General features: G+C 30.0%; 13 protein-coding genes and 3 non-coding genes across 17 annotated transcripts in view; 5 read left to right on the plus strand and 11 right to left on the minus strand.

Moving 5' to 3' along the window:
* Positions 1-842: 842 nt before the first annotated feature.
* On the minus strand, positions 843-5,281 carry LOC113855180 (formimidoyltransferase-cyclodeaminase-like). The gene is made up of 3 exons (XM_027486699.1): positions 5,136-5,281; positions 2,361-2,772; positions 843-1,765 (listed from the first exon to the last, which is right to left on the minus strand). The coding sequence occupies exons 1-3, from the start codon at positions 5,265-5,267 to the stop codon at positions 1,248-1,250; spliced, it is 1,062 nt and encodes a 353-aa protein (XP_027342500.1). The 5' UTR covers positions 5,268-5,281; the 3' UTR covers positions 843-1,247.
* Positions 5,282-9,624: 4,343 nt separating this feature from the next.
* LOC113855186 (formimidoyltransferase-cyclodeaminase-like) lies at positions 9,625-12,039 on the minus strand. The gene is made up of 3 exons (XM_027486707.1): positions 11,994-12,039; positions 11,250-11,650; positions 9,625-10,279 (listed from the first exon to the last, which is right to left on the minus strand). Exons 2-3 carry the CDS (start codon positions 11,629-11,631, stop codon positions 9,765-9,767), a joined length of 897 nt encoding a protein of 298 aa, XP_027342508.1. The 5' UTR covers positions 11,632-11,650; positions 11,994-12,039; the 3' UTR covers positions 9,625-9,764.
* Positions 12,040-13,557: 1,518 nt separating this feature from the next.
* LOC113855899 (QWRF motif-containing protein 3-like) lies at positions 13,558-16,178 on the minus strand. The gene is made up of 6 exons (XM_027487530.1): positions 15,030-16,178; positions 14,658-14,777; positions 14,445-14,561; positions 13,966-14,055; positions 13,777-13,884; positions 13,558-13,641 (listed from the first exon to the last, which is right to left on the minus strand). Exons 1-6 carry the CDS (start codon positions 16,176-16,178, stop codon positions 13,558-13,560), a joined length of 1,668 nt encoding a protein of 555 aa, XP_027343331.1.
* Positions 16,179-20,088: 3,910 nt separating this feature from the next.
* On the plus strand, positions 20,089-20,228 carry LOC113856740. Its single transcript, XR_003502974.1, has one exon. It is a non-coding gene; the product is annotated as a small nucleolar RNA snoR134 (small nucleolar RNA).
* A 251-nt stretch (positions 20,229-20,479) lies between these two features.
* LOC113856736 lies at positions 20,480-20,564 on the plus strand. The gene has a single exon (XR_003502971.1). It is a non-coding gene; the product is annotated as a small nucleolar RNA U36a (small nucleolar RNA).
* Positions 20,565-20,635: 71 nt separating this feature from the next.
* LOC113856715 lies at positions 20,636-20,728 on the plus strand. The gene has a single exon (XR_003502948.1). It is a non-coding gene; the product is annotated as a small nucleolar RNA Z223 (small nucleolar RNA).
* Positions 20,729-23,356: 2,628 nt separating this feature from the next.
* On the plus strand, positions 23,357-28,523 carry LOC113853536 (external alternative NAD(P)H-ubiquinone oxidoreductase B1, mitochondrial-like). The gene is made up of 10 exons (XM_027483945.1): positions 23,357-23,436; positions 24,039-24,315; positions 24,573-24,779; positions 24,971-25,221; positions 25,424-25,643; positions 25,983-26,087; positions 27,003-27,266; positions 27,507-27,628; positions 28,196-28,315; positions 28,416-28,523. The coding sequence occupies exons 1-10, from the start codon at positions 23,357-23,359 to the stop codon at positions 28,501-28,503; spliced, it is 1,734 nt and encodes a 577-aa protein (XP_027339746.1). The 3' UTR covers positions 28,504-28,523.
* Positions 28,524-29,343: 820 nt separating this feature from the next.
* Positions 29,344-31,669, minus strand: LOC113853537 (pentatricopeptide repeat-containing protein At1g11900). Its single transcript, XM_027483946.1, has 2 exons — positions 31,467-31,669; positions 29,344-30,629 (listed from the first exon to the last, which is right to left on the minus strand). The coding sequence occupies exons 1-2, from the start codon at positions 31,580-31,582 to the stop codon at positions 29,639-29,641; spliced, it is 1,107 nt and encodes a 368-aa protein (XP_027339747.1). The 5' UTR covers positions 31,583-31,669; the 3' UTR covers positions 29,344-29,638.
* Positions 31,670-32,754: 1,085 nt separating this feature from the next.
* Positions 32,755-33,509, minus strand: LOC113854499. Its single transcript, XM_027485509.1, has one exon. It carries the CDS (start codon positions 33,447-33,449, stop codon positions 33,168-33,170), a length of 282 nt encoding a protein of 93 aa, XP_027341310.1. The 5' UTR covers positions 33,450-33,509; the 3' UTR covers positions 32,755-33,167.
* Positions 33,510-36,622: 3,113 nt separating this feature from the next.
* LOC113853539 (vesicle-associated protein 4-2-like) lies at positions 36,623-39,642 on the minus strand. 2 transcript variants are annotated; one of them, XM_027483948.1, is made up of 8 exons: positions 39,168-39,642; positions 38,933-39,068; positions 38,514-38,584; positions 37,945-38,026; positions 37,732-37,850; positions 37,166-37,243; positions 36,964-37,083; positions 36,623-36,873 (listed from the first exon to the last, which is right to left on the minus strand). In XM_027483948.1, the coding sequence occupies exons 1-8, from the start codon at positions 39,204-39,206 to the stop codon at positions 36,811-36,813; spliced, it is 708 nt and encodes a 235-aa protein (XP_027339749.1). In that variant the 5' UTR covers positions 39,207-39,642; the 3' UTR covers positions 36,623-36,810. The 2 variants fall into 2 exon arrangements, with proteins under 2 accessions (XP_027339749.1, XP_027339748.1); XM_027483947.1 differs by having other exon boundaries at positions 38,933-39,642.
* A 2,193-nt stretch (positions 39,643-41,835) lies between these two features.
* On the minus strand, positions 41,836-42,397 carry LOC113855212. Its single transcript, XM_027486751.1, has one exon. The coding sequence runs from the start codon at positions 42,167-42,169 to the stop codon at positions 41,903-41,905; it is 267 nt and encodes an 88-aa protein (XP_027342552.1). The 5' UTR covers positions 42,170-42,397; the 3' UTR covers positions 41,836-41,902.
* Positions 42,398-43,744: 1,347 nt separating this feature from the next.
* LOC113855440 lies at positions 43,745-44,011 on the minus strand. The gene has a single exon (XM_027487083.1). The coding sequence runs from the start codon at positions 44,009-44,011 to the stop codon at positions 43,745-43,747; it is 267 nt and encodes an 88-aa protein (XP_027342884.1).
* Positions 44,012-45,859: 1,848 nt separating this feature from the next.
* Positions 45,860-46,436, minus strand: LOC113856512. Its single transcript, XM_027488345.1, has 2 exons — positions 46,343-46,436; positions 45,860-46,008 (listed from the first exon to the last, which is right to left on the minus strand). Exons 1-2 carry the CDS (start codon positions 46,434-46,436, stop codon positions 45,860-45,862), a joined length of 243 nt encoding a protein of 80 aa, XP_027344146.1.
* A 6,072-nt stretch (positions 46,437-52,508) lies between these two features.
* Positions 52,509-52,772, minus strand: LOC113856116. Its single transcript, XM_027487794.1, has one exon. It carries the CDS (start codon positions 52,767-52,769, stop codon positions 52,509-52,511), a length of 261 nt encoding a protein of 86 aa, XP_027343595.1. The 5' UTR covers positions 52,770-52,772.
* A 1,942-nt stretch (positions 52,773-54,714) lies between these two features.
* LOC113856430 lies at positions 54,715-55,056 on the minus strand. Its single transcript, XM_027488246.1, has one exon. The coding sequence runs from the start codon at positions 55,050-55,052 to the stop codon at positions 54,783-54,785; it is 270 nt and encodes an 89-aa protein (XP_027344047.1). The 5' UTR covers positions 55,053-55,056; the 3' UTR covers positions 54,715-54,782.
* Positions 55,057-68,910: 13,854 nt separating this feature from the next.
* The window catches only part of LOC113855902 (coumaroyl-CoA:anthocyanidin 3-O-glucoside-6''-O-coumaroyltransferase 1-like), a 1,428-nt gene continuing 113 nt past the window's right edge, over positions 68,911-70,225 (plus strand). The window contains exon 1 of the mRNA XM_027487532.1: positions 68,911-70,225. This exon is cut by the window's right edge and continues 113 nt beyond it. Coding sequence (XP_027343333.1) covers positions 68,911-70,225 — 1,315 coding nt within the window.

Raw genomic sequence — 70,225 nt, forward strand, 5'->3', positions numbered from 1 at the left:
ATCAGTTGCATGCAATGGGAGGAGATGATGATTCTCAAGATGAAATGGGGTAGTGTAGTGAAGGGTAAAAAAAGGGCCAAAATGATGATGGAAATGCAAAGCAATGGAAGGGTCTTGCCATACCCATCCCACAAATGGGTGCACACACCCCAATGCTTTGGCTGTGCCTGTGAATAAGCTTTTTACTTTTGCATTGTTTGAAGTTGATTACGCTCAATGCTGATCACATTAATTTCGTCACCATATCCTGCATAGGCCTTGAGTTCACCGTCAAATCCAACCTGACAATTATTCTCTTCATATCCGCATATCATTGCCGTGATTCTCTCTCCTCTAACACACAAATATTAAAACACATTTTTCTACGTTGTATACTGTAGAGATAGTGAAGGTCAGTTAAATAAGTTATTACGATTTGACATACAACTCTTGAATCTTCTTTCTGTTATATTATTAACCTTATCGTTATGTATATGTAAGGAAAAAAACTAAGTGGTGTGTTATGAATTTTTTTATTAAAATCAATGATAATTTATGTAATAAAAATTATTAATAAAGATTATCATATATTATTAAAGTAAAATTTTACTTTAATTGAAAAATAATAATTAAAATATTTATGATTCTCTAAATTTTATCTTTATACAAATTTTTGGTGGAGTCATTGTCTACAGGTGACTTGCACTTGCACATCTAAAGTACTTTTTATTGAAGTTCTTGCCTAAACCGACGTCTCTCATTGATGGGTGACGGTACAAACTTCAATTCATGTAGTGAACAGTCTAAACATGTAGCATCAATGCATATTTAACAACAAAAAATTGAATAAAATATGTTTTGTCAGCATAGAAGGGAATACTGTTGATATATACTATAGCTGCCCATACGTGTCATTTGAAAACACTTACCACATATGTTGGTTTTTAATCTTCAGAAGAAAAAAAAAATGTACATAAAACTAATAGTTTTGGGCTTTGGACCCTCCTCTATATTGGCACAAGATCACTAGAGAAATTCACAATATGGGTTTGATGGATGCCCATTGTGATCGGCTGAGCCATGAAACCCATATGTAAAATTACTAGGGCTAAGTTTGTCATTCCCTCCAACCCTTTAGGAAACTACGTTGACCTAATAAAAAAAAACATTTAGGAAGCTACAATTTTTTATTTTTTGAACTGCAAAGCCAATTAAAATCTCACAAATTGATTTTAATTGATTATTTATCATTAATTTAATAACGATGATCATGATCTGTTAGCAGAGATTAGATTCATGTATTCTTGTAGGATCATTTCTGGAGAAAAATCAGTGAAATATCCTTTTTCTACATCCAATCCTTCTTGTGCTGCCAGCATTTCAACCCTATATTGCACCCTGTCAGATCCAATCTGATTGGGCTCCAAAAGCATGCAGGCTATTTCAGTGGAATCCTCACCATGAACAAGCCCAAGTGTTTGCACAGTAGGAAGCCCACCACCACGTGCACTAACTTTCCTTGCAATCCTTCTTGCTGCTGACACATCAGTGGATAAGATTGGTATGTTGTAAAGCGTGACCCAAGGGCGTGCCCCAATCATTGAGATCCCTTTAGCTCTTGAAACAACATTGGGCCCTTCATTTGGGTTTTGAGGTAGGATATCAGGCATGGCCCACCCAGCCCATTGGTTGCCCCTGAAATTGGGCCGGTAATATCCAAGCTCTCGCCTTATGGTGTCTAGTTCCTTCCCTGTTGGGTGTGCTGCAGCATACAGAAATACTGGCACTGCACTCACATAAAAACAAAAGCAGTATATATCATATCATGAATTTCTCCTGCACTGCATCACACTTGAGTCTATCATATCATGAAATTTGCCTCTTCTAAAGTACAAAGTGTATACTCCCAAACTCTTAATATAAATTAAAATATATTTACCATGATGACCCTTTAATTTGTCAATGATCAGAGGGTGCTGAAAGAGTTTATTTGGATATACAGAAATGACTTACCAACCTTCTTATAAATTCTTTTTAATTAACTCATTTTAATAAATTTTATAAAATAAAAGTGTTAAAATAAACTCCTTTTAGTTAATTCTTCAAAATTTTACATTTAAGTTTACAAATATAATATAACAAAATTCATTAATTGTTACAACTTTTAATAAAATTTGACTAGTTTTTGTCACATGTACTTAGAAAAAGTTTAAAAAAATGATGAATACATTTTCATTTAACTATTACTCATGTATAATCTTGCACTATAGATAATTGACCTTTAATACAAACATTTTGTTCTAATGGGAGAAACATTCTTTTATGATGTAATTCATGCTTTGATGCACCAATGTGTTCCATTGCATGGTGCATGCACTTACCATTGAACCGGTTGCCAATATCTGCTGACACTGCTTTGGCCAACCACGCAGCCTCATCTAGTGATGCACGAGCAAGTGGATGAAAAACAATGTCATCCACAACGCCCAACCGTGGATGAGCCCCTTCATGCAATTCAAGATTGATGGCACTGAATGCAGCCTCGGCCATTGCTATGACAGTTTGGTGCAAAGGGCTGTATACAGCACTTCCTGTGCAGTCATGCAAAACATACGATACAAGGGTGTACCTTGCTCTGTTGTAAGCTCTATCATGAAACTTGTTCACAATTATGGTTTCTGGGTTCAACCTTGCAGCTCGTTCGATTGAATCAAGAGTTGCAATGTTGCGTGCTTCCGAGACAAAAAACTTGCAGCATAATAAGATTGATTGGTCTACGGTTTTCTTTTGCTCCTGCAAATATTGCAAGAGAGAAAAAATTTGCCCCATTGAAACAGGGATTTTAAAAGATAATATAATGAAAGCAGTGCAAAAAATAAAAATGAAATGAAACCTTGTACTCACAAAAAATGTGGTTTTACTTTGTTTACTTCTCAGGATAATGCTTGTTGGGTGTTTATACTTTGAATGAGATTAAGAAACTGATAAATAATATAATCTAATACAATTAAAAAAGTAAGAAACAACATGAATCCAAAACGAGTCTTGACATTATTAATGTTTATAAATCATTATTGTTCTTTATACACGGTGCATTTCAAGGTTACTATTATTCAATTAACTTTCTCTGTCGTCACTCCCAACGTTACACAACATATACTAATAATTTGTTTAGATAGAAAAGGGGAAAAAAAAAATACAGATAATATTACATTTTTATTTACTTGGTTAAAAAAAAGTGAAAAAAAAAGAAGGGAAAAGTTTGATCTCCTTTTACTTTCTACCAAAGAAACGATGAATACAGCTCAAGGGGTTGCGGTTGTTTACTATTCATAAAGACCTAAGATAAACTTTTTAGCTGAACTATATATATACACACACACAGAGGGTTAACCTGAAAATCATATACGGATCATTGGATTTGAATATGTACGTTTGTTTTAAATTTCAAACTCCATTTGATGTAAATGAAAAATTATTCGGATCTTCTCCAATTTACTTAAGAATTGGACGCAATTATGGAAATATATGAATTAGGTTAATTTTATATTTGTTTAAGCGAATTGAAACTTTCCTAAACAAATTTGCGAATCTGAAATTCGTGATCTTTTTTTAATCAAATATGCAATTCCTCATAGCAGCCTATTCTATCCCAACTAAGGAAATACAAAATCAAATTCAGAGCGGAAAACAATTTCATTACTTTAATGTTCCAAAACCCTTTCGTGGATTTACTATTTGATCATTCCTCCTCCTTCAAGTGCTAAATCTAAACATTAGCATCTACCATACTAACAGGTCATTCAAACACAAGAAACAGCCATGCAGGGATTCTGTTTTGTTGATAAAGTCTTGTCTTAGACCGACCCTTTTAATGTTTGCACAACGCCTGCTTAAGAAAAATAAAATGTACTCTTTTCAGGATTCGCAGATCAAATTGGACAGTCTTGATCCCGAATGGGAGAGGATCTGGATCAGTGACAGTAACGTTCGACACTGGCTTAGTTTCTGGCGTTAATCCAATAATGCATTGCAGTAATTCTGCAATTTCTTTATCCTTCTACTATAGTTAGCTGGGAAACAAATTAGCAAGTTTTATTTAGCGTGCACCGCATGTTTATTTTTATCATTATTATTACCCTCACACAAGATGATGCGTCCCCTATACAAGACGTGGGTCAGTGCCAACAACTACTGTAAATATTCTGACCACTAAAAAGAATTATTGTGTATTCTTATCCACATTTTCTCGCACACGTTGTTTTTTTTTTTTTCTACAGATATTTAATTAGCTTCTAGAAGATAAGGGATTAAAAAAGATGTTTGCTGTATTTTTTCTTTAACTATTTTTTAATAATCTTGTTGTGTATCTTGTAAAACAAAATTATATAAAAAAACATTTATTTATCATCTTAAAAACATAAAATATATTCAATACTTTTTTATTTAATAATTAATAAGAATTATAAAAAAAGTTCAAAGCTGTAAATTATTCAAAACAAAACATACACGGTTGAAGAAGAATACGATTGAGGAGATATGATTGAATGACAAAAGTCAAAAACCACTTGAACGAAAATTGCAGGTGCATTGAAGAAAGCAAGAGAAATGAACGACCTTTCAGATTTATTTTGAGAAAGAGATTGATGATCAATGGTTTTAAATACGTCAAACTAATCTGTACAGTGGTCCATGGACATAACTTCTTAATTATATTATAACAAATGCGAACCTCAATTTTATTAATTGAGTTCAAGTATTTATTATTATTTTTAACTATAGTTGAGGCCGGTGTATCTATTTACCAGTATTAGCATTATATTCAGCTGAAACAAGAACACTAGAAGATAACCAAAACCACAAACTGCTACACCCCAGCCCCACCCATTTTTTTCCCTTTCGTTGTTCCTTGGCTTCCTCTATGTATTTGGCTAACATTTTAAACAACATAGAAAGTAAGCTATGTTGAGTAGTCAGAGAAAGAAATAAACCAAATAAGGGGGAATGGGTAAGGAACAAAGAGATTATATGTAGATTTTAATTAGCATGTATTTGATGTGTTAATCAATAAAATTGCCACAAAAAATGAACTAGTATATTGAGGGTCTGATAACGATCACAGAAGCGAAAGAAGACAAGGAAAGAGAATTTCTGACCTTGTTAGTGCAATGGAAATCCATGGCGATTATTCTGGAGTGAAGCTTGAAGCCGTGTTCACAGGGGATATTGTTAAAGTAAATTACAGACGGGAAGTCGTGTGTACTAATAAGTATGGAACTATTAGTCATTTTCACGGGTGAAAGATATCAAAAACAAGCTAACTTACGTCTTCACGTGGTGCCACGTCACACCATTATCCCAGAAGCAAGCAAGCCAAGGCTTGTGTAACAAAAATTTTGGTTTAGGAGCTCAACTTTTTTTAAGTTCAAATTAATTAAGGTACGAAGAGCTAAAGTTCTTTTAATAATATATGTTTATAATTTAACTTATAGAAAATGATCGAATAAATGAAATTTATAAATTTTAAAAGTTAAATTATAGAAAATTATGGAATAAAGTTTAATTTTAAAAATTTTATCATCAATAATTTGTTTTTTGTTTTCATTCTTAACTTGATTGATAGTAAATATTCAAAATTTAATTATTAATCAATTGGTAAAAAAATAGTATGTAATTAGTTGATTAATAATAAATAAACAAAGTTACATATAATTTTAATATTGTATTAATATAAGATGTATAATAAATATATATATATATATATATATATAATACAACTAATTTTAATTAGAGTCTTAATTTTTTAAGTGAAAATGAAATTTATATTAAAAAAATAGTTGGACAGTATATTTTATTCAATAAAATTAGATATATATTACTTAAATTAATTCAAATGTTTAAATTTTATTAAAAATAAACTATTAAATAAATAAATGATTTAATATCTTTAAATATTCTAAAATAATAAAATTTTATTAAGAAAAATACATATATTATTTTAACTTTATAAAAAAATGATAAATAATTTATATTTTAATTAATTTTTACTATTATTCGTTAGTTAAATTCAATCTTAAAAATGAGATTACTACATTTTGTTAAAATGTTAGGAGTAAATTTTATTCAATATTTTTTAATGTATTAAGAAAATGTTAAAAGAATTACAAAAAGATATAATATTATTTTCCTCTCAAGGCATGAATCACATTATGCTTCTCTGAAATCTTTTAGTTGATGGCCTTGTTAATTATCAGATTTTGAGCAGCGATGTCAATGAATAATCTATTTTAACAATCAACAATTAATAATTAATTTCAAGTAGTAACATTTATTTTTTTAATTCAAGTGTGAACTTTTTTATTTGAATAAGAATTTTCTTTTTGTAGAAGATAGTTCTAAGTATGAGTATATGTAAGTATTAAATGAAAAAAAAATTAATGTGAGAGCCAAATAAGTAAATCTTAATCGTTAAATATAATTATGAATAGTTAAAAGTAAAATATTGAATAATATAATATTTTAAAATGATTATACAATTATATAATTATTTTAATCTTTAACATTTGTATATAACTGTATAGTAAAAGAATATCTTTCTTGATATTTTTTTTATCATATACGGATCGAATAACACAAAATATTAATTTAATTGAACTAAAATACTAATTTTCGTGTTTCAATGACAGAACAACAAAACTGTATTATTGAAGGTATTGAATTCATATACCTTTTTTTAATTCATTTGTTTCTAAGACATGACAAAGCACATGTCATTTATTTCCACCACGTATTCCGCTTCTTATCTCGTTTTTCTTTATTGTTACTCCACGCGGAAAGCCCATAGAATTAAAAGGGAAATCCACTGAATTGGATCCTCTTCAGCTGATTAAGCAATTTTTTTTTAATGAGAAACTATTTTTTATAGAATAAAATTGTATACAAATTTATACACAGTCTACAAATAGATAAAGAGAGAGAGAGAGAGAGAGAGAGAGAAAGTGATGTAACGAAAATAAATTAAAAAAATTTATGAATAATATCACTCTATTTTATCAGGGTAATCGTTTACAGATAATTAAATAAAGGCTTAAAAATTTTGGAGCAGAGATGTGATGTTATTATTAATATATAAATAATAGCCGGTACTTTCAGGGGCTCAATTTTTTTTTTCTACATTTATTGTTTAGAAAACATTTCTTCTAGACCAAAATTTTGAACAGTAAATACGCTTTCACTTAGTTTTTTTTTATTTATTTAAACGAAAAAATTTTGCTTAATCAAATGTGCAAAAATGACATTAACTATAGACAGTTAGTGTAAAAAATATAAATGATCCTAACCTCTTTTTTTTTAAAAAAATTGACGCTTAAAATTTATTATATAAACTAACACTAATAAGTATATTATTTAATGAAATAATTTTAATTATTTATTTGTTAAAAAGTTAGCTCATACAATACTCATAAATTATTATATTTACTATTTATTTAGGTAGAATTAGAATAACATAATTAATATTTTATTAAAACTTCAACTTAACATTTTTTTGTTAAAATTATACTTAATCGAAGTATTTGGTTTTTGATTAAAAAAAATGGAGGAAGTATTGAAATAAGAAAAAGAAAGAAAGAAGCATATTAATATACTAGGCTCAATTTTGTCTTATGGTTTGTGTAAGCCCATCGAAATTTGTATTTGATGCATACTATTTTAGATTATTGATAAGAGAGACCCGTTGCCAAAATGGAGAGAAGATGTAAATATTCCAAGATTTCTATCACCGTATTGAAGATTTAAATTGAAAATGATCTATCTTTCAATGAATAAATAATTTAAATAAGATTTTGGTACTATAAAAATTTAATTTTTTAAATATAATTATCTAATTTTGAAATTTATTTATTTATTCTCGTTATTAACAAATTGTTAACTTATTTTATTATATATTTTTATAATATTTAGGTTAATTCATGTAATATAATTGCGATATGACGTGCATGAAACGTGTTATTATCATATCATTCGCAGTTTCTTTTCCAATTTCTTGCCTAGCATCGGGTTAATGAGAAAAGAGTTTTTTCATTTAAATTAAAATATATCATTATATTATTTTTTATAACTCAACGATGGATTAATTGTTTTATTTATGTTACAGAAAAATTCACTTTTAACATTTTTTGAAGCTGGTAAAGATTTTGCCTATAGTTGTCAAAACTTGTTCTGAAAATATTAACATTATTGTTGATACAAATCTCACATGGACATTTTAACATGCCTGATAAAAAAAAAGATATTTATTTGATATTTTACAACATGGTCTCTTTCAAGTTTCAATACGAATTTCGGATGTGGAGTGAGAGTTTCTGGATCGGTTCTCTGACGATGATAGGTGTGGGCCTCGTGTTCTATTGCAAAATCAACATTGTGGATAGTTCTCAACGTGGGTTCAAGAGATCATTAACGATGGGTTACTGTCATTAGTTAATTCCAATTGTTGTGATGTTATCAGAGATGTTTAATTTTTCTTCGGCACTGAATTGTTGGGAGAGTAACCCCTGTGGCAGTGACGTTGCCATCAACAAGACAAGGGTTAAGGATGAAGAATAGTGCAAAAAGTAATTCAAAATTTAATTTAAGAATAAATGGTACAAAAATTAAAAGGGATGATGTAACTTGTAAGTAGAAAATTTAGAGGTGCAAAAAGTAATGGCCTCACCTAAATTGCTTAATAAGATTACAGCTTTTTGGCCATTGAATCCTTGGAGTTTTGGAGTTGCATACCTAAGCTTATTTTGTCTGTGGGATAAAGTTTAACGCGCCAAGTTGGATGATTATTAAGAAGAGGAAAAAAATAAATCGGGTGACGTTCGATTGAAATATCCAGACAAATTGCAGAAAATGTGAAAGGATATGCGTAATATTTGGTGGTGACATTGACATCCAACGTTCTTATTATTAACTTTAAATATGCTTCTAGTTTTTATATTTTTCATAAATTTTAATTCAAATTTTTCTACATGTCTATTTACCGCTGTGTCACCTAAAATACCTATTTAAATTTAAAGGTACCAAAAAAATTTTTAGTAATAACTTTAAGGATTATTTTTTTCATTTTTAATATGTTTTTGGAATACATTTATATAAAAAGATAAAAAAATAAATAAATTTATACCCACACTGTGATATATAATACTAATTTTTAGATATTTAAACAACATAACTATATAAAGAGTATAACAAGTAATGTGTCTAAAACTTTTTTTTTCATATACGCAAAAACAAAATGTGCTTCTAACAAATTTTCTGGGTGAAATATCTTTTATGCACAACATCACCACAAATTAATTCACCGTGACCCACTCCCCCCAACTCCTTGTTTCTCATCTATCCCACTGAAGAAAACTTTAAGATAGTTGAATGTAAAATTGCCAAACTAGGATTACGATGAGCAAATTTTCCAGTGGCAAACTTGCCAACACACCGAGAGGATCAATAAGGTTAGGTCCACCCATCTTTTTATATAGAACATTTGAAGGACAAGCAGAATTGGGAGATATGTTAGAAGCTAGAATGACATCTTTTAGGATCAGTTTAGTATCTCTTGGAAACAAATCTACAAATTTAAAGTTGAACAATGGTGATATGAAAAATTCATCAATAATTTTTTTTTTCTATCTTAATTTCAAGGAAATACCAGATTAACTTTGACTCTGGAAGGAAAATTCACTAAATGGCAAAAACCATACTTGGCAAATTGTATATACAGTAAACCAGTCCCCTATACATCAAATTCTCTCTTCAAACAACTTCAAGTAACTTTTAACTATTTCTTCCTGTGAAAAGTCTGTGTAGTATCCCCTCTCCACAGAAATACCTTCTTCCTTTGCAAGGAGCTCAACTTCTTGTTGTACTCTTTCACCACCAACTTTATTTGGATCCAACAAATTACAGGCTACCTCAATGACACCTTCACCATGTGCAAGTGCCATGGCCTGTACAGAAGCAAGTCCACCGCCTCTTCCACTAACCCTTTTTGCAATTCTACGAACAGCACTGATATCAGAAGATAATACAGGGACATTGTAGTTATCAACCCAATTGGTTGCTCCAATGACCGCAACACCTTTTGTTGAAGTAACTTGAGATGGACCACAATCAGGCTTTAGTAGCACAGAGTCTGATTTTAGCCCCCCAATCCACTGGTTTTCACTAGAATTTGGTTTAAAATAACCAAAAATTCTTCTGATTGAATCTAGTGTCCTCCCCTCTTCATGTGCTGCTCCATATAGATAAGTAGAAACTGCAGATAATTTTAATGATCATTGACATGCAAATATATAAATTTACAAAGATGATTGGCATACTAAGCACAATTCAATAATCACTTTATGAGTGTGCAAATTAGTAATTATGAAATTCATTATGTGAGAACAAGGAAATATCCATACAAATTGAAACTTGAGAGCTAATAATAATTTAACATAAAGACATGATTCTTAACCAACAATCAAACAGAAGCGTTCAAGAAATATACTTCTTGAGAAAACTGGAGGTTATTTCCCCCATGTATTGTAATCTATAAGATTAACTCTGAATTTAGCAAATATTGTTCAACTTGTATCATCACTTTGTTAACTTAAGCATTTATATACCACTACCTTTTTATCTTCTTAAATGCCAAGTGTGTTTACAAGCTTCTGAAGCAGCATAGCTTGTACAACGAGTTAAGCAAAAATGCAAAATACAAGAGTCTCTTTGTAATTATTCAACAGTGGCAACCGTGGAATAAATGGCTCCTAGTCATCGGTACCATGCCAATAGACTGCTGCAATTTTATAAATTCATCATTACATAATGTGCTGAGACTGATCAAATTATGTTTAAGCACACTCTCCTAAATAGCTAGAATGAACTTCTACTTTGTTTACAGCAACTTATAACCTTTTTCCAATAAATGAGATCGATGAATAAATTTTATATCTCTTTCTCCCTTTATAAACATTAAATAAGCAGTTTTGATAATAAAAAATAGTAAATTTTTATTAAAAAATAAATATTTATTACATTGCAGATACAAAAATACAATAAATATTTTCTTTTTGGATAAAAGGTTAGTAATAACAAAATCATTAAAGTTTGTAAATATTTATGGAGAGGAAGATAAGCGCACACACACACACAAAAAAAATTCACATGAAAATTCAAAGAAACAACATTCTATTTCTTGATATCATATAATGTGATTCCCAACCCCAAGCCATGCTACTAACCTTGCAGACTAGAACCCATGTCTATAGCTAAACACCTAGCATTCCTAGCTGCTTGATCCAAGGAAGCACCAACCAGTGGGTGAAAACATATATGATCCACGACACCAAGTCGAGGATGAGTTCCAGAGTGCATCTGAAAGTCAACGGTGTCAAAAGCAGCCTTAACCATTGCCAACACAGCATTTGTCAAGTGACATGGCTCTGAAGGAGCCAAGTCAGAGACAAGCGTGTAACCCACTCTATTGTAGGCCACATCTTCAAACTTGTTGATTATTGGAGCCAGAGGAAAAAGCTTTGCAGCTCTTTCAATTGATTCCAATGCACTCCTGTTTCTGCTCTCTGATATATATACCTTGCAGCAACCCAGAATGGATTTCAACATTTTTCTTTGCAATTACCACCTGCAAACAATGGGTTGTGGAGTGAGACAACAAAAATGACTCACCTTTAATTAAAACCTGTGGCGATTATTCATTTCAGCCAAGGAACAAAACCTTATCTCAAATGTTATTAATGAAATCTTTTACTTTTTTAAAATATGAGTTGTGAGGTGAGAAGACAGTTTCACAACAGGTAATTTTGGTGGCATAGATAATCCCCAAAATGGAAAATGCAAAGACGTATTAGAATTGCAAGAACATGCCCAGAAAATATTTAATGTAATTTAGCGTTTCCGTTTCCGAAACACTATCACAAGAGGGGTCGGGGGAATAGAAAGAGAAATAAATAAATAAAATAAAATACCTGTTTTCAGTGCAAATCTGTGGACCAAGGAACCACTAGGCTTAGGCGTTAGAGAAACCAAAGAAATATTTGTTTTGTGCAATTTAGGAGCTCGTGGTCCTGGGCTCATAATAATGGTAAAGAAAGCCCAACAGGCTATGTACTTATCATGGCCTAATGGACTCAGAAATGCTTACCCACCAAATTCCATCCAAATTGAACAATTTGTGTCACTTATTTTGACCAAAAAGTGTCATCTTTCTTGATGTAGTTGTAATAAGATTTGAATTTTATACTCTTATATTATGTATACTATCCTAACTTTTTAACATTAATTCAATCCTAGCAGGTACAATTTATGTCATCCCAGTATTATCTAAAAAGAGGATTAAATATAATTGAAAATTGTGTAATTTATTAAAATGTGATCGTAATGTTGTGATAGCATTACATATTTTTATTAATTTAAATACAAGTAATTCTAAATATATATATATATATATATATATATATATATATATTAGTAGACCTGAAATTATCAATTATATGAATAAAAGTTGTACTTAGAATGCCCAGAGCTGAAGTTTAAGAGAATGGTGTAAGCAACAGTACTCTAGATTTTTTGTATTATTAATTTCTGAAAAATGAAATTATCAAGCCAATTATAAGGAACAAAATTATGTAGCTTTTGTGATCACAATATTTAGAGACTTTCATGATTTGAATTGATGTTTCCAAGTTTGTGTAAGATATAAACGGACTCAGCATATGATATATCATCAAATCCTTCACAGATCAAGTCCACGAGTATCAAAATTGTTTTCACAAGCCGCGCATTTAACTTTATCAAGTCCCAACAATTCTATCCTAATTACTGCTGCAAAAGATTTTTTTTCCACATGAACATGTGAGCCTTTTGCAAGGAGGAAGTTGCAACTTGAACAATTCGGAGTAGCAAAGTGGACAATTCATTTTTAATGGAAGACACGAAACATACCAACCAAAGCACACAATGGAGGAGTGCGCACAGGTGATTGCCCATGCATAAAATTCACTTCTTAAATTAATATTTACTTTCCGCCTCTATAAAATACATTCTATGGAAAATGAATGATAATTAATGGATTTTCTTGCGTATAAGGATGTCATAGTAGAAAAATGGCAGGGTGCAATTAATTTTTTGTTAGGAACAAATTTGTATTTTTAAATTGATTGAACGTAGTTGCTTTAGGAAAATCCCCAACATACGATTTTTAGCCATTTTAAATAATAAATAAAGATTACTCATCCAAATTTTAAGTGAAATAAGCAATTTCCCATGCAAGTACAAAATAATGCACCAAGTCACAAACTATGGGTTTAACATGCTTATAACAAATGGCGAGACGTATAGAACAAGAATGTATTATTAAACCGGTATTTATACTACCATGAAGGGACACTATGGTATGTAAACGGATCCTACATGTTGTCCAAAGAACAATCATTACAGTTTTGAGGACAATGTAAACAGTTGCAATGTTAGCAAAAGTTGTCAAACTATGCTTCTATATTTCAGGACTTCCATTGTCTAAGTAGATAATATCTATGAAGTGATCCCCGCTAGTAGATATTTCCTTTGCCAATCTTCAAGTTGAAAGACATTGCACTTCATACTTCTTTCTTGTAGCTGCCAATATTTGTTGTGATAAAATTAAACATAAATAATCTAAAAGGATTTTGTGTCTAAGCAGTACATAAGCAAAGATTAGAAATTAGGATGAAGTTTAATTTTGAAAGTGTCACACAAATTATTTTTAGTTACCTCGAAGATTGATATGGTCTGGAAAAGATCATAGAACTCCTCTAAAATCTGCTTCTCTTGTGCAACAATTTTTGCTAATTCTGATAGCATTGTAGCAGTCTTATCAACCTGCTGATGAATCATTATTTCGATCTCAATCTAAGTTGTCATTAAATAATAACTGGACTAGCACAGTGTTAGCAAACATACTGAAGATGAAAAAGTAGTTAACATTGACTTGATGGAGGCTGTGAGGTCAGATGCATGCCTTATAGCAATGGATGTTGATTGCATGTTCACCTGCAAGCATAAGAATTATGTCAATGCAATTTTCCTATCACTGCTAATAGGTAAATGTTTCCGGCAAAATTATTAACCACCAAAGTGGAACATCTTTCGGTGTCCCCTTACATTGCAATTAATATTTTTGAGATGTGTTTGCATTAAAAAACATAAAAAGTAAGAGAAATATAAAAATAATTGTATAAGATACAACACATCCTTTAATATTGATTGAAATTTATTAAAAATGATAAAGTTTTTGTGAATTCCAATTTTAATTTAACTTATAATTCTAATAATTTTAGTTAATAAATCAGACTCCATCAAAATGAATGTGTTCTTACCTGTTCAGTCGTTCAAAAAGTTCAAAAACAGAATTGATGTTTCTATTGTACCTAGTTACCTACCCTAGCACCTTCCAAAAGAGGAACTCTGCACACAACGGAATGCAAACACTCTTTGGTGGCAGTAATTGCTGACACGTGCTGCCTTTCCATGCCTCCCCAAGCTTCCAATAGCTTCATCTGCCAAAACAACAACGTATCACCTCAGAATATGGAAATGAAATCATTGAAATAACATGTTGAGCAAATCTTAATAAAGTGAGATTTACAACTGACTTGAGAATACAGTACAAAAGTGATCTTCATATCAAGTTTTTCTCTTGCAAACTGTATCTTCTTTTTCAGAACAGAATGCTGCAACTTTGTGAGCCCATCCCAAGCACGCATCAAATTGCTCTAAACACAGTCATTAATCAAGAAATCATCAATTCATACAACTACACATTACTTCCACCTAATTTTTTTCTCTATTTTATTCTTTCTACCATTTTACATAGCATATTATAAATTTCAGTTCTTTTTTTTTTCCCTCTTTCTATCTCTCACTAATTACATACACATAGTGACTTAGTGAGTATATGAAGTATGAACAACATTTTTCTATATATATATATATATATATATATATATATATATACATATACTTACCTCAGCCTGATGAGAGATGTTTTCATTCACAGCTTGAGCTCTGGCATTTGCAAACCGCCATTGAATGAAACGATTATGAAGCATTCTAAGCTGATGAACAACCTCTGAGTTTATTCCAAAACCAACCGGAGAAGAACCAAACCCAGATAATTTCTTACTCTTGAAAAGATCAAAACCCAAGCTGAGAAACTTTTCCACCCCTTTAGCCTTTGTAGGACCAATGGGGTGCTTCAAGCTCGAAAACAACATCGTTTTATCCATGCTTTCAACCGACATAGCCGGTGACTCTGACCTCGCAGGTGACAAAGCCCACTGAGACTTGGAACTCTTGTACCCAGTAAGCGAATTAGCCCTCTTTATCGCCGTTTTCAAGTTGAACCTCTTCAAAACAGAGGAATCACCGTCCAAGTTCGCAATGTTAGAATCTGAAGTTCCTCTTCGAGCCGCCCTTCTCGACGTTACGTCACTCGTGTACCTCGACGGAACCTCCTTACCCGCTTTTCTCGACGTTGTTCCCATGTCACCATAATCAGATTCTAAATCAAGAGAATTTGAGAAAGAACAAGAGTTTCTCCGTGAAGACAGTGATTTAGCATTCTCACCGGTGAAGACAGCGCTGTTAGAACCGTTTTTCTTTGAAGAAGGTGATGATTCTCCGGGTGCTATGAATCTTCCCGAGAACCTCGTGGACCCACCAATAATGGGTCGATCATTTTCCTTGAAGCCATTGCTTGCAGTCGAAGAAGTTGCGCAGTTCTCGAAGCCTCTGCTACCCATCTGCGAAAAAATGGAGCTTGATTTGTTATGTCTCTCTTTCTCGTTCACGTTGAGTTGCTCTATGATTCTGTCTTCGGTGATGTGATCGGCGAGAGTGCCAGAATCTCTCTTCGCCGTCGTTGAAGAAGAAGAAGAAGAAGAAGGCCATAGTTGGTGGCGCGTGAAACCCGGGTCCTCGGTGATCTTGTGTCGCCGGCCATCGGCGGGACTGGACGATTTGCGTCGAATTGGGGAATTGCATTCTATGGATTCCAGAGAGGGTGTGGTTGCGCTTGGAGGGGAAGGTGAAAACCGTGAGGTCAGTTCCCGGTTTCTGTGTAGGCGAGATTTTGGAGACGAACTAGAAACCGGAGAGGTGTTGGGCGTTTTCATCGGAGAGAGAGGAAGATCTTGGAACCGTAGCGGGTGTGACAGTGTTGCATGTATGTTATGTAACAGTGTGACACTTGAAAATGGCGCGGCGAAATATTTAATGAAAATTGCTGTGCCGGCACACTGAAATTACGTGATTACCCTTTTAGTTATGAGGCGTGGCAAGTGTTGTTTGGATCATTGAGGAGAGGAATGAGAAATTGTGGCAACTGGAGAGAAGAATGGGAGGGGAAGATCATTGGGCATTTGGCTCCCTCTGTTTGAGTGGTGAAAATTCCATTTAATGGAAACCTGCCACGTGTTTCACAGTTCTTGATTTGTTCAAGTCAAAGTACTTTAAAATTGAAATGGTTCGTGAGAGTTGAGATCACTCGTTGACAAAACAAAGGTTTTGATTAAATTCAAAAATATGTTTAATATTTCCATTTTTGTTAAAATTATTATATGAATTTTTACATTTTCCTTTTTCTTATCATTTAATTGGAGTTTTGCTTTCATGTACAACACCAATATTTTTTTTAATAATATCAAACAGAATATAATACATTATAAAATAAAAAGTTACAAATTTAATGTGATAATTTTTTAAAATTAATTTTATAGTTTAAAATATTTTAAGAATAAATAAATAAATTAATGATAAAAATCAACTATTTTAGTATAATTTAATATTTGAAGAAAAATAGGTAAATAATAATAATAATGACTGTTATGCTTACCATAACGTTTGACTTTATTTTGTATTATTGTTTTTATAATATATTAATGTTATTGATTCTGATTTTTTTAATGTTGTAATTATTTTATTATTAAATTATATTAGTAATTTGTGTGTGAAATCGCTATAGCCACCGAAGTATAAATAACTGCAGCAATTTTTTAAATTTATGTCTAAAAATACATGATAAGATTTCATAAATAATAATTTTTATTAAAAGTTACATAAATTAATATATTTAATATTATTAATTTTTACATTTTTAATAAAAATATATTATTTATTAATTTCTGTATATGTGTCTTTAAATATGTATTACAAAATCCGGAATAATAAAAAATTAATTAATATTATGTTAACTTTTAAAGTAACTGATAAATAAGAAAAAAAAGTAACGCTTTTTATAACATAATTTGTTTTTATCTTTCTATTGCAATAATATCGTATTTTACGTGCTCACTTTCTTTCTTTTTTTTTATCTCTTCTTATTATATAAAATTTTTTAATCAAAAGCTTTTTTTCTTGACTATCCTTTTTCACAAATTTTTAATTTAAACTGTAATTGAATGAGAATTGTTTTAAAGTTTCTTAGGTTGATGCTACGTTGAAAGGATGGTAACAAGCATGCAGAGGTAAAAATGAGTCAAGTTAGATTTTACATGATTATAATTTAATTTTCTTTTAAAATCTAAGGTTTAAGTTTGATATGCTTATCTAATACAAACATTTTTTTACAACATTTGACGAATATTTTTAAAAAGTATGACCTAATCTAAAAGTTTATTTAAGAGAGTCTCTTTACTATATATAAAATAAACCTTTTTTCCCCTGAATAACCTTTTATTTGAGTTAAACTTATAAAAAATTATGATATGAAAGAAAAATTACAAGAGTACATTTATTTGTATTTAAAAAAAAAATCTCTTTTTAAAAATAAAAAATACATATATTTCTCTTTATAAGTGTCCACGATATAATACTGCAATTAAGAAAAGATTAATCTTTAAGGTTTGACTAAAAAGAATATTTGACACTAATTGTTAGTTCTCTTCCTCTCAAATTCCTAAAGACAATAATATATTTCTGAATCTAGTCTTGTTTAACCGGAACAGGATGGTTTAATCAAATAAAATTTTATATTTTTAATTTTTTTTTTATTTAAACAAAAATACAAAATACATTGACTGCACCGTCTGAATCTGCGTCCCACGTTTCCATCCCCTGACAGGCATGGCAACACCACCACCACCTCTTGCAGGTCCCTTCGAAGGGGTAGAGGAGCGCTAGATTTGGCTTTTATGGATGGTGAATCGTTCCAATCTTGCGTTTTAAAAAATGACTTTGCCAGCAACCTTTAGCTTTGAAGTAAATATAAATTATTAAATGCAAGCAAATTTATTTAAAATTCATAAGACGAGAAGCAATTTTCTTGTTCCTTCGTTGCTAGTTCTCTACCCTTATTTTTGAACCATATGATATCGAAGTCATCCCGAAGCAACGAGGTAATGTGACTCTGGCTGGTTAAGCGTCAATATATTCTTCATGGAAAAAAAGATTTAACTAAAACTCTCTTAAACTTAGTGCCGAAATGGACTGAAAACGCTTATTTTGAACGAGAAAAATAAAATCACGGCACAAAGTAATTTTAATTCACCAAAATGAGTTACAATAAGAATTGAGTGTAAGCTAAAAAAAATATTAGAGAAAACCTCATCAGTTTATTCAGTTATAACAGGACTTCTACATTTTTCTTTTCTTTTCATTTTTATCGTAATTCAAGTAAAAACTTTAAGAGTATATTTGTTTTTATTTTTAAATTTTTTTATTTTTTCAGATAAAAAATTATGTGTATTCTTTGTTTAATTTTTTAAAATAAATATGCTCTTTATTTTTTTGCATTATTCAAATTTTTTTCCCAACAATAAATTACTATATGTCATGCACATGATAAGAAAATGGACTAATCCCTCAAAAAGTATAATGAGATCAATGAAGTAGAATTTACCACTCTCTCTCTCTCTCTCACACACACACACACACTTATATATATATATATATATATATATATATATATATATATATACATACATTCCTTTGAAATATTTTAAAATTAGTTTTTTTCCTCATTTAAAAAATTTTCTTCATTAAAACTTTTGTCTAGCTCAAATTTTATCAAATAGATATTTTTATGAACTTAATTATTATTTTTATTTATAAATATTTGTCTCTTTATGCATGCAATCAAAATTTTTTTTTCAAAAATTTTATCTGATTAATTTTTATGATATAATACTCAAACATAAATTTTAATTTAAACGGGATATATATAATATCATTTCATTATACTTTAAGTAACATGTTATATGAATAATTACTTTTAAATATTGATCGTTAATTAGATTTAAAAATTTATTAATGCACAATTTGACTAATTTTTAATTATATTTTTTTAATATTATTATATTTCTTTTAAATATTTTCAGTAAATTTAAACATTTTATAATTCATGAGAATAATATTAAAGAATTTTTAATATATATTATATATAAAAATTATGTTTTAATACCTATTTTTAAAAACTCTATCTTTCATGAAAAAATAAATTTTTTTATTTTCTTATACTTTATTGTTTTAGTATTAATCAAATAATTTTTTTTATCAATTAACTTATTTTAAATTTATACTTAAAAAAATCATGTGGCGTGTGAATATTTACGGATTAATTTATATGTAAGAATTGAAAGTAGTGTTTAAATCTATGATCTATTTCATTAAAAAAAATTATTTAAAGATTAAATAGGATAAAATGAACGTTGATATATCTAATTCCAATTCTACTTATGAATCTCTAATATTTTTATTAATTTTTAAATCATTGAAATTGGAAATGCGAAATAAGATATTTTTTAATTATGAATAAATTTATACTAATTTAAAATAAAAAAATTAAACACAACGCATTATTATTTATGAATACTGTGAGAAGAAAGAGATATATTTTTTTTCATCATTTTAAAAACGGTTGGAGAGAGAAATTTTAGGGTTTTGGTGCGCCTATATATAACCCATAAGCAATGTCAATTTCTCAGTCGTAGTTTTCATTAGGGTTTAGCAATGGCTGCTACTGTTCTCCGCCGTTAACATAGAAGATGTATTTTAGGTTCAGACATTCTTTCTATGTAGTTTAATTCTCTGCACGATGCCTCCCGGGCTTCTCAGAATTAACAGTGACGCGAAAGCCCCAATGCATGTGCTAAATCGTCGCCGTTCGTGTTGCAGTTTAGCCCCTTTTTTTTTCACGGCTGATCTGTGTCAAAACAACGGCTAAATTCTATATTCCCTCATTTCTGATTTCGCAATTGTTTCTATTTTCGCTTTTCGTGCTTGGATTTCGCCTCACTACACCTTTAGCTTGTTTTCGTATCTTGCCGTGAAAATAAAGCTAGTCATAGAGGCGCAAATTGAATCGGCGGTATTCACGTGGGGGTTTTAATCTTTCAATGTTTGTGCCTCTAAAAATGTCCGCTACATCGCAATTTTAATATTTTAGCATTTTTAAAATATCTCTTACAGTCGTAATTTTCGGCGATGATTAAATTTTATCCGCGCTTCTGAGATTTCTCTATGAAGCATAACGGAAAAATGGTTGAATTTCTTGATATGAGCCATGGTTTTATTTGCTAATATTTTTAGCATTCTAATATAATGAATTTTGGTTTATTCTAAGTCTTGGTTTAATTGTTGGCTGTGAGGATAATTATTCAGCTTTAAATGCCAGTTCTGCTTCTGATAAATACTGATTGATAGAGCTGTAATGTGTTCTGAGCCATTGTAAACGAATTTGCGATAAACAGTTTATCATGTGTTTTAATGTTTGCCTCGTTCTTTGATTGTCAATTGTTTTATTCTGTAGATTAGCGTTGTTTGTTAGGTGTTAAAACGTTGCGCTTGTTCTAATTTTTTTTGTTCTTCACCGGTGATGTTACAATCCAACTTGTCTGAGGCTGTAGTTTACCCAAGTACTTGGTGTTGCTACAATTCCAATGGCAGTAAAGATTAATCTGAGGTTCCATATATGGGGTTAGCAGGGATTTTTGAATTCTAGACACGTTCTTTACATTTCAGACTATCACTTTGTGCATTTGCTTTAGGCATAGATGAGAATACTAGTGTCTCTTGCTGTAAAAACTGAGGAGAAGTGGACATTAGAAGAGTATCTGACTGATGATTGCCAGAGTTAACGTTTCCTTGGATGCCCATGATTAGGACAGAAACAAGCCATTATTATTATAATATTAAATATAACAACATTCATTTATTTGTTTAAAATGTAAAGATGTTTTTATATTTTTATTTAATAGCGAAGAAGCTTTTTATGAATAAAAGAGGAGAAAAGTTAGAATTAAGATTTATACTGCTTTCAGATGAAATTGAAAATAATAAAATAAGTAAAAAAGAAATTGATGAGAAATAAGAAAGTAAAAATTATAATAGAAATAAGAGAAAAAATGAGTTTTCTTGTGCTGTCTAGGTTATTAAAACAGAGAATAAAAAAAACTTGTTTATGCTAACTAGTATGTAATAATAATAATGACAATAATGGCAAATTTTACAAGAAAATCATAACTTTTAATATAACTTTTATTTATTTTTGGTAAAATATAAAAAATAAATAAAATTCACAATCCTTTCCTTTCAAAGTTCACTATTTTGTGTAAAAGAATTAAGTAATGGGTTTGTAATTTTTTTAATAGTATTAAACATATTTTAAACACTAAGAGTATGTTTATTTTACTTTTTAAAAACAATTTTTAATTTTTAAAATAAATTATAGTACAAATTTATACTACAATTTATTTTTAAAGATTATTTTTTTAAAAAATTAAATCAAACATGCTTTAACATTTTTTTCTTACACTCTTTTATTCTTTTTTAATTTTAAGGAAACCAACAAAGCATAAAGCATAAGTAGGAATAGAGAAAAGTGAAAAAAAAAAAAAAGCATTGTGTATAAAATTATCTTATATGGAAAAAAAAAAATTTAATTGGAGACTTTGCTAACTACTCCTCACTTAATATGGTGAGATTTTAGGTGAAGAGAGAGCATTGTGAGGTTTATTTGTTAAAAAAATATTTGGAAAAAAAATGCAAAGGTATATAATTAAAAAAATATTATATTAAAAGTTCTGTTTTTTGTTAAAATAAAACTATTGTTATTATTATTATTATAAAGATACTTTTTAATATAAATTATTTATTTATTTTTTTTTAATTTGTGTAAACAAGTAAAGAAAATCTCTCTCTTTTTTATAATATAAATTAACAAAAAATGTTGCTATAACCTTTAATATAAATGGATACACTTAATTTAAATTTTTTATTTAATTTAAATCTAACAGTCAATAAAATAATAAATTATAATCTATTATATATAAGTTAAATAAAAAATTTATACTTACACTAGTAAAAAAAATTCTACATAAAAAAAATAAAATAAAAATATATATATACACGTTATTACTGTAAAAAAAATCCTAAAAAAATGAATTTATATATACACACACATTGGTACTGTCTGCTTGAGACCCAAATTTGGACTGGCCATAACTTGATTCAACCAATTTTTTTCTCAACGGTGGACAAAAAAAGCCTTTCTTCCCCGATGGAAACTCTTCTCTTCTCCCGCTATGCATGGGTTCCCGAAAGACTTGATAAACCCAGATTCGTAAGTGTCAGATATAGTTTTATCCATTGAACACGTTTGAATTTCTTGAAAAATGAATTTAGATTTGGGTGGTTATTTATAAAAAAAAGAAAAAATTGCGGGCGAAGGAACTATTTCATTGCAACCTGTATGAATTTGTATCATGAGAGTCTAATATGTCTCTCTGGTCAAATATTAAACTCGATTTCGCCTAAACATAGTGATCACAGCACACGCATCATTTCATAAACCATTGTTATATATATATATCTTTATATATAAAATACCATACACAGTCTAAAATAAAAATAATCACAAAATTATGTAACAAGAATAGCAAACTCAGTAATTATATAACTTAATAGAAACACCTAAATGATAAGGAGTAGTGCATCTAAAAGTGTTGGATAGTTTGATTTTTAAAAACACAACAAACTAAATAACATGACACAAAATCTTAATTTTAAAAGAAGATTAAAAATCGTTGGCATTTTGCCAAAAAAGAAAGTGCATCAATAGTTTCTCTATAAAAAAGGAAGGAAAGGGACGAAATGTTCCTATGTGCAAAGACATTTTGAATTGAAAAGGACATTCCACGTGTTTACTCCTTCATTAATCATGAGTAACTGTCCAAGTGTAAGGTAGACAACTGAATCTGCGTTTGAGGTTGTAACAGAAATTCACAGTTTAGAAGTTGACGCTCCGAACTTTGTTCTGTTGCCAATTCTTCTGTCATAATTCTCTCTAATATCATCAATGAAGATTGCTTCCTTCTTCTCCAAGGCTTTCCATAGCTCCCCTTCCTGCTCCAATGTTGTTCTCCTTTGCACTCTAAGGTCAACATAATCATAATTCCATCTGTTTCTTTTTTCATTTTTTTAATGACATGCTATTATATGATCAATGTAATCGGTGGATGAAAGTGGGAATATTGTTGAACGATGCTTCACATGATATATTTAGTGGTTGTGCTTATTAACATCACAAAGGAAAAATATGTAAGAGTGACCTTAGTGTTTGTGTTGCTAAGGATGCACTCAGATCTATAAAATATCATTGTTGATGCAGAGAATTATAATTGTAAAAGATTAGAGGGAAAACTCTGAGTGAATGTAGGTAGTTATTAGAAATTTAGAACTTTATATTTGACTATGGTAATCACAGAGACGGTTCGCATGTGTTTGAAAACACGTTAAAATAACCTGTAAATGTTAATTCAAAGTAGAATATAAAATTATTAGCGTTGAAGCAAACGTAAATGTATGCTCATTCAAACGTGAATCCAAACGTGTACGGGGATAATCATGGTATCTATGTGTTATGTGAAGCATCCATCAATGTCTTTATTTGCCATGCAGGCAACTTATATTGTATTTGACATTTTTAAGGTAATGAACTTTTATGTTTCATTGAGTTAACCTGCAAATGAAAACTGCAGTGGTGGAGGTTTGATTGCATACTCAGAATTACAATCAGATGCCAAACTTCCTGCTCCTAGTATTGATCCTAATGTGCCCAAGAAAAAGAGAGTGGTGGTTCTTGGAACAGGATGGGCTGGTACCAGTTTCCTTAAGGATCTCGATGCTTCCTTATATGATGTTCAGGTTGTTTCCCCTCGTAACTACTTTGCATTCACACCTTTATTACCTAGTGTCACCTGTGGGACAGTTGAAGCACGAAGCATTGTAGAGCCAGTCCGAAACATCATAAAAAAGGTAAATAATACGAAGCGAAAGCTCTACAAAATAGAATAAACTATGTGTATGTGATTTTTTTTTATTAACAATTATCACACATGTACATGTAATTGTGTTATATGAGAAAAAAGTGGCACTAGTATCTTTTCTTTGAGCTCAACTTATAAAACAGGATTATTAGAGTCATGACCATGTTTTATCTTGATATTATTTTTATCACTCTGTGGTCACTTGGAAATTAGTAATGGAGTTTTGTTGTTTCCATCCTATTGCAGAGAAAAGGAGAAATTAAATTTTGGGAGGCAGAATGCTTGAAGATTGATTCTGCAAACAAAAAGGTTTTATGTGGGTCCAATATTGACAACAACTTAGTGGGAAATGGCGAATTTTCTTTGGACTATGACTATTTGGTTGTAGCAATAGGAGCACAAGTAAATACATTTGACACCCCAGGTGTCGTGGAGAACTGTCATTTTCTAAAGGTATATTTTTGTTTGACAAACTTTAAATTCAGTAGTACTTCTAGTCTCATTCTCTAATCAAAATAAGAGTTTTACTTCAAAAATTTTGTCAAATATCAATATAAAATTCTAATTTTAATTGGAAAATATCATAAGAGCATTGAACGTGCTATATCCAATGTGCAATTCCTGTATTATATCATCACTCACAGGAGGTAGAGGATGCTCAGAAGATTAGACAGACTGTGATTGATTGCTTTGAGAAAGCTGTTCTTCCATCTTTATCTGAAGAAGAACGAAGGACAAATTTGCATTTCATAGTTGTTGGAGGGGGTCCAACTGGTGTGGAATTTGCTGCTGAGCTTCATGACTATGTCCAAGAAGATTTAGTCAATTTGTACCCATCTGTTAAAGATATAGTGAAGATAACAGTGATTCAATCAGGAGATCACATCTTGAACACGTAAGAAAACATTGACACTGACAATACTCTCAATTATTATTTTCTAATACTTTGAATCTCTTTAAGATCACTTCTTCAATCTCTAGTATTGCTAACTTTATGTATAAAAAATATTGACATTAGCTTTTCAAATCACAATATTTCCATGACACAGGCTATGGAATTCACAAGTTAATTGCAATGTCATAATTCAATCTTGTAGGTTTGATGAAAGAATTAGTTCATTTGCTGAACAGAAGTTTGGAAGAGATGGTATAGAAGTTCAGACAGGATGTCGTGTTGTGAGTGTTAATGATAAGGACATCACAATGAAAGTAAAATCAACTGGAGAAGTGTGTTCTGTTCCCCATGGATTGGTTGTCTGGTCCACAGGAATTGCAACTCGTCCTGTTATCAGAGACTTTATGGAGCAAATTGGTCAGGTGATGCTTAATTCCAAGCATTTTACTGGTTTTGTAGACACCCATTGTGAAAGAAATAGAAGGAAAAGAAAGACATTTTTAAATGCGTCAATTACTAAATTCTTTTTATATTCTTAGACTTATGTTAACAAAGTATAAATAAAAGTAGGTACATTAATTTATTTAATATATAAAAACTATAAATGTTGTGCATATTTTTATAATAGAGTATAAATTTATGATATGTAATATAACTAATTTTTATTGATTTTGATGAATAGAGTGTTTGTTTCTTGTAAATAGAACAATGGGTAGTGACATTTATGAAATCTGTATAAGCTAGGATTGTTCTATGCGCAGGGTAAGAGGAATATTCTAGCAACGGATGAATGGTTACGAGTGAAGGGATGTGAATCTGTGTATGCTATTGGTGATTGCTCTTCAATAAATCAGCGTAAAATCAGGGTAATTCTTGAGCTTTTACAGGTTTTCTACATTTATGGGTGTATTATTGTATATACTATTTTATACGACTCATCCAAATTATTTGACCATCTTGAATTCGAGTAGGATGAACTAAGCTCTATAGTTTACGGTTCCTAGTTTGACTGTGATTAAACTAACGATGATTAAGTACATATATTTATATTATATAATATTGTAATAATTTAGTACCGAATCATGAAAAAAAATCAAGTTAAATAGAAGTTTATACGTTGTTTAAGTAAAGAAATCAATATTAAGAAATTAAAAAATAATAATTTATCAGTGAATCTCATGCATGGACCTTTGTAACTGAACATTAAACCTTTATTTGTTAAAAATATCTTTAGTTGAAAACAAAATTACCAAAAAATTAAAAATTAAAGCAACTTGATCAAACCGATTATTTATCACCACTTCAATCGATTTTCCATCAGTTTTCACCAATGTTGAGTTGAACTGGAACACTTAAAAACTAGTTAATTCGATCAAGTTTTATCAGTATGGATGAGACCCTCCGAATACAATTTACATTCATGACTAATGAACAAAATTTTAAGTGCAGTATTACACCTATTGTTGATACTGTTGTTTAATTAAAATCGAAGTTTTACCTTAACAAAGATCAAAATTAAAGGTTAACACATATTATCAAAGTGAAATTTAAATTTTAATTGATGATATTGTAGGTACTGCACCTTCTTTTAAAATGAAGGTATTTGGCATCTAACTCATTCACTTGTAATTATAAAGAAAGTTTTCTATGGTCCAGAACTATAGTAATCTCAACCAATCAAAATCTAACACGTATATTTTAAATTTTTTTGACACGTGACAAGATATAAGTAGCTTGAATCATGTGCTCTCCGAGCACCTGATAATTTTTCGTATTTATAGGATGATACCTTGGCCATTTTTAAAGCTGCGGACAAGGACAACTCTGGTACCTTAACTAAAGAAGAATTCAAGGATGTGATGGAAGACATTATCTTAAGATATCCGCAAGTGGAACACTACATAAAGAGCCAACATCTGCTTGACTTGACTGCTCTGTGGAAAGATTCCCAAGGAAATGATAGGGAAGAAATAGACATGGAAGAGTTTAAGTCTGTCCTTTGTCGTGTGGATTCACAGTTGAAGACTTTGCCAGCAACTGCACAGGTATGCATCATTTCTCCAGCAATTCAAAGCTTGCTTATGCACACTCTTTTGCAGGAAAAAAAAAAACATCACGGTTTTGTTTGTTTGTTTGTTTTTAAATATTTGTTACGATAAAAATATAAAAATTTGATATATAACTTTATTTTTACCAAAAAGTTATTGACCTTAAGAGTTTATGTTGATATATTTTTTTGTATATAATGCATGGTGAGGAAAATTTTAATGTGTTGGCATGTCTAGGTTGCTGCACAGCAGGGTGCATATCTGGCTAGTTGCTTGAACCGCAGGGATCACTGTACAGAGCATCCTGAAGGCCCTCTAAGATTTGAAAAATCTGGACGTCATAAGTTTCGTCCCTTTAGGTAAACTCAGTTGTATATAATAAGCATATTACAATAACAACCATATAAATGTGATATAATATTATTCAGAAAATGTACGTTTTAGTGTCCTTTATACAGATTACTAAAATAAAACATGTTTTCAGACGAAGTTTTATGCCATGACATTCCTCAACAAAAATATTTATCCGCCCATTACTATCATGAGATATCGCAAGTTTTGTCATACATCAGACCTGTTGCTAACTAAAGAAATGTGTGTGCTTGTGTGTGGTATTTTTGGTTAAGAAATTGTAAAAAGATAAATAATTGACAATTCAGAGTATAAGAATTTTTAGTTGAGCAGAAACACGAGTACAATGATTTTGGGTTACCCTTCCTGGGGCTAAAAAGGGCGTAATCCAAAACTAAACATAAATGTATAGAGCATAAAAAATGGTTTCATATGAAAATATGTTTCAATAACCATTTTGAATTAAATTTTGCTCTACTAAAGAACCAGAATAAAATAACGAATGGGGGTATCTTGTGGTATTTCCTTGTTTTGTCCTAGTCTAATAACTGAAATTTTGGTTGAATATTATCAAGGTATAAGCATTTTGGGCAATTTGCTCCTCTTGGTGGAGAGCAAGCAGCTGCAGAACTTCCTGGAGATTGGGTTTCCATGGGTCATAGCACTCAGTGGCTTTGGTATTCTGTATATGCAAGGTACTAATGACTAATAACTAATGACCAATACTGTTAAGTTCACAATATTAGGCTCTTATATTTGTGTATAATGCCTTTATTATCTTTGTTTTATTCTCAGCAAGCAAGTGAGCTGGCGCACAAGGGTGTTAGTCGTATCAGATTGGACAAGAAGATACATATTTGGCAGAGATTCTAGTCGTATATAAGTCACCAAAACAAGACAACATTTATTTATTTTGAGTTGCTATGTTACTCTTATTTCTTGTACCTGCTATTCACTATTTAGTACGGTGATATTTTGAAGTTACAACTCTTTGCTCCTCCTTCAATTAGAGACAGTTTGAGAATTGTCATCGTCTCTTGGATAAACGGGCTTCTGTTATAGTTGATATTTTGCAGCAAGGCACTTGAATAAATTGCCCTTGGATTTCTCGTGAAAACTTGAATAGTTAACATACAGAAGAAGTAACACAAGCTACAACTTTCCAATAACACCAGGTCTAGTGGTCGTGGTTAAAGCCTGAAAGGTTAACCTTTTTCCCCTGTCAAACACAAATGTTATATAAAGTTTATAACTATTTCAATGCAGTGTCCTATACATATTTTTTAAACTTCATACATTTGTTGTAATAGAACAAGGTCAAAAGCTGATCATGGAGAATTTTATGCTAGATCTTAAATCATACATGCATCTGTTTCATCAAAAAAAGTGTTGGTAGAAGCAGGTTGTGCGTGGTTGACTAGGTGAAAACTTTGAAGGTGAAAAATTTAGAATAAAATCAACTTGGTACTTGTTTTCTAGAAAACATAGGGGAACAAAGAAAAGAAAACGTACTTCGTAATCACTCTAGACTGAAAATCAAGTTATCTGTTTTCCAAATTTCACGTACTCTAACGAGAATACCGATAATGATCATGTTCTGGCATCATGGAACTATAACCAAATGTGCTTTTTTTAATAAACAAAGGGGAATTTGAAAAGTAGGTGGTCTCAACAATGAATTTCAACATCCTTTGATATGAATCCAGTGAGCCAATTAAAGTGAATAATTACCAAGTATGTATTTTCCACACAAGACACCTTTTATGACAGAAATTACACAATTGAGCAGTCTCTATTTGATGATAAAAATCAAAGAATGTATTGCATGTCTGGAATAAGTAATGATGAAACCGAATTGATTAATATTACACTCTTCTTTGCATGTCTCTAACATCAACATTTCATACACAAATGATGGTCAGCATCATACTGCAATAAAGATGTCTCAGACAAAGACATACCAACGTAAACTTATGAACTAGAATACCTCAAGCAGATGAAACTGAAAACTAAAACTTTTAAGCATCTCTTCGCCTTCTTTTCTGCTTGAAATCTTCTGGACCAGCTAGACAAGTTGATGATGAATTCATCTCCTCTAAAAGTTTTGTTGCCAACTCAACCTTCCCTGTTTTATTTAAATTATGGATTAGTGATCGATAGATATTTATTGAAGGAACAACCCCTTTCAGTTTCATCTCCCTAAAGAATTTCAATGATTCCTCAGCATTTCCTGAACGACCAAAAATCTCAATTAGTGCAGTATATGTAAGCAGATCTGGTTCTGTTCCATTCTCAATCATTTCCTTACAATACGCAAAACACATATCAGATCTTCCAACCTTCCGCAAGCCATTTATTAGGGTATTGTAAGAAACAATATCCGGGACAAAACCAGTTTCCTTTATGGATGAAAACACATCAAGCATTTCATCCACCCGACCTGTACGACCCAAGATATCCAGAACTATATTATATGTAATCAAGTCCAGACTATACCTCTGTCTTTTAAGATGATCAAATATCACCAAGGACTTATCTTTCTGTCCACTTTTGGCAAAGGCAAAAATGATCTTGTTTATGAAGAATGATGTGCTTGAACACGTTATCTCTAATATTTCATCAATAAATCTGAGTAGCTCCACACAATCATTCACTTTTGTGAAAGCCTGGGCAAACTTAAGGCACGTGGTTGCACTTGGGGATTTATATGACAACAATAATTTCTTGAAAACTTGACAAGAAAGTTGAATGTCATTCTTCCAACTTGCCTCCGCTAATATGAGATTATACACATCAAGGGTAACACCAATGTTCTTATCATTTAAAATTTGTAGCATTTGACTTGCAGCTGAAAGATTTCCAGCTTTGCATATCTTATCAATATATGCGCAATAGACTTTCTCACTGGATGCTGATGCATTCTCAACGGTGGCAAGAAATTCTTTCAGGACTTCATTTGTCACTCTCTCTTTACCATGAGAAGATGCCTCTGTTGGAAAAACCTGAAAACTGCCAAGCGCCAATGAATTAACTTTTACTGGTTAAAAACGGCCAGATTCATTATAGACCACAAAACAATTTTCAGTTAATTAATCATACATTTTTTCACTAAGAAGTTTAAATCAACAATAATCCAATACAGCTCCATGTGACTGAAAACTAGTTGTCACAAAGACTTATATTTCGGTGCCAAATACCCAATAACTGAAAAATGTAACTCTTGTTTGAGAGTTTTTAAATATGAGGAAGAGTTTTTACAAACCATTTAAAACCCCTCATGAACTCATGTTTTTAAGTTCCCCCAAATTGGGGAGAGGGTTTGTTAACACCCTCCTCAAATCCTTCGCGTTCCTTTTCTCTCCAAACTCCCAATCAAAGCCTTAAACCACAAGTATCTAAGAACGATAAGTCAGGCTCAATCAAAATAAGTAAATCTATACAGAACTATTAAAAAGCTCAAGCAAAATTCCATATTTGATGATAAGCTAATCTTGTTGGATCAAATACTTCCCACCAGGAAAAAGTTACAGCTAATAGTCATACAATCCTTGTTCAAGTTAAGTGCATCCGTTAAACTCAGTAAAATCCAAAATTATTACAGCATTGTGAATTACAAAGGCTGCAGCATATGTCATTATATGATAATCATGACTCATGAGAGGAGGTTCTGAGGGCCACCCTAGGAACTTCACTTTCCACAACGAAGGGAATAGATACTTTCATTTAAAGCAGTAAGAGAGTCGGAAAATAAAAAATTGGAGTGAAAAATTGATTTAGGAATTAAAAAGATGCGATTTTTATTGTTTAGATGAAAAGAGAATAGAGAGAGAGAGATATGAGGGGTACCTAATTGTTGTCGAAAGTGAAGGAGAGGAGAGCTTGAAGTGAAAGTGGGATAGAGGAAGTTTTATCAGTGAAATGAACCTCGCTGTTGATTTTGCGGTTGCAGCCACTGCCATCATCCACCGAATTCATTCACAGATGAGATGAGATTCTGAGAATACAAAGTTTTGTGTTCGTTACCCCTCGCTCTTGGGACTGCACAGCCTGAGATTTTCTGGGAGGCATCATGTTACAAATACTGCAGTTTAGTCCTTGTGACTGGTTTCACAATAGAGACCTCAAAATTATATTTTTTTGCAAAAAAGTCACTGTAAAAAAATGCTATTGCCTAGGTTAATTTCGAATGAAATACAATGAACCAAAATCTGTATCACTGAAATTATATTATTTCATGAGTTTGGTTATATTAAAATGGCGAATGAAATTTTAAAAATTTAGTGAAACCCAAAAACATTTTGGTTTAGTGTTGCCATGAAATGGAGCAATATAAAATAAAGACACAAGGTAAAGATAGAATAACCTTTGTATTGAAAAAATATTACAAATTATTCAGCATATTTCTATTAAAATGTAAATAAAAATAATCTTTATATTTTTACATTTCAATTAATCTAATTTATTTTTCTACTTTTTTTTTCTCTTTCTTTTCCACCCGTCATCAAAACACATGTAAGTTTTCTTCTAGTTAATTCTTATTCTTGAATTTAGAACTACAAGGATTGGCACTTCATTATTGATTCAAGGTACTTGTTTAAGGATCATTTGAATCTGGAATTTTGTTATAGGTTGTGTTATGATTTTTGAAATTCCAAGTACGGAAATGGAATCTGGTTTAACCAAGAGTCAATAAATGCATTTTTCCCCCTTTCAAATACTCCATAACTGGATGAAGCTACAGCATTCTTGAAAGTGGATTTAATTTCTTAGCCATACCGTTCGCCCTTTCCTTCTATTTCTACTCACTTTCTCTATCTACCAAATTGTGCCTGAGGAAAACAAGGAATGAGGACCCTGATTAGGCTTTGCAGCCCCTTACCAATTGATCAATTATCAGTCAATTGTTAATCTAGTTATCACAAATGATGCCATAATCAGAAGATTCGCTTCGCTGGTTGAGCAGTAATCATCCACACACTTGAAATTTTTGGTTAAAATTTACTATTCCGGATCATGTATCAAGATTCGTTTTACTTGGAAATTAACTCGAGGTTGCAACCATCTAAATACACAACTCGTGCTCCTAAGAAGTATATGTATGCTCAAATTTTGCCAAAACCAATATGTCGGAAAGGAATTGTTTTCAACCTTGTTCTAAGAAATTAGGGTTCTCAGCCTAATTTTTTTATATAGAAAAAAAAAATACAATTATTAGAAAGGCATCACCGTAATTGAAAGACTTGCTGAATTTTAGCCAATAGTTGATGATAACAAGAAGGAAAGAAAAAAGTTTGTGTAATTTTAGGCATTCTTATTAATTTATCATCATCATCGTCATCGTCATCCACTGTCGAGAGTGGGAAAAACCCGATCTCTGCTGTACAAATAGGTACATATTTACAAAATCGGAAGCCAAAACATTTCTACAACCGAGTCATCCGATCTAACCCGGTCAAGGTCAACTCGGTCTCTTCAGATCCGAGATCGACCGGACTCACATCTCCGGCGAACACTTCCATCTCCACCGTACTCAACGCCACCGGTGCTTCAGCCCTGACCCCAGCAATTCAAGTACATCACTTTCCTTAGAGAATCATCAGCCTGTCTGATTCTATCTGGCACGTCAGAGTTCCCCGTCAGAGCTCCGGCTACATCCGATCCCACCACGCCGGACAACGGCCGGAGATCCGACAGGCATCCGCCGGAGAGCAAGCGACTCCGGTTCTGGTGAATAGAGCTGAGCGCCGTCTTGCACTTGTGGCCTGGATCTGTGTGACCCTGCGCCACCGCCACCGTAGCAGCCATCCAAACACGGTTCAAGTAACTCATTTTTTTCTTTTTATTTAATTTACTTTTCTTGCTCCGTTTGCCTCAAAGAAACGTTACGTTAATGATGAAATGCAAGAGATGAGGAAGGAGTTATTTATAGAGGAAATGAGAACCACTTAGGATGTGGTTTTGTGTATAGTACTCAATGATGGTGGGCCCTTGTGTTCACCCAAGCATCTATATTTTCACTTAATTAATGCGTAATTAAGATTCGTATATCATCTAAAACGATTTTATAATGTAACACTAAATTTAATATTAAAGTGAGAGAGAGAGAGAGTGGAGTGGTGGTTCGAGGAAACAGGTGGTGGGCTTATCCGAAAAGGACACAATTGTCATCGATGACTCACCCTTTGCTTCTCCAATTGTAATCCATTAACCCATTCATTTATCTGACATTAATGTCTCTTTCTTCTCTCTCTCGTCAATTCTTCACGAGTTTTGGGCCCCATCTATTTTGTTTGTTTCCTTCCACTCTGGCCCACCAACGACTATTTTATGCAGGGGTAGTTCTGTCTTTTCAGTGCAGGCATCGTTCTTTAAGTCATGTTTGTTCTTTTGCCTTTTCTTTGTTCGTACAGTGGTCGCAGCTCACTCTGTTTGCCATGCGTTCAACTGTGGCATAGACACGTTCAAGTTTTATGATAATGGGCCTTGCTGTCCAATGAGCCACTGCTTATGGGCTGAGAATGGGCATCGCTTGCCTCGCTGTCTTCACCACTCTATTACACTTGTCAAATTGTTATTGGGCAGTAATTTGAAATATTATTGAATATGTTATTTGTAAATAAAATAGGTTTTATTAAAAATATAATCCGGTTTGATTTAAGTCACACATATAGATAGATATGAGGACCAAATAGTGGATTTAATTTTAAATGCACATTTATTTTAATATTTTATGTTAAATTCAGATTCATAAATTTTTGAATATGTTTCTAATCACACATTTATTTCGATGAACACGTCCAGATAAAGGGGAAGGGTCTGCGAGGCCAAGAGGATGAAGATAGGCAATTTTTGTGCAATATTATTTCGTGATTCCGATAACCCAAAACCCACCGCCTTTGCTTGCTATTTCTCTTAGCTGTTGTCTTTAACAATTGACAGTGAAAAATTAACTGAGTTTACGTGTATATTAATATTATATATTGTATCCTTTATAATAACTTTGACTGAGTTCAAGTTTAAAACCACGTTTTGCATGATTGCACTCTCACTGGTCACTACCCAGTTCTCTCGTTTATAAAGCTAACTGTTTTTTTTTAAAATTTGGATATATTAAAATTGGATGTCAAATTTAAATATTTATCTCTCTTAATAAATTATTATAAAATATAATATTGACAAATCTATCAATTTAATTATTTTACATTATCTTTATGATTATGTATATTAAATTTCACTTAATTTAGACATTTATGTTTATATTATTTAAAATTTGATATTTAATTATATTTTTAAAATATAATATCTGTTAAAATAAAATAACATGATAAAATATTTGTTAATTTTATTTTTATATAAAATTTCATTAAATTAATTTATTTGATAAAAATTTTAAAATAAAAAATTAAGTCAATCAATTTTATATTTTATGGAAAATTATTAAATGAGGTAAAAATCTTAAATTTTGCCCGTAATGTCAATATGGCTTTTCTTTTTAATCTATAAAGCTAATTTTAAAGTAACACTGATGCTGACCGATTCACAAAATTTCGATGCAGTCAATAAAAAACCAAACTTGGTGACGGGAAAACTTAATTATCCTTCGCACTCCCCAGCAACATATACCACTTGATGACTTGGTAAAGGAGAGAAGCTTTTCTTCTTTTTTTTCTCGAAAAAAAAGGTTTGTTGATGTCTCTATCTCTCTTCCAATTCTCCTTATACTTTATTTCACTATTTCTATGTCATAAACTTTTTAAAAAGATTAAGGTTGTAGTTGACTGTTGTTTAATTAAAACACAAGTATTTAGTAAGAGAACTTATTTTGTAAGTTTATGTTTCATTGTTTTATGTTTAAAATATTCCACTCTCCAGCGAAATATACCACATCATTTTTTAATGTTTCCACTCACTGTAAACTGAAATTGTGAAGAAGAAGAGATTTTTTTATCTCTCATCCAATATTTTGGGAATTCATGCATGAAACGATCTTCGTGATTCACTTTGGATAGGAATGTATGTTTGCCACAGCAGTTAACATTTTGCAAAATAATAAAGCACTACATTGTATAATAAATTACATTAATAGTTTTTAGTCTTTATAACATGTCTAAGACTCCCTACTTCACACGGCATACCTGCTGCTTCATCAGCAATGATAGTAACCCCATGATTAAACATCATGACGCGCAATAGTAATAGGCACTTAAATATTGTACTTTAGAAAAAGGAGATATGCTCACTTTTTAGTGGACCTACCACTTTTTGGATATTAACTACATTACCTGTTAAATCAGCATTTTAATACTTTAATAAAGATATATAATGATGTTCCCTTAGAAAAGATATATAATGATAATGGCTGCTAACTAATTATATATTGATTAACTTTCCTGTTTGATTCAAATTATTAACCTCTGCGTTTTTATCAAAAAAGAAGGATAAGATCTCTGGCTTCATTGTTCTCCAAGTGTTTAATAAAAAAAATAATCCTTACTATTTTGGACCAACCTATTATTAACTTTTTCCGGTAATAGCCTTAGATTTTTAAGATATTAAGACCAACCCTTTTTAAATGAAAGCTCTTGTTTATAATACTTTCCCAACCAGATATAGAAGGCAAAGCCCAAAGCATACCTATTTCTAGAATGCTGCCATATCATAACCAAATCAAAGGAGAGATGGGAGATCATATAAAATGTTCATTTCATTGTCGCCAACTAATAAACAAATTGAAAGAGAAGATTGTGATCTTGTAGCCATGACTCCTGGGATGCTACCAATTTTATTTTCTCTCATCTGATTAATAATGGCTATAAACAACTATTGCTTATCAATATCAATACCAATTTAATATAATTAAATATATTGAGCCATCGTTCAAAGAGGCATGTATTTTAAGGCATGAATATTGCATATACTTCCAAAACAAACAAGATAATGAAGCTATCTACAAATTATGGATGATGACGTAGAAGTACAGCCGATCATAGTATTAATTCACTCGAATTTAACAGCACAAACATTATTGAAAAAGAAAGAAAGAAGGGTTTTCACTATTTCTTCATAGCAAATTTTTAGGCCACCCAACCACTTATGAAATCAGTGACCAGGAAATTCAATTTTCAGATCATACAGCTGAAGAACATTAAGGGCTTGACCCAAGAAAAGATAGAAAGAAATACTTTACAGTTCACACGGAATCAACACCACCTTCAACCTGTTGCCGTGCCAGGTATCTTTCTCTTCTTTCTTTCTACACAAGGAGCAATGGAGCAGAATGAGAGAAAAATGGAAGGAGAGCATCCAGTATAGACAAAAGAATGCATTAAAAAAGGTGTCTAACCCATTCATCTATGACAAGTCCCTCCCCGGCTACTCGAGGACCTGTCTCCTCATGGGGTTTTTTCCGTGCTTCAAGTGCAGCCTCAGCCTCAGCCAACTGGCGTTTAAGCTTTTCCAGGGCCTTTAAGAAAAAACAAGTTTTCAATTACGATTTCACATAAAATGGTAGGGGTCATATGAAATATTTGGAATTATAATCTTACAGGGCTAGGCCGTTCAGGGTCCAGAAAAATAACCCGCAGAATTTGCTCTACTGTCACTTGATCTCTTTGTTCATCAAACTGCAAGAAGAATCATGTGACACACATTTTAAATTCCAATTTGCTGTGCATTTACTGAATGCATGACCTATTTATACAAGAAACGAAAGCAATGTAAATATATTTGAAACACGATAGATTTGGCTTATTCGTCATTGCATAAATAAATCTGATGGAAAACATCTACAAAAAAAGAATCTCTTTTAAGTTTCAACTATTTATAAGCCAAAACTGTCTTAAGTATTCATATGAAATATAATTTTCTCAATAACTTAGTTTTACAATTTATGGATTAAAAAAGAAAGTAAGATCTTGATCAACATCTTCAGTTAAACTAACTTTTTCCACTAAAAGCAATTGATTTTAAGGCATTTACACAATCACGAAAACTTTAATTAGCGTATAGAAGAGAAGTTTCGATTTGAGCTTACATAAACAAGCAAGGATATATATGAAAATTATGATGATGTTGATGCTAGATATCATGGAAAGGAGCAATAGTACATTACCAGTTCTGGTACATAGTCCATTTCACCTTGTACTTTTAGGCTCAAGATTTTAAACTTAACCTTGCTTTTTTGATCATTTGATTTCTCATTGTTCTCTGGCGGCTCCACAAACTTGAATACTGCCAATATGTGAGACAATTGTAAGAGGATTCACCAAATTCAAAGCATTTGTTTGACTAGGTTGATTAAAACAAGTTTAGGAGGACAAATTACCAGTGGCAATTATACTTTCATCAGGGGCAAGAATACCCCCTGGTGGGCGCATATAACAACTCTTGGGTGCAGTTGTTTGAAACTAAGACAAAAGAAAACATAATGATTAGTAGTAACCTAAATAGAATAGAGTATAAATAGATGAAACAACAAAAAAGTCATTAGTATACAAGAATGGAAGTATTCCATATCATCCTATAAATTTATGCTAGGAAACCCAATATGAAGATGATCTTGATCTGTTACACTTCCTATCATTTATTTACTACAGCGAAATTCCTCAATATTTTATAACTATTTTAATGGAAAACTCCCGTGATGAAATTTTTCTCAATGTCCAAAGAAAAGTTTCTCCAGTTTGGTCACAGTTGTTAAAGCAGTCTAGACTCTAAGAAACTTCACTGACCTATTATTTTTAATTCTCTATTTTGTAGGTTGAATACAATGTCAGCATTAGTCACCGCTATGCCTTGTGAAGTAACATGATGATAATGTTGTGTCACACATCATTTCTGAATACAAGAAAATATCAAAATAATGGCAAATAATAAATGGAACATAAACCACACCTTGAAGGCTACATGAGACTTGCAAGTGTTTTTAATTGCGATTGCACTCCTAACTTGCTTACCAGGTTCATCTTCAAAACCAAAACAAGGTCACATTAAATTAGAAAAGGATAAACCTAATATTAACTGAAAAATCGAATAATACTTCTGATTCCACCCATTTCAAGAAACCTTACCTTAAATGTGGCAAGCCAAAAAAGCAAGGAAACAAAAAGAATGCATAAATGGGGAAGTTAGCCATGATAATTCAAAACACAACAACCCATTCACAAGGCTTTATAGAGAATAAAAAAATAATACAGGCCAAGTTAGGAATTAAAACAAAACATTAGCTCAACAAGAAATCCAAACAGAAAATGATCCCCCCACCCCGCAAAAATAAAAAACCAATGACCAAACAAGTTTCAAGAGACACATACAGGGAAAGTATAGTTTGTTGGGTGGATCAAGACGGAGCCTCCTCCTTGTAGGGAGCAGAGACTTGGCCATAGATGAAACCGTGGTCGAAGACTGATGAGTGGATCTATCAAGAGACTGAAGATTATTCTGGTTTTGCTGATGAACATTGTGCATATAAGATGTGGAAGAAGAAGCAGCAGCAGCAGAAGGGGTATGAGTTGTTTGCCAAAATGGCATTCTACAAAAACTCCAAACCTTCCCATCAGACCCTGATTTTTCATTCTCCACCGCCATTCCTAGCCGGAACCGCCACTTCCGGCAACTGGGTCTCAAAATTACTTGCAAAGTCCTAAGCTTTCTGTTTAGTAAGTGAAGGGACTCAAGGTAGATTTGGCACTTGTAGCAGAAATCATATATGGGTTGTCTCTGTTGGTAAAAAAAAAGGTTGTTGAATGTGACCTTTGGTTGTGTTTGATCAACAACTTGTTCTTGTTTTGTCTAAAACGGTGGTAGTTACTTCTTACTGGCTAGTACCTTTATGAGTGAGACAATTTGGTAGCAGAGGGAATAGGAAGGTGAATTTTTACTGTGATGGAACGAACAACTCGGATCTCAATAATGTCAATTTTATGTATTTGATTTGTGTGTTTGAGTTCCGGTTGTTCGTGGGTTCCCGGGCTTTACAGTTGGTGTGATTCTACCGTCTCTGCAATCATTTGCTACTTCTTTTTAAGATTGGCACAATGAATTTGTACCCATAAGAATAAGCGAATTATTTTATAATTTGGAATATTAAAATTGCCATACATTATATCCGAATCTTTATTTTTTTTATCGAAAGGTTTCTTAATTTTATTTGCTCAAATTGACGTGCAAGTGTTGAGAGAGCATCTACTAATTTTACAAGATAAGCTATAGATTTTTTTTTTCTTTTTTTTTTCGTGAGAAAGATAAATAATTTTCTTATATGATTTCATTATGGGAAACTTTAATATAAACAAAAAAAAAATATTTTCGTAAATGTCAGCTGAATGACTCAGCCATTGCAGCTGATGGCAGATGTTTTCTTTTTCAAAATTTATTCGATAAAATAGTCCATAATCAGTTGTTAACAGTAGCAACAGAAAGGGTGTAGGATGAGTTGTGATTTCTGCTCTTTCAAGCAACAAGCAATTTAGATAAGAACAAAAATAAAATCAGCATCCACAATCAACTTGGCTTCCTATCTAACCACAAAAAGAGAAGAAACAAATCCAACCATGGATGTAAAGCTTTTGCCAAATTGACATTTCTCTTTCCTCCCTCCTTTTGTGTTTATTCTCATTGCGCTTTAAAAGAACTGAGACAAGCTTCTCCTAGCTTCGTCTATCATACATTGCCACGATATGCTATGATGGCATGGCATTATTAGTAAATGATTTTATCCAGTTTTAAATAAGTAAACTATAAAAAAATAATGTTTTTTTAATTTTTTTGTATTTTTCTTTAAATTTTAAATATTATCAACTTTATTATTTTAATCATCATGAAATAATTAAAATTACAGTTTTTTCTTAAATATAGAAATTAAAAATAAATAAATTTTCATGAATTTTTTAAAAAATAATATTTTTAGAAATAAAATATATATTGAAACTTTTTATTAACTACACAGGAAAACTCACTTATCCTCTTTAATATCATTTGGAGTTGTCCCCATGTATTTTGCAGTATCTTTTTGACACACACATACACAAACATGTATATGTAAGATTTTTAAAAAAAATAAATGAAATAAAAATAATTTTAGTAATTTAAATCGTGGAATTGTTATGCCCTTCTTGCCTGAAGCAATTTTTCCCTTTATTTTGTTTTAGATATATAATATCATAATGAATTGGTTATTTTGCCTTCAATCAGTGTTTTAAACCCCCTTGGTCCAAAAGTTACTTTTCTGTTCCGAATCTTGAACATTATGGGCCTGTTCGTGTAACTAAGGGAAAAGAAAATACCACTTTTGCCCAACAGAGTTATATTGGGTTGCACAAATACTGTATATAGGAAGTGTTCATAATGACCAAGTGACTTTTTTCTATCTTGAGAATGTGTGAAAGAAAAAATAATTTTATTTTCAGAAAAATTACTTCAAACCGTGGGTTTCTCCGTTGAGAGAAAATATTTGTAAATCAATTTAGATATGTTTATTTGGCGAGTATATGTTTAAACAGAAAATTTTGGGAGAAAAAAGAATGTATTTTTTTAATTAAGAAAGCTGTATAATATTTTAAAATAAATAAAAGTTATGAAACATTTTCAATATAATATAATAATTAATATTTATTCAAAATAAAAATTTATCATCCCTTCACATTTCCATTAAAGTCTGGACTATGGCCAATTAAAGGTTAACATTATGATAATCAACAACCAGGCCATGGTATGTTTTTACCAGGGCCAGTTGTGACACGGACATAATTCATATAGGGTTGCAATTGTCAAGGAGAAGGATCACATACGATAGGTTAGTAAACATTCACAATTCCTTTTGCCTGCACTCCCTTCTGGCAAATTGTTTGTTAATTATTACATGGAACAATTATTTATTTGAATTAATTTAAGATACATTAAAAGTGGAAATAGTGATTGATTATTATATTATTAAAGTCATTACTTTTTGTAACCATTTTGAAGACATACTTCTTTTAAGAAGTGTTACTAATTTTAAAAAGTTTGAGATTAATTCCCGTTTATAGTTTATGTTTATTTTGATCTGCTCGGCATAACTTGAGAAAAAGACGCACATCAGCCGATGAAGGTGAGTAATGCTTAAGAAACGCACATAAAATTTGGAATTGCTTAATACTTCCATCTTTCATTGATCAAAATTTACATCAATTTCTATCACAGTAGAAAAGTAATTTAGGATACCATACAAGCACCACAGAAATCTCAGCCCCACCTTTTCTTGTGGCAGCTTCAACCAAAGACATAATTTTTTTCTAAATGACTCTCTAGTTGGGACCCCAGCAGCTTAAGTACATCACTGTCCTCAAGGATTCCTCTGATTGTTTTGCTTCCTCTTCCTTCAATCTTCTTGAAATCATAGCAGAAGAGGAGGAAGAAAGCTTCTTTGTCTGAGACAATGATCTCACCTGGTTTTTGACATGATGTTGAGCTGATCTTAAAGCATTATTCCACCTGCACAAGCCCTGATCCTTCAAGGCCTCCACAACTCCAACACTGGCTGCCACGGTCCAAGCTTTGCTTGCTGAACTCATTATCTTAATTGTTTTTGAAGGAAACTTTTGCTTTGCTATCTAGATGACAAAAAATACTGATACTTGATAATAGTAGTGCGACTTTGTGTGTAATGGGCTTGATCTCTTACAGTATTTTAGATTGAGGGAACAATTGCTGTGAAGGTGTTTCTTTTATAGAAGGGGAACACTTGACTTGTCAAGATTAATAAACTGAGGAAACGAACAGAGAGTAGAAAAACCACTGGCCAAAAGCCATGATTAGCTGCTACTGGTTTTGGGGAGGCCAATGGTTTTGTTGTGTTAAAGATTTGGAATCAAGTTCAATGTATCCATAGTTTTAGGACCACGTGTCTTTGTCACACAAGTGTCGCACTCACTGAAAAATATACAAGTAGCATTTTTCGTGTCGCTATGCTGCTTAGCAAATCAAGACAAGTTTCACGTGCTATCTTGTACGGTATGGATATGAGTAAGTGAATATTATGATTATTTTTTTGAAAAATTAAGATAGGAATATAGTAAAATGTAACTTTTTTATAAATTATTTTTTATGTTTTAATATAGTTTATTTTCTACTTTAAGTAGAATCATGGAAAATGTGAATGAGATCATCATATAACTGGTAATCTTCTTATAAATCAAGGCCCTTATTTGCATATAATCACATTTTACACGTACATGACTTCACTAACTACCTTTGGGAATGAAATATTGGCTCTCACTGGAGCATAATCACCTCACGAATCATGACTCGTGCATGCGCCTAGATTGTTCAGATATAAGTCCCGTATCAGTGATCTAACAATAAATGAACGACTATATAAGTAAGAAAATTTTAGTTTTAAAATGCTTATCAAAGATTACATAAATAAAAAAATGTAATTCTAAAATTGTTTAAATATTTTAATCAAATAAAACCGCTCAAGCTTATAATTTATTTACTTTCCGTTTGATCTTATTACATTCTAAAAATATTAATATAGTATCAGAATTTACATTTTTTTTAAAAATTAAAAAGCCCAAGCTTAGGAGTAAAAAAGTAAAATAAAAACAAATAGACCTGCAGTATAAAAAAATTTAAAAAAAGGCAACAAAAACAAAAAGACCTAAAAAATGCAAAGTAATAAAGACTCAAAAATTAAAAGGTATACATCTAGACTGAAAAAAAAAATATAAAAAACTAAATAACTAATTGGATTGAGCTCACGTTCAAATGCGTAAATATTTTTTCAAAAGGGATCTTTAATGGGTGATATTCTTTCCATTAACAGAGTTACAACATTATAAATTGGGGTTGTGTGTTCTGTCAAAACGGGGGTTACTGGTAAGAATTAGGATATTGCGAAAAAAAAAAGGAAGATTTAAACTAATAATTAAGGTCATGAGCATTATAAGGGAACTTTAAAGATCGTTGAAATCTGAGTATCTGACTGGAATTGCCATTCATCATGATTACATCAAATGCGTCACAATATACATGAATGAATACAAGCCAAATATGGCACAGAAATCTCATTCTGGGGGCCTTTCTTTTTTTGATGACCGAGATATTAAAACTGAAGAACAAAATTATTTTCTCTCTGTCTTTCTCCTTCAGTTTGGACCCCAGCAGCTTAAGTACATGACTGTCCTTAAGGATTCTTCTGATTGCTTCACCTTCTCTCCATTTAGTCTGTTAGAAAGTATAGCAGAAGAGGAAGAAGAGAGCTTCTTTGCCTGTGACAACGATCTAACATGGCTTTGAACACGTCGTTGAGCTGACTTGAAAGCCGAATTCCATCTGCAGAGACCCTGGTCCTTCAAGGCCTCCACAACTCCAACACTAGCCGCCACACTCCAAGCTCTGCTACTTGAACTCATCTCTTAATATTCTTGTCTTTCTACCTTTTTCCACAGCCTCTAGTTGGTAGTATTGTGGCTCAGTATATGTAATAGAAGAATACCAGCGGATTTATGTTCTTCGATTGATTGATGAAGAAAATGGAGTGAAGATATATACAGGGATGCGAAAGTCGGTAATGCCAAGATTTCTGAATGGTCAAGTGGGTTTGTAGGAGTGTTATGTTGCAGGACCACGTGTCTATGTCTCATAAGTCATATGTGCCACGGCGCCACCCAGGTGTATAACAAGCAAATATTGTGTTACACGTGGACATTCTGGTTTGAGACAACATGAGTACCCGCCACCGGTTTACATCTTACTATATAAAATCAATCAACGTTACTTTTTTCAAGGCATTGAGTGATCCAACCTTAGCAATTTGTACCAAGAGACGAATAAAGGGTAATCAACTGCAACGCACCCAGGTTGGCAGCGGATAATGATATTTTAATAATCCTGTTTTAGTTTTATAATTTTCTACGAAAACAATTCAGACTTAAGAACACAGATGCAATTTATTTCATATAATCCTTTTATTATTTATGTTTATAACATTTTTTATATCAATATTTTATATTTTCTTCTCATTCTAGCAAATGTTTTATAGATTTTGTATCAATAACGTTTTTAAAGATTTCAACCTATTTGAACTCTGTGTATATCTTACTGCTCTGTTATGCAATAATAATAAAAATGTGATTAATAGGTGCAGTGATTATATAATTAATAAAATTTCTTTTGCAAATCAAGATAAAAATAGATGTCAATGCTCTTTCATATTTTATAATTTAATTCTTTAAATAATAATAATAATAATATATTTTATCTCTCTTTACTATAATTTATGAAAAGCCTTTTGTTGAAAATGCGATGTTATTATTCTTTTATAATCACGCAATAAAAATTAAAACTTCTTTGGATGATATTTTTTTAAAAACGTCAATTTTAAATTTTAAATTGAAAATTTTAACTCCCATTCAGTTAAACCAATACGGGTGATTAGTGAAGCTTTTGACTATAAAAGATAAAATACATGTCACTAGTGTACGTACAGTTTAATTTCAAATTTTTTTTAATGATTTTTATAATTAATTGTTAATTTTAATTTTAAAGTTAAATTTAAGTATTTAAATGTAAAGTAACACAAAGCTTTTGACTATAATAATTTGAATTTAAATTAATAATTGATAATTCCTTGGTTTCTCACGTTACACATTTTCTTTTTTATCTCAAAAAGTTTAATTTTCATAATTTACCTATACATTTAAACTTTTTAATCTCATGAAATTAATCGCTTAATTGTTACGTACAGAGTAAAATTTTATTGGATAAGGTCGCACTAGCAAGGCCAGTTACTGTTGAAGATCAAACACAAATCATTCTAAGAACCACTGGTTTCCACCCTAATGATAAAATAGTTCTCTTATTTGAATCATTAAAAAATTAATATTATATGTTATTTTTTCCTGAATTTTTTACATTTTTATATATTTGTATTTTAAAAACATACCCTAAATATATATTAAAAAAACGCCTTTAACTTAATACGGGTTGATATAACTTATTGTTGGTAAAGAGACAAGTTATAAAATTTAAATGAAGAGCATTTAATTCAGGATGTCTCGAGTGACATAATTTATTTAAACATGAGAAAAAAAATCACCTGATAAGACATCAAACATGAATGACAATGCCCAATAAACACATAAAATAAAACTAGCATTTATTAAGCATTTAACAGGAGATCTCCCACAGCTAGGGCGAACCAATTAGCTCAAAATCAATTAACAAGAGAAAAAGAAAAAGAAAAAAAAAAAAAAAGTTCTTCACGAATCAGATCGAGACTTAATTATGAAATTTTGGCGACTTATGGGGTTCATGACCACTGGTGAACCTGCAGTTCGGGGCCATGATTGAAACTTTTTTTCAGTCTCTTCCAACCATTCCTTGGTTGAAACTGTTCCAGGGATAGTGCCTAAATAAATAAATAATTACTCAAATTAACGATTGCATATTTGCATGTGGTTGAAACTATCACCAAGAAAATTGAATTAAGTAAATCATTTTAGTTTTTCAAATTAAATTGAAGTATTATATTATTATGATTATTTTAACGCTATGATTTTTATTTAACCCTAAAAGATACAATAAAGACTAAAATAAAAAGTTATATATAATGTATTATTAAATTAAGAGTTAAAGTTAAATTTTTATAAAGTTAATGATTAAAATAAATAATAGCTATACTTTTAAATACTAAAGTAATAATTTACTTAAATTGAATTCTATGGAAGCACAACACAACTTACCTCCAAAAATCTTTTTGTCAGAAACGGTATGATCACAGACCCATGCAATTCCAAATGATGCTATTATAGCAGGTATGATGCACTTTGCTGCCATGATCAAATTGCTAGCTGCACACAATAATTCAGTAGTTGAGAGACATTTCTATATTCATAAGAGGAAAAAAGTCTAAGTGATTATGTATGGTAAGTGAAGAAGTAATGATTCACTTTCTTAATTTCTCATTTTTAAAAATAAACTTAGGTTAGACGATCTTTATCCCTAAAGAGGGTTATGAAAGGGAAAAATTGCGAAGTCAACATTCAAGATCATATGACACCAAAAGCATGGAATCAATTTGCAACAACTAACATAGCATAAGTGATTAGATTCTTACCCACTTAATTATATATGAATCATGAACAAAGTAACAATGTACGTAGATTCCTACTGTCTCATGAATGAATATAAAGGAACCCAACATGTTTAACTTTGGAGTTATTAATCTGACTAACTGAAGGAAACAATGCCTGCAGGGAAGCAGCTATGCCACTTCAACAGACAATTGTCAAGATGATGGACCATGTATTGTACACTAATCCAAGCCATAGAAAAATTGATCAGAAGTTTTTGTTTGCAGTACTACCTAAAGGACATCATTAACCATGTACTTCACTTATACATTATTTTGTTGGACAAACCTTCATTGGCTCTATAGAAAGAACAGTGTGACAAAAGATGGACATATGGCAATAGTTTCAGTGAAGAACTAAAGAAGATTGGGTTGGTTTAAAGAAAATTTTGGAAGAAACATGTGGTAGATTGAGTTGAGGATCAATATGGGATTGGGGGGGGAATGCGAATTAGATCCAAACAGAAAGTTCAGGTTTAGAACAGGTATCTATATCCCCAATCTCCCCCCACTACACCATTTACATATCGAAAAATAATACAAACGCAATCAAATATAGGCTTTTTCTCTTGAAGTTTTTTCGCCATGTTTAAGGTACACAGATTTAGAAAGCATTCATCAACACAATTCAATTTCATCTTGTATGAAATTATCAGAAGAATTAAAACCAAACAGAAGTTAGAGAATAGTAAATGAATCAACACAATCAGAAACTCTAGGGCGATTACCAATCACGAGAGCTGCAAATCTCCACGGCGACTCAGCGATAATTGCACTAAGTTCAAGTAGAAATATTTTAAGAGGCTGCGAATTTTGGTGATTAAACCAGCTTTAAGTGCATTGGATCATTGACCCAGTCCAACCCAAATGTGATACATGATAATGAGCAATTCTAAATCCTAATTACTCATAGTAATACTTGCCCTTCCCATACAAAACATTGGTTAAAATAAATAAATATATTACTAGGCTTAACATAACATCATCAATTGAGTTAAAAGTATATAATTAATGGTTTATTAACAACTCATGAATTGGATTAATTGATTAGTTCAATTCAACAAAAGTTTAGTTGTTTTGAGTGTAAATATTTAGCTAGATTCGTACTAGGTTATAAGTTTCATTGATCTCATTATAATAATAACTAATGATTTTTTCACATGTATTATTAAATTAAAATAATTTTTATATAAATAATTAAAATATATTGTATGACTATTATTAAATTTAATAAAATTTTAAAAATAATATTATAATTATTAATAATCATTTTTTATATTAAATAAGATTTAAAAATAAGTTATCAAAATTTAAAGTAATATTGAATTAAAAATAAATAATTTATGTAAAAAAATTACTTGAATGATGAAAAAGAACTAACTCTTAAAAATATTCATATTTGAATTTTTTTTTTAAATTTAATTATTACAAAATTAATACTCACAAATTATATATAGAAATTGATATATTTTACAAAGAATGAATATTACAATAATTAATAATAATGATTATATTAAATAAAAAGATTAAAATTTTAAACATATTTAATCTTAAATTTAAAAATTAATGTTTAACTTAGAAAAAATCACTTGCTATGATAAAATAAAATAAAATTAATTTTAAAAAATATTTTTGTTTTAAAAGTTTCCTTAAGAAACTTATTAAAATTTTTGTTCACAAAATTATGCATAGAGATTAATTATTAAATGAAATAATAAATTTTACTCTACTTATCAATCACCAGAAATTTATTTTTTGAATGATAAAAACTAAAACTAAAAATAAAATTAAGGTCCGCTTTAGATAAATTTATTTAAAAGTATTTATAAAAATAAAAAATTAAATAGAATAATGAATCAAACTCTTTTTATAAGTCAGAATTAATTAATATTTTTAATATTTTAGAAACTTTTTTATTTAATTTATTTAAAAATTAAAAAATAAATTATATTTAACTTATAAAAATATTTATTTTTATATTAATTTTTTCTCTTATAAAATTAATCTAAAATTTTACTAAACTTAAATTAAAAAAAAAGAACATTTTAAAATTTAATTTTTAAATTAAATTTATCATTCTGTAATTTTCAATTAAACAATCAAATTTAGAAACTTTTTTTTCTCTTTTCTTTCTCTAAATAATCAAATATGGTACACCGATTAATTTTCTAATTTTGTCCTTTACAGCAGCAACGGGAAATATGGCCTGCAGTTGGAATTGATTCATGCATTATGAAGAATGTTGAATAAAAGTAACTCTATCAACATGCGTGAAATTTGTGTAGAATACAATTATCTTTTATATTTTTATATTTTTTAATAAATTTTAGTTAATAAATAAGATTGCTATAATGTTTATCTAAATCTAAAGCGTTTCTGTTACAAGAATTTTTGGAGCACAGGAATCAGATGAAGACTCTTTCTTCGTTGAATAGTATAGCCTTTTGACATCACAAAGTTCATGTAATCTATCATCTCTATTTACATAAAGCAATTTTGTTCTTCAGTTGGGACACCAACAGCATAAGTACATGACAGTCCTCAAGGACTCCTCTGCTTGCTTGTATCTTCTCGCCCTTTAATTTGGTTGCAACAAGACCACAAGAAGAACATGAACCAATATTCTGTGCTTGGTTTTTCAGGTGCTACTGAGCACACCTTATACCATGGTTCCACCTACACACACCCAACTGGTCCTTTAAACCTCCAACAATGGCAGCCACTATCCAAGCTTTGCTCCTTGCACAACTCATCCTCTGGTATTATCACAGTTCACAGATATTAAGATTAAAGATTTAGAGTTGTTTTAATTGGCAACACGTACAAGGCAATCAAGAAGAGTTTTGGGTTAATTAAGGATCTTAGCTTTTATTTATAGTCTATAGGGATAGGGAAGAGTAGGGTGTGTTTTACTATGGGCTAGAGTTGGGGAATAAAACAGGCAACAAACTTGTTTGGAGAAACCCGAGGCAGTATCTAAGCGGTTTTGGAGATTAAAATAAAATAAATGCTGCAGAATGTGGGATTGTGGAACTGCCAGTAGAAAATGATATCACAAAATTTACTCATAATAAAGTATTTATTCATTATACTGGTATGGATATAGGTGTGGATAAACACATGAACTAATATACTGATATTTATTTATTAAATACTTACTTCATCCCATACCTATATATATATATATTTAAACTTTATTTTATAATTATGTATTAAATTTTTATATTATTATATTATTTATATGAAGTTATATAAAATTAGTATAAAAATATATTTAAAAATAAAGTAAATTAAAAAATTTATTTTAGTTTATATTTTTAATAGAAAAATTTATTTATTATTTTATATCATTTAATTAGACTAATACAATTTAATTATTATATAGTTAATATGAGATTGATTTTTTTAAAATATTATTTATATATGACACATATAATATATTTTTTACACAATATTTTTGTTAATAAAATCATATTGATATTTAAATCATAAAGTGAATGATAAATAATAAATATATTATAAATATTTTATAAATTTTTAATCACCTACTATTACCGTAAACTTATTATTTATTAATAATATTTAAATTTTATTTTTTATATTTTAATTTAAAATAATATTTTTCTATACAATATATGTATTACAAGCACAACTATAATCTATTGAATCTAAATAATATTATTCTTACTATTTATTCACGTTCAAAGAAGTTTTTGAAAAAGTATAAATATAAAAAATTATTGTTAATTTTTATTTGTTAATTTTTTAAATAAAAAAATATAATTTTTTTAATATACACGTATATTTCTTTATTATAAAATTTTATTGTAACTATTTATCTTTTATTCCAATTCTTTCTTTTAAAATTTATATACATTATAAATATTTAATTCATTAAAATAATTTTTCAAAAATTTCTATTTTTGATAAAATACTTTCGTATAATATATGAGTTAAAAATACTAGTATTAATATATATATATATATATATATATTATATTATATTATTTTAATTAAATCTATTATTTTTCTTACAATTTCAAATTCAAAAGTTAAAAAAAATATTTTATGTATCCACCTTTTGTTGTTAGTATTAAATTTCTCTACTCTAACTCTATTCTTATCCTCAATGTCAATCTTATTAAAACCTAACAATTATGAAAGGTTATTCATTAGAGTTAGTTGTCAATGTCGTCACCAAGTGATCCCATACGAAGAGACAACCATTGTACAGATCTATTTTATTGTCGCTCTGACATTACCAATCGATCAAATCTCACACAAAATAGGGTTATCACTAACAAATAACTTGTGTGTTTAGTTTCGCTTATTGTTTCTAAGAATTTTAGTTTAAAAAATTATTATATTAAGATATATTTAACATTTATGATCTTTGAATATTTATTTTTTATCTATTTTTGTACCTTGTTCGGCAACTACATATTAAATTTTTGTATTATTATGCTACTTATGTGAAGTTATATAAACATATTTTTCTTTATAAATATTTTTTTTTCAAACAAGCGTAGGTAATGAGTACAAGATGGGTATGCAGGTACCCAAAGGGTACGGGGATTAATGTTCATACTCATGTGGGTATGGAGCCGAGTATGAGTATTTTTTTAAAACACGGGTATGGGGATGGATACTATAGTACTCTACCCATACCCTACCCATTATTTTTAAATATTTTAAATTAACTTTAAAAAATGTATCTAGGATTTTGATTCATTGCACTTCGACAATTACATTACTTTTACTTTTACATTTTGTTTAATAAATGAAGTTCAAAACATCCTAAAATATGGACAGGAAATCTGGCATGAAGCTAACATCATTAGGAATTGGGATCCCCGAAGGTCCTAAAATATGAACAGAGTAAAACATATCCTGGGCAGGGTTTTCCCTGCTGAGATGAATTTTGTCCAAAAACAGGTTGGATTTTAATCGTATTTATAAAAATATATTCTCCAACGACATTTACCATTATATAACAGAAATCCTCGTTAAGGGCACCACACACAAACTAAAAATTCGCAATCATTGATTGTCTCTTTGGATAGGAATAAACAGAGTTGGTTTTACATGAAGTGTTATTTAGTATATCGTTGTGCTTACGGGATGCAAATCTAAAGTGCTTGGAATAAGGTTGAGGAATTTTATTTCTTTTATTCAGTTGAGTACTCCACATCCAGAATTGGAAAGAACAGATAATTGAGTTAAAATTACATGTTGAACTTGAACAATATAATTACAATACTACCTTGCAACACTTGAAACGTGAATAAACAGAGAAATTTTACAAGGTTGCAAATCTTATTTCCTTTAATTAACTTCCTTTGAATATTATCTTAACAAGGTGGGGATGCCGCGAAAATTAACACAAGAAAAATTTAAGAAAAAAATCATTTGACTTGTTTGGCTAAAGAAATTACATCGTACAATTATCAGCATAACAAACCCTGGTCATCGTAAAAATTCCTATACATATAGCAATTTCTGTCTAAAATTTCATCATTCCAATAATGATTCAATCGATCAAATTAAATCGATTGCCACGACTTTGCACAGGTGCATCCTTCCAAGTATATACAAGGAAGCTAAAGGCAGGTTCAGATCTCGTTCTTAATTAAAAATTTCTGCTAGCATGCAAGTTAGCTGAGAGACTTCTCTGACTGGAACACCTTCTGGGTCTTCAATTTCTTATCTTCCTTCAATTCATGCTCCAAGTTAAAAAAAAAAAAAAAAAAACAGAGAGAATTGCATAAAATCATTGTTTAGTTGGGACCCCAGCAGCTCAAGTACATGACGGTTCTCAAAGCTTCCTCTGATTGCTGAGCTTTCTCATCTTTCAACATCGCAGATGATTGATAAGAGAGCTTCTTAGTCTGAGACAAAGTCCTCATATGATGCTTAGCATGTTGTTGTGCTGACCTTATCACACTGTTCCACCTGCATATCCCCTGATCCTTCAAGGCCTCCACCACTCCAACGCTGCATGCCACTGTCCATGTCCATGCACGGCTCGTTGAACTCATTCTTGACAAAGATTAGAAAGTAAACGGTGCTAATAGTTATCTTAATTTTTTAGTGGAATGTAAGAACAAGGTAGTGTCTAGTGGTTTTGGATGTGTGTTTGAACTTTTGGACAATAACGATGAGTTGATGATGAGTGAATGGTTTGTTCTTAATATATATAGTGTGAGATAGAGACAATAGAAGGCACAAAAAGTAGTTTAGTATGGGTGTAAAACCAGAGGCAGGGGAGTGGAGTGTGGGCGATATTTGGTGGAAAAGGCACATGGTTTTTGTTTGTGAGACGAATATCTGAATTGGGCATCCAAGAATCTCTCAAACAGGTTGTGTCTAGGACTTCACTTGTAGTTGTAGGACCACACATGACAAAACTTGCAATTACCAACGATGGATTATGTTATGGCTGATTGGAAACGACAAAAGATGATGATGATGCTTATCCGTTTTGTAGTGCTCTATCCGCCAACTGCGCACGTTGTTTGTTTATAAAGAGAAATTCGGCTAGTACTACGTGGAGCCAAAACCACTAATTCCAAGGTTGAACTTGGAAGGTAACTCGTAGTAGATAGCCAAGGGATGATGATGTTAAATTTAGTACCTAGACTTTATCATATATATGGATTATAGTTACCGATGTATGTGGGCGCGGATAAGATGTGGATAATAGGCAAAAAAATTCATAGATGATGTTAAGTGACGTGATGATTAAACAAAGAATAATTATTATAAATATTTATTATTATTATTATTTCACTGAAAATACATATAAATTAAATAATAAAGGTTATTTATTCCATATAATAACTAAGATAAGCCCTCTTGTTTCTCGATTCTTGCTAGGTTTCATTTGAAGTAAGTAATAAGATTTGGAGTTGAGTGCCAATCGAACTTTCCCTCGTCGGAAATAAAAAACAATTTTATTATAATCATAGATGAAAAGTAAATTATGGGTAATGAATCAAGGGTTGAATATGTGAATATCTGTTAGATATAAATACGACACTTACTTTTTTTAAAAGATAATATTAATGAATTTTCTAAAAATATTTATTAAAAAACTAAAGGTATAAATTTTTTATGAAAATTTATCAATATAATTTTTAATTTAATATATCCATATTTTAATTTTTAATAAAAATTATTTATCATATTCTTAATTAATATTTTTAAAGTACTAGTTAGATAGATTCCTTCTCCAAAATTTATGTTAATTTAGGTACTGATACCTTGTAGCTGTTCTCATGTTGATTATTAATTGACGGTTTGGGGGGACAAGGGAATTAATTGACTGATACTTTACATTTTCTTTTTTTACTATATTACTTATTATATCTATTATTCTTTTTCAGATTTTTCTCTTCTATTTTAAAGTATATATCCCGCTTTAAAAGAAAATTTCTTATGAGTTATTAAAAACTGGTCACATATCACAAGCAAACAAATTTGCCTCTAAAATAGTATTTTCTCACATAAAGAGCTTTAGATTTGGGGGGGGGGGGGGGTTGAGTGAAATGAAATTTAGACTTTTTATTGTTTAAATTATGGAAAATAAGATAGTGTTATGATGCGTGATAAACTGAATTCTAATTTGTTTTATCTATTACTCCTCGTTACTAAATATGAAGTGGAAACATTTTTTTCTCATCATAAAAATATCTAATAAAAAATGAATATTTTATTCTATTGTATTTCACTTACAGCTAAATATTCAAATATAGCATTAAATCCCCGTTCAAAAATGGAGGAAAACTTTGGAAAAAAAAAATGAAGTGACAAAAAGTTTCGAGGCCAAAGCACGTAAATTTTTATTGATATGGCAATTTACAGTCATATCTGATCGAATACACAAAAAGCAGCAGTCACCACGATCAAAACATTGCACAATTAGTCCACCAAAAGTGCAGTTATGAGCACTGAGCCCTTTAATTTCATAGAACTATGTGGCTGATCAATGGCGCCATATTGTTGTGCCATGCTGAATTATGCCAACATTTATCATTAATCTAGTTAATGTTCTAAGAATTGGGACCCCATGTGCTTAAGTACATTACGGTTCTCAGAGACTCCTCTGATTTCCTATTCTTTTCATCTCTCAGCTTTTTCGAAATTGCTGAAGGAAGAGGAGAAGAAAGCTTCTTGGCCTGAGTTGCCGACCCTATTTGGTTCTTGGCATGTTGAGCTATTGACTTCATGGTGTTATTCGTTTTGCAATACCCGTGATCCTTCATGGTCTCAACTACTCCAACAGTGGTTGCAACAACAAAAGCTCCTCGATTTGCACACATGTTATTGGTGAGTTTAAGGTACTATGACTGTAAGTGTGAGCTAAGAAATGGGTTGGTATTATATAGAGATTAAAGTGTGGTGACAAGACTTCTGCTTTGGGAGGAACACCAGATACTACGGTTTTGGTTGTTACTGGTGGTTTGGACTGCGTGGATAGCCAAAGGTTTTTCTTTTCATTCGTGTTAGAGCCGTAACTAAGTTGCCACATTCCTTTCCTTTGTCTTTATTGATTCGCTTTTGTCTTCAAACAGCTGACTCTACAGTCGACTTTGCATTTTGTTATCATTATTATTATCATGAAACACTGCATTTTATTGTTGTAATTATTGCTGGCTGCTACCAAGTGCCAGGCCTTTTATGCGGCACATGGTTTTGCCATTGGCCCATAATATAATTAATTGGACCCGTAGTTTAGGACCAATACCATTGTTTATTAAGTGGTGATGAGGTGGGGGCATACCCAGAGAGCTACAATATGTTCCGTGTTAGTTGAGAATTGAGGGAAAATGATTAGGACAGTGACATGTGTTTGGCATTACCCACATACACTTGCAAATGAAAATGTTTGCTAATTAATTTGGCTTAAATAAATGACTGACCATAAATGAAGTTCAGAGTCTTCTTTTGAGGAAATGGCAAGTTCCTCCAAGTCCAAGTATGGCTAGATTTAGTTGACACTTGAAAGCATTTTCCCTTGAGGAGCGCTGAAGTCTCACGATAGAACAGAAATGTGATTAGAAATACGTTAATTTTTTTTGTAAATCAACATAAATCTAATACGTTATAAATAATAGTGTTACAGTAAATATAAATAACGTGCTTTTTATTTTAAAATACATTTTACCTCTTTAGGTCTTGTGTAAATTATTTCCTTGAATGTGTACACAAGTATCCCTAAAATTATAAAAAAATATCCTAACGTATCAGCAAATGTTAAATGACGTCCATATACTGAGTGCAAGATGCTGAACCCACTGTGTAATGTTTTTCTCTTCCTCCAAGGCTCCAACCATAAAAACTTGTTTACCGTGTTATGTCGTGCATATCTGATCAAGGGTAAATATTTTTCCAGGCTTTTATGGGATGTGAGATGGCTGGAAGGAAGTATGAAAAGAATAAAATGCAATGGATGATGTGATGAAAAGAGAAACAAAATAAATATAAAAGAAACAAAGATAAAATGGGTATGAGAAGAATTGCAATCCGTAAAACAAATTAAGGTATGAACGAAAGGATAATCCATAAAATGTATTAGTATCAGAAAACCAAGCTTTTTGAATGCTTGTGACATGACTTCCAATTTCATTTCGAAATGTATCGGTAGCATTTCTCTTGCTTGTCGTTGGGATGAAAAAAGTTGTGTACTTCAATCAAAATATAGCCGATCCATATGTTTGTTAAAATTGGTGCTATACAGTGTAGTCAATACATTCCGATGATTCATCTTGTTATTATAGTATTCTTAACGTTGGGTTGGAGTTTATGTAGGTAGCAATACATTCCGATCATTCATCTTGTTATTATACTATTCTTAATGTTGGGTTGAAAAATTTAGATAAAAAATAATATAATGAGTAGTACATCACAATGCAATTTCAAATTCTTAACGTAATAAGTGTTTGGATTTACCTTCTTATTAATTCTAATACTCTCCTTCAAGTGTGAATACAATGACGCTTTTTGTCCTCCATATTTATATGTGGATGCTATTAGCTGTTTGCTAGAGCTTATTTAATGTTATCATTTCTTCTGTATTACACTTTCACATTGATCATGCGTGTTATAATGTTGGAGCTCTCTCTGCTATAACTCAGCTGATCACTTAGATTGACCCAGCTCTAATACCAATTTATTAGGTTGAAGAGTTTAGATAAAGAACCTTATAATAAGTATGACACCATAATGCAATTCCAAAATCTTAAAGCAACAAGAAATTAGGTCTATTTTTTTATACTCTTAACTTGCTCATATTTAATTTCATGTGGATACTTGATTCCAACACTTAACAAAGAATTTGCAAACACAAAATCAAGAAAAAAGGGTTTATATTAAACTGATTTGGTAGTAAGAGAAATGTCGTATATTAATAGAAGGTATCTTATTACTATGTAATCGTCGGAGAGCATTTTTCAGTTCAGAGTTGACGGTTTGTATCAACGTGTGTTTTTTGGTAAGGTGGAGTATCCTGGGACTTCGAATTTCAGAGAATACTAGTATTTTTTATTTAAATCAATAAAACTTAATTGTATATACATATTATAATCACATTATCAATTTGCTAAAATTGATTTTAATGGTGTCATAAATTTTATAATTAATGTAAAAGGATTTTATGAGATGTATTTTTTTAAAATATTAAATCAGATCTATTGTATTGCATAGTAAATTAAATTTAAAACAAAATATGCTAAATTATATTTTTAAAGTTAAGAAAATATATTGTTATAAAAATTTAATCATACATAGATATAATATATTTAAATTGAGAATAATTTTATTTCTCCTAACCAATGGGTTCCTTTTTTTAGTTCTGAGATCTCTAATTGGTTATTTTCAAATTTATCAAAGAATAATTTGAATATATTTCACAACTAGAATCTTATTTCTAGTTTTGTTGTTTGCCACCTTTCGAAAGATCAAAATTAGTTCATTTTTCAATAACTTTCTTCTCGGGTTTGTTATTTAACTCAAAAATCTTTAATTGATGCTAATTATTTTTACACTTGTAACAGGTCCAAGTCTTCGAGTCTCTCTAGTCTAGCTTCTAATTTTGGTATAGTCAATTGGACTCCTCCTTCTATTGACCAGCTTAAATTAAACGTGAATGAGGCTGTTTCTGGGGCTAGTGGTGCGTCTGCCTGTGGAGGCTTGATTCGCAACAGTTGTGGTAGTTTTAGAATGGGCTTTTGCAATAGTTTAGCTCCCTGTTCCTCTCTGTTGAACTTTGGGGCATTTTTCAAGGTATTCAATTAATTATTTCTATAAAGATTCAGGTTCTTTAGATTGAGAGTAGTTCAAAAGAGGCTATTAATCTGGTCTTGCATGTTCAACCTCCTTCTCATCCTCTCTTTTCTTTGATTTGTAATATTAGGAATGCCCTAAAATTTATTAAATTTGTTAGATTTTTCATATTTTTAGAAAAGTCAACATTTGTGTTGATTTTCTTGCTAAGTTAGGTTTGGTTTCTCCTAGCTCCTTGTCTCAATTTGAGGTGCTCCTTCCTTCTCTTTTGCCTTTTCTTTCTTTAGATTCTAGTTCGTAGGACTTTTCTAGGTCGTTAGCCTAAGTTTTTATTTGTTTCAAACTTTTAAGCCCCTTTGTATAGGAAAAAAATATATTTAAATTGAAAAACTAATTTATATAAATAAAAATATATTATTAAAATGAAGTGAAATAGAATTAATAAATTTATAATTAGTGTTTGCTACTATACCAATAAATTTAAAAAGATATTGTATATTTTTTAAATTGACAGTTATAATTTATTTTTAAAAATTAAATGATATTTATGTTTTTTTAAATAAATTAATAACTCTATTATATATTTTAGTATAAAATTAATAATTATTATTATGTTACATGTGAGAGAATATAAAATATATTTTTAGTTATAAAATAAAGTAAAAATTATCTATAAATTTTTTAATAATATTGTTAAAAGGTTAAAATAAAAATAATATATATAATATAATTTATATGTTTAATAAAAATTAAAATAAATAATATATTTTACTTGACAATTTATAGAAGATAAATGTCATGTTAAATTACTTTCTAATCATTTAAACATAAATTTATTGTTATCGTATAAATAAATAAATAAAATTAATAATGATTAATATTAAAAGTAAAAGGTAATTTTAAATAATATTTTTATTTTTTTTCTTTTTTAGTGTATAAGAGTCATTTAGCAATTAAAATAAAAAATAATAATAAACCATGTCATTAATTCTATGTCACTCAAATTAGATTATAAAAATATATCTATGTATTATTTATTAATTCACATAAAAGAGTACTAATACTCCCTTTTAACTAATTAATAAGGATTGAAATTTATTGAAATCAAATATCAAATTTAAATACTTATATCAATAACTTTTTATACAATGCAGACTTTATTAATTTAATTGTTAGTTTGAAACATTTTATTAATTGGTTTAAGTTTGTAAAACTTTATATAAAAATAAAATTAATAATACTTCATTATATTGTTTTATTTTAATTTATAATGTGTTAGTAAATTATAAATAAATATTAATTATTAGACAAATTTATGTGAAATTTAATATATATAATTATAAAAATATATATTAAATAATTTTATAATTAAATTAATTAATCTCAAAATAATTACTAGATAACTTAACCGTTAAACTTATATTTTATTGTACGGTGAATGAATAAACGCATTTAAATTCAAATGCGGTGGCCGTAAAGATGATAATCTTTACTTAAATTATATCATCCCAATCATCTAGACAATGAATAACTAAATTTTACCCCTACATTTTGCAGATACATTGCAAGTTTCGTGAAAGGTCATTAGATTTTGTTTATTCATATATACATGAACGTCTTGATGCATTGTGCTGGCCTTTCGTTCAACTAGAACTATATTTTCATGCAAACAGAAAGACTTAATTCGAAATATATATTTTATATTTAATATACAAACACAATCACACACTCTCCAACTCGAGAGAGCGGTAGAAAGCCCATTTTAAAGTCAAGGCATGAAAGATCAGGCTACAAAGGGCCTCATGCCTGGGATGAAACCTGTTAGGGGTCTTTCCCACGATAAAGAGAAGGTGAAGATGGTGGAAGCATATGGAAAATGCCAATTGAAGGAAGCAGAGAGAGCTGAAATGCTTATATGCATCTCATTTGTTGGGGACCCAAATGAACATTTTTCTGTGTGTATGTTTGTGTTTGAAACCTGACTAAAATCACGTTAAACTATGTTAACGTGAAGAGTATAATTTGTATTATTGAAATGGATCTCTGTTTGTGTAACCAGGTGCTTGTGTGTATACTATGTGTGCCCTATTTTTCCCTTTGGAAGTTGCCAATTCCAATAACATGGAGAGTATTTTTTATAGCTTGTTATACTAATTCTAAACGTACTTTATAATAACGTTGTCACGTTGTCTCATAATTCATACCTTTTTGAATTCTCCTTATGCGCAGAGCTGTATTTATATATATATAATGTTATGAAGTCTTCGTTGAAAAAGTTTATAATTTTGGGGAGGCAGTTCAAGCTTACAAGAAATCATCTTGACAGATATGTTTGTTTGAATGTTAATGACGACACTAAACCCTTCGTAGAGTCGAGAAACTCGATATCGATTATTTTTTTACTGCAACGTATTGATCAAGAAACTTGTTATCGTGCCAAATGATTGAAATGGCAACACGTTCCTTTTATATATTGTATAACATGAGTATTTGACCCATTTAAGATAAATATTAAAAAAAACTTTAGAAAGTAATACATGGAGTTATAATTCTTGTATAATGAAATATATACCTATATAATAAATAAAAAATTGGAAAATAATAATGATTATTATTTATTTCACACTTTACCATTTTAAAAGAGTTAAATTCCTCTAACACATTTTTTATTAGTGATTTATTTTCTAAAATTTTTTCATTAATTATCTCACAAAATATGTCACCTTCTAGAGTAAGCATTAGCATTTAAAAAACAATCGATGTAATTATTTTTGTTATTTGGTCAAATCATTATTTAATACACATGAGTAGGGTTTTTGGTCACAGCAGGTTCATTTTTGTTGTCGAAGTTTAAAGATTCAAATAAGGCCCAAATTAGATTCCGTTAAGGTGGCTTTGTGGGAAAGTGGAGCCCATGAAGAACGTAAAGGCCCAAAACAGATTCGTATTAAGTTGACTTTGGGGGACAGTGGAGGGCATGAAGAACATAAAGGGAGACAGTGGTGCTGGTTTCTTAATACTAATTAATTAATCACCTTTCTTTTTACTTTTCATTTCCCCTTGACCCTGTTTTTTGTTTACTCCGTGAAGCTTAGCCATTAATCAACTTTATTAGTCATTATGCACTGTTTTGGATAAAGAAGGGTGGACAGGCTTGGCACAAAATTAACCAACTAGTCAATGCGTTTCTTTCCACCTGTTACTGTACAATTCACAAAACTAGATATATTCCTCACTAATCACTATCATCAATCATCATTAACATTTTTGGTAAATGCAAGCTGATATTCTTCAATCCTAGTTCTTTATTCCCTCTGTAAATAGTTGTAACAATTTTCACAAACAAATATCAAATGTTACACAAGCACTCCAATATTATTTTCATAAAAGGGAAGCAGAGATTTTATATTGAGTTTTGAGTTTTAACTCAACATTTACAAAGCTCTATATACAATACAGCTGCTGCATATATTTTCAGGAAAAAAAAAACATTATAATATTGAAAAATGAAAAACATTAGGTGTGATAATGATAACAAATATCATACCTGCCCCTTTAGTTAGGACCCCAGCAACTCAAGTACATCACAGTTCTTAGAGACTCTTCTGCTTTTTTAAACCTATCAACAGAACCAACATTGCTGTTCTTGGCATGATGAAGCTCATTTTCATAAACACTACCAGCAATACGATTCTCTGGCTTGGAGGGAGAAGCAGAAGAGAAAGGGGTTCTTGAGGAGCCTTTTTCAGAGCTAATGAGGTTGTCTTTTCTTGTTGATCCATCTTTGATTCCTTCCTCCATGTTTGGAACTACTTGGAGAATATCTTAGCTCATGTACCTTGCAATCATCGCCAATTTCGAAACAAAACCTTGTTATCACACATCATGATTTTTCGGGAAGAGGGCTTGATATAGCTAGATTTAGACAAGGAAGATTAAAGAATACAACTTGCTATAAAAAGAACATAGGAGGCCACACTACTCACCCATTTGAAACCGAGGTTACATATAGGTTATATAAAGAAATGGAAATGACATTACTAAATTTTTTACTGCTATAATTTCCAAAAAAATTATAAAAGATAATGAATTTAATTTGATGAACGGTAAATAACGCGTTAGCATGTTACTCTAAGAATTTGAATTTTAAATTAATCGTACTATCATAGTCATCATTAAACTTTTTAATTTTTTAGTGATGTTTTGTTTATAGTGTAATATTTCATAGTAATTTTAAATTAAAGAGTATAAATTTGTTAAGAATTATTATTTTTTCTATTTACCTTACAAATTAAGAGGGTTAAATTATTTTTGTAAATGAATAAAGAATCTCTTCTATAGATAGATAGAGAGGGAAATATACCAACTCAGTGTTAAATATTATTTTCAGAAAATTTAAAATTATTTAAGTAAATTTTAAATTAAAGACCTCATTTATAACATAAATAAAATATCTTACAGTTATGCTTCTAATATAATATAGACTTTCTTTTTCATACTGAAAATTGCATTTAAAATATCCTTCCTTCTTGCTTATAATATATTGCAGGCTTCCTTTTTATACTAAAAAAAATCCATTTTCCTTCAATAAAATGGATAAGTAATACCATTTCGACGCAGCTCCAAGAGAGCATACTACCCACTGATATTTTTGCTCTATCTAACTCTTACATTGCAAGTGAATTATAATTAATCAACGACAATCGAAAACCGCGTTACGATCACCTGTTAGGTTGCATTGTAATGTCTTTACACCGGCGTCGTAAACACCTATAGATAAAGCAGTGAATGTTGAGAATCATCTCACTTTCTTTCCTTTTATTTTTTTAGTTATATATTCATAGAATAATTATGAATGACAGTTTTTTTCTCTCTAAATACTGTATTTACTAAGATTCAAATTCGAAACTACAAATTAATACTGGAATAAATTTGACTAAGCTAATATATTTTTTAATTAATTCATATAATATAAATTTAAATCTTAATTTTTAATATGAAGGCGTGTATTAATATATTTTATTTTATTTTATTACATAAATGCAAAATCATTTAATATATATTTTCATATTCAATTTAATATTTTGTAAGGAAGAGAAGGAAATGGGAGTAAGAAATAATTTTAACTCTCCTCCAAAAATGAGAGAACATAGAAGGGAGATAATTTTCTGAACAAGTTAGACAAAGTTAATCATAATCTAATATATATATTATCCATCTGAAATATATAATATTAATTTGCTTAGTTTCTTTCCTCTCTTTTTTCCCTTTTTCTTATTGTAAATTAAATAAGGTATTTCTTATCTTTATAAAGAAAACCTTGAGCCCCGTCCAATCATGCCCTTCCCTTCTTTCTCTTCTTTCGTTTGAATCAAACAGACTTTATCTTACGTTATTTCACCCATTTTGAAAGAACTTTTTTGTAAATTTACTTCTATTAATTAGGGGTGTATTGAATAAAAACTAGTTGAAAAAAAAAAAAGATTCAAAGTTAAAAAGTTATTTTCTTCCTCTGAAGTCAAAATTACAAAGTTTCTCTGTGCCTGACAACCAAAGACTAATGCTAAATAAAAAGTTATTATTAATTTTTAAGGCTAAATTTAAAATTTAGTAATTATATATTTTTAATAAATTATAGAATTTTAATTTATATTATCATTTAGATATATAGTTTCATATACTATAAAAAAAATAAGATTCAATGTTTTTTTATATTTTAATATGATTTAATGATGAAAATAGTTTATAAAACTGAATATAAAAGATGTAAAGTTAGTAGAAATTTTGTATTAGAAATTAAAAAAAGAAAAGGGAGAGTTATTGATGGTCCAACATGGTTCACGGTGTGCTCGAGAGTCATGGTCCAACATTCTGCTATGCTCCTTTGTCCATGTGAATCACTTTCTGCAAGGTTGCTGATATCCAATTTATTGCAACTAAAGGTGTAGTTAATCATAGAGCTGAATATACTTAATTGATTCCTCGTGCACTGTTCGGTGCTTCTTGTTGCTGTGCAGAACTCTCTGTTCAAAGTCTAACTTCAATTACCGCAATAAAGTGCATCTATTTATACATTTGCAGTTTGGTTCATTTTTTAACTCTCATTTTGCAAATTCAATCGAACTAAATCAATTCAACTGCAAACGTCTTAATCTTATATTAATTCCTTATTCTATCTTTCTATAAGTATTAATCTAAATTATATTTTATTATATATATAATTATTATTTATGATTTATAATTTAGATTAAGTTGTGATTCTTGATAAAATTTAATATTTTCAATTAATTTTTTAATAATTAATACGAATTTAAATTTTTATTTAATGAATATTTTCTCTTAAATAAAAAAATTAATTATTAGAAAATTTACGTTATTGAAAATATATTCATACTCTAATTAATATATTATTTATTTACTAGTTAAATTTTCTCTCTTAAAAAATAAAAAAAAGTGATAAAAGATAGAAAAAACGTCAAATCACAAAATATTACTTCAAAATTACTCAATTGATTCAAACAAAACTGTAAATTTTATTTATAATATGTTCAAATACTATAAAGACTCATTTTAGAAAATAATTGTTTTTTTTTATTTTTTTTGTATTTGTTTTTTAATATTTTAAAACAAACGCAATTAAATATACGTATTAACCTATTTTTGTAAATTAAAATTATTAAAGTGAATTTTAATTTCTATAATTTTTTTCATATATATGATAAAAATTAAGTTTTAATAGTATTTAAGAGTTCGACTATTCATTACTTGATTAAGACTTTATTAATCATTTTTACCCTTATATCCTCTAAAGTAAATTATTTAAAAATTAGAAAATTTATTAAATTAGTAATAAAGAAATATAATTTAAAGTAATATAATTTACTCGCAATTCAATTCTTATTCAATTAGTAATAAAGAAATATAATTTAAAATTTTATATAATATTAAAGAATAAACTAACATACCAAAAACTATATATGTTTATAAATAAATAAATATCAAAATACCACTCAATTTTATCAATTTATATAATATTTGTATTTTTATATATTATAAAACATAGTAGTGATGATTTTCGAAAAATAATTATTATTTTTTATGATTTTTATACTATTTATTGTATTTCAATTAAAATATTGCATTATGATGAAAATAACTTTTTATCCTATTTAATTAAAATAAATAGACGAGTGTGCCAGAAAGCTGTGGAGTGATTGAAAACAGATGCTGAGTTAGATAAAAAGAAAAAAGAAAAATTCTGTTTACAGTTTTATATTTAGTTTGATATATATGTAATTTTAGTTTTTTATTTTATTTTTTATAGTTAACTAATTTTTTAAAAGTATTAATTTATTTTTTTGATGGTTTCATTTTTTTATTTAAAATATTTAAATTTATATTTTTATTCAAAATATTAAATAATGAAAAGAGATTCATTAAAATAATTCCAAGTAATTTATTCTATTTAATAATTTTTTATATACATTATATTTATTAACTTAACAGTTAAATTATAAAATATCATCTTCATTATTATATAGATTAAATTTCAAATAACATAAATAATTTTAGGTTCATAATTTTATAGTTAATGTTAAAATAATTTTATTGAGATATTTTTAAAATTTTAAATATTCATAAAATGAATTTAGTCATTGAAAATTTTTAAATTAATTATTTATTTAATAAAAAATATTGAGCTAAATTATATAATCATATATGCTTTTTTATTTTTAAAAAAATATATAATTTTTATAAAATGTTTTAGGGGAAAAGGCCGGGTCCATCTCTGTTTGCTGTTCTATCACAATCCATAATGTAATTTTATTATCACCATATCTGTTTGTGTTTTGGGCCAATCACGAAACTGATAAATAATTAACTATGCAAATGAATAAGGTTCCATCTGTAATTCACGATTCATTGTTCTTTTGGCACTTTTGACCACTGAATGTTGATTGCCAACAAGATTCTCTCTAAATTATATTGAGAACTGATCGAAGATAATAAGGTAACACTAAAACAGCGTCTTTATCTTAATTGAATCTTGATATTATCCTTTTATAAAAATGTCCTTTTCGTTATCTATTATGCTATATTAACCCTTCTTTAAGAGGATAATTTTCTTTAATTTATTTTGAGTGCTTTGTATTTTACAGTTTCGTTTTTAATTCTAATTTTTTATTTAATTTTCATTTTTAACGATATATTAAAATATATATTTTATAAATTACAATCATTAGAATCAATGCTTAGTATATTAAGGGATTAAAATATATAAAAACTTTAAGACTAAAATTAAGACATAATAAAATGATAAGGATTAAAATATAAATTTATAAAGCTACAAATTTTTTAAAAATATAAATTATAAGGGGCAAAAATGTACGAAACTTAAAATCATTGATTGAATTGTCACATTGAAAATTACAAATAAAATATAGTAAGGAGTTTTCATTTTAAATTATGGAAAGCTCTTATTGAATACGTGAGGCACGTTCTCTCCTCAAGCATTGGATTAGAAGGCATATGCCCACGTGAAGCGAAGAACACTACTCGCAGAGTGTATCCTAAGGGGATAAGATTAACAGTATCGCTCCACGTTAGACTGAGAAATAATTTTGTTTCCCTATAAGCTTTCTTCAAACAAATGCTAGCTACTGTCTTTACCCTTTCTCTTTAATTTAATGCCACTCTTACATTAAATTCTATCATATCCTTATTTTCAAAAACAAAATAACAATACTGATTGGAAAGTTAAAATAGCAAGTGTGAATAAGAAAAATTTACATTATATATAATACCTTAAAATCTTAATTCCTAGCTAACATGAGACAATATCAACTCTCTTAGGTTGTTATACAAATATGTAAGGATAAGTTGTAAAAAGAGAAACAAATTGGGGGCTTAGTAAAGTTTTGTGAGTTCACTTTTATTTTTATTTTATTTTTGGTCTAAAAATCAAAATTCGGTTGAGACCTTCTAACAAGAATTTTTCAAAGAAGTAAAAAAGAATCACTTGTTATGAATAAAAATGCCAAGGTGAAAAAACAAAAGGCTATTTGCTATGGTTCATGAGGGAAACAATATATGTGATTTAGCCGGAGCTAAGTTGTGAAGTAAGTTGGGTCATTTAGAAAGAAAAAATAAAGTAAGTTATCATAGCATATAATCTACAAAAGTTTGCACAACGGTTTATTTGATTTTAGCAGTACCACACAAGGAGGTGATCGAGGCTCTCATATTTATAAGCTCTATTTATTGCATCATATGCCAATTCTTTCTGTTTCTAATTATCTTATTAATTTTTAAATGGTTTCATTTTTATCTCGTCAATCCAAACAAAATTTAACTGATACTTTTTTATTGTTTAATTAGAAATGACACAACTTCACATTCACAAACACAAACAGCACTGTATGAGGTGAAGGAATAAGAACGTTTGTTTCTAGTTTTTGTTATAAGAAAATAAAATAAAGATTTTATTAATTTTAATCTCTAAGATGAAGAATAAACAGTTAATAATAATAAAATTTTATTAAAAAAATAAATATTTATTATATTTTTATAATTTTAATATAATAATTATATATTTTTTATAATTTTTTTATTTTTGATACTTAAAACTCAATCCTAAGTGTTAAGATTAATAAAACTATAAAATAATTAATAATTATAAGATTCATTAATTGTCATGTGAGTTTCTATTTATTTTAAGTGTGTGATGTAGTACTCTAAATTTTTTTTATGAATATCGTACCTAAAAACTTTTTACCAATAAAAATAAAACACATGACAAATTAAAAAAAATATATTATTTATATTATTTGTTATATGATCTTATTATATATATTATATATTAATTTTTTATTTTTTATAATTTTTTAAATTTAAATAAAATATTATTTATATTTAAGCAATTTCTATTTATTATAAATAAAAAAATTATAACATAATACATTAATATAATAATAAAAGTAAGAACCTAAAAAATGTATTAATATAATAATATTATTTTATTTTTTAATTTAAGTTTATTTAATTTTAATAAATATAATAATTTATTATTTAATTACGTATATAAATATTTTTAATTTTAAATAAAATATAATTTTTATTTATTATTAATAAAAAAATATAACATAATATATTAATATAATAATTAAATATTAATAATAATAAAATTAAAAATATAAAAAATATATTAATATAATAATATTATTTTATTTTTAAATTTTAGTTTGTCTAATTTTAAATATGTCTTAATTCTATTTGAAAATTTTAATAATTTTTTAACTTATTTAAATATAATAAATATAATAATTTATTATTAAATAAATTTATTATTTAAATATACATTTAAATATTATTGGTTAAATTTTTTTATCTACAGTATCCTAAAATTTTTTTGTAAGATATTACAGAATTTACCTTTATTTTATCCTTGTAAGATATCTTCTCCGTTAAATGTAGTTTTAAATAGTTGACAAACCTTGATCAAGTGGACTTTCTTACTATAATACCTCAAATATATGTTGAAAAAAAAAAGAAACTAAAAAGGAAAGGAGTTATACATTAGTGATGGTGCTTTAAGGCAATGTTCCAAACTGTGTCTACCAAGGTACATGCACGTGACTACTGCGAAATCAAAGCAAACGCCTCGGATCCCCTCGGAACAGCAACCCACATTGTATTACACACACACAGCCACACGCGTAAACATCAACGCCAAACATTTTACATTTGTCATACAAATCCTGTACAGCCGTAGGAACGAACCAATAATATAGTCCAAGTTGCATGCATGGTCCCTCTGTTCCACCACCATAATTACCAGGCTTTGTTTGAGTGTTCCGCTCCTCCTCCATCTCATTTCAGAACCAGCATTGCATTAACATGGCTCATGAAACCAATGGTGAAGCAGTAGTGAGGCTCATAGAACAGTGTCAAGTAGCTCCACCATCAGGTTCACTTCCTTCAACCACCCTTCCCCTCACTTTCTTCGATATTCCATGGTTCTTATGCCGGCCAGTCCAACGCATCTTCTTCTACCACTTTCCTCATTCCACTCGTCACTTTCTCGAATCTACACTTCCTATTCTCAAACAATCTCTTTCACTCACACTCCAACACTTCTTTCCTTTTGCCTCTAACATAGTTGTCCCTCCACAATTCCATCTTTCTTATATTCGATACCTTAATGGTGACTCACTCTCCTTTACTGTTGCTGAGTCTGCGGCAGATTTCAACCTTCTGGTATCCGATTCACCGCAAGATGTTCGAAACTGGCACCCTCTTGTCCCTACTTTGCCTCCAACACGTACTGAGGAGGATGGCACACGTGTGATCCCTCTCATGGCAATCCAAATAACGGTTCTACCAAACAATGGACTTAGCATCTGTGTTACTTTCAACCACCTTGCTAGCGATGGCAAGTCACTTCATCATTTCATGAAGTTTTGGGCCTCAGTTTGCAAGGCAAGAGGGGATATGGCTTCTCTTGAAGTCTCTTTGTCATTTCCTTCCCACGAAAGGGACAAAGTTAAAGACTTCAAAGGACTTAAGCTCCTCTACTTAGAAGAACTTCAAATTCGTGATCAGGCGAAAAACATGGAGTTTAGAGAGCTAGCGAAAGATGTTTTGACTAACAAGGTACGGTTCACTCTAGTGTTGAGTCGTGAAAAAGTTGACAAACTAAAGAAATGGGTCACTCTTAAATGTGCTAACCACGATTCTGTGCCATTGCACATATCAACCTTTGTGGTGACATGCTCCTTGATTTGGGGTTGCATGATAAAATCAAAGGTCAACGGAGACAACTACGATGGAAGAGAATGTGATGATCTTTGCAACTTGGTGATTCTAGCGGATTGTCGTGATCGTCCTGAATTTTCATTACCTTCAACGTATTTTGGGAATTGCTTAGTTTCTTGCATTGTGGCAATTAAGAGGAGTGAGCTAGTGAGAGAAAATGGTTTCATTGAGGGGGCAAATGCTATTGAAAGACATGTCCGAGATTTGAGGAGTGATGCTTTGAGAAAGGCTGAAACATTGTTCTCAGACTATAAAGAATTGAGAAAACCTTGCAATTCTGTGTTAGTAGTTGCGGGCTCACCAAAACTGGCCGTGTATGAGACTGATTTTGGATGGGGTAAGCCTAAGAAATCTGAAGCAGTGCATATTGATTCGTCAGAATCCATTTCTCTTTCTG

Source organism: Abrus precatorius, unplaced genomic scaffold (genome assembly GCF_003935025.1).
Source record: "Abrus precatorius isolate BTA unplaced genomic scaffold, Abrus_2018 Scaffold11, whole genome shotgun sequence".
Lineage (NCBI taxonomy): Eukaryota > Viridiplantae > Streptophyta > Magnoliopsida > Fabales > Fabaceae > Abrus > Abrus precatorius.

Bases quoted from the DNA above. Each gene is read 5' to 3' on its own strand.
- LOC113855180 (XM_027486699.1), bottom strand. From the start codon at position 5,267: ATGACTAATAGTTCCATACTTATTAGTACACACGACTTCCCGTCTGTA. The intron at 2,773-5,135 runs GTCAGAAATTCT...CAATATTTGCAG, and splicing joins ATTTCCATTGCACTAACAAG to GAGCAAAAGAAAACCGTAGA. The intron at 1,766-2,360 runs GTAAGTGCATGC...ATGTGAGTGCAG, and splicing joins TATTGGCAACCGGTTCAATG to TGCCAGTATTTCTGTATGCT.
- LOC113855186 (XM_027486707.1), bottom strand. From the start codon at position 11,631: ATGTTGAAATCCATTCTGGGTTGCTGCAAGGTATATATATCAGAGAGC. The intron at 10,280-11,249 runs GTTAGTAGCATG...AATTATCTGCAG, and splicing joins CATGGGTTCTAGTCTGCAAG to TTTCTACTTATCTATATGGA.
- LOC113855899 (XM_027487530.1), bottom strand. From the start codon at position 16,178: ATGAAAACGCCCAACACCTCTCCGGTTTCTAGTTCGTCTCCAAAATCT. The intron at 13,885-13,965 runs GTATGTTTGCTA...ATTCATCAGCAG, and splicing joins TAACTACTTTTTCATCTTCA to GTTGATAAGACTGCTACAAT. The intron at 13,642-13,776 runs GTAACTAAAAAT...AAATATTGGCAG, and splicing joins AGACCATATCAATCTTCGAG to CTACAAGAAAGAAGTATGAA.
- LOC113853536 (XM_027483945.1), top strand. From the start codon at position 23,357: ATGAAGATTGCTTCCTTCTTCTCCAAGGCTTTCCATAGCTCCCCTTCC. The intron at 25,644-25,982 runs GTGATGCTTAAT...TTCTATGCGCAG, and splicing joins TTATGGAGCAAATTGGTCAG to GGTAAGAGGAATATTCTAGC. The intron at 27,629-28,195 runs GTAAACTCAGTT...AATATTATCAAG, and splicing joins CATAAGTTTCGTCCCTTTAG to GTATAAGCATTTTGGGCAAT.
- LOC113853537 (XM_027483946.1), bottom strand. From the start codon at position 31,582: ATGATGGCAGTGGCTGCAACCGCAAAATCAACAGCGAGGTTCATTTCA. The intron at 30,630-31,466 runs GTACCCCTCATA...GGCGCTTGGCAG, and splicing joins TCACTTTCGACAACAATTAG to TTTTCAGGTTTTTCCAACAG.
- LOC113854499 (XM_027485509.1), bottom strand. From the start codon at position 33,449: ATGAGTTACTTGAACCGTGTTTGGATGGCTGCTACGGTGGCGGTGGCG.
- LOC113853539 (XM_027483947.1), bottom strand. From the start codon at position 39,206: ATGGCGGTGGAGAATGAAAAATCAGGGTCTGATGGGAAGGTTTGGAGT. The intron at 37,084-37,165 runs GTAAGATTATAA...TTTTTCTTAAAG, and splicing joins ACCCTGAACGGCCTAGCCCT to GCCCTGGAAAAGCTTAAACG. The intron at 36,874-36,963 runs GTTAGACACCTT...CTCCTTGTGTAG, and splicing joins GACTTGTCATAGATGAATGG to AAAGAAAGAAGAGAAAGATA.
- LOC113855212 (XM_027486751.1), bottom strand. From the start codon at position 42,169: ATGAGTTCAGCAAGCAAAGCTTGGACCGTGGCAGCCAGTGTTGGAGTT.
- LOC113855440 (XM_027487083.1), bottom strand. From the start codon at position 44,011: ATGAGTTCAAGTAGCAGAGCTTGGAGTGTGGCGGCTAGTGTTGGAGTT.
- LOC113856512 (XM_027488345.1), bottom strand. From the start codon at position 46,436: ATGGCAGCAAAGTGCATCATACCTGCTATAATAGCATCATTTGGAATT. The intron at 46,009-46,342 runs GTAAGTTGTGTT...TTATTTATTTAG, and splicing joins TGACAAAAAGATTTTTGGAG to GCACTATCCCTGGAACAGTT.
- LOC113856116 (XM_027487794.1), bottom strand. From the start codon at position 52,769: ATGAGTTCAACGAGCCGTGCATGGACATGGACAGTGGCATGCAGCGTT.
- LOC113856430 (XM_027488246.1), bottom strand. From the start codon at position 55,052: ATGTGTGCAAATCGAGGAGCTTTTGTTGTTGCAACCACTGTTGGAGTA.